This window comes from Abrus precatorius, unplaced genomic scaffold (assembly GCF_003935025.1).
Source record: "Abrus precatorius isolate BTA unplaced genomic scaffold, Abrus_2018 Scaffold10, whole genome shotgun sequence".
Classification (NCBI taxonomy): Eukaryota; Viridiplantae; Streptophyta; class Magnoliopsida; order Fabales; family Fabaceae; genus Abrus; species Abrus precatorius.
The window spans coordinates 17,619,692-17,680,639 of record NW_020874292.1 but is presented as its reverse complement, the minus strand read 5'-3'; the positions used below and the strand labels follow the sequence as shown (position 1 = coordinate 17,680,639).

The following is a 60,948-nucleotide window of genomic DNA, read 5'->3' as shown; positions in this document are numbered from 1 at the left end:
GTTTCAAGAAATTATGAATAATGTTTTTTACCCATATATAGAATTTTCCATTGTCTATTTAGATGATGTATTAATATTTTCAAAAAATATTTGTCAACATATACAACATCTTAATAAATTTATAGAATTAATAAAAGAAAATGAAAATATTCCAAGAAAAAATCAGGTTTTTAGGATATGAAATCTATCAAGGGAAAGTCACCCCAATACAAAGGTCAATAGAATTTGCAAACAAATTTTTAGATGAAATAAAAGAAAAACAAAAATTACAAAGATTTTGAGGATGTCTAAATTATATAGCAGATTTCATACCTAATATTAGGACAATATGTGCACCTTTATACAAAAGGTTAAGAAAAAACCCTCCTACATGGAATATAGAAATGACTAATGTTGTTAAACAAATAAAAACTTTAGTACAAAACCTTCCATGTTTAGGAATCCCTAATCCCAAAGCCTTTTTAATAGTAGATAGAAACAGATGCTTCAAACTTAGGATAGAGGGGTGTGTTAAAACAAAAAATACAAGAGAAAGAACAAATAGTTAGATACCATTTAGGGATATGGCATCTTGCACTGTAAAAATATTCTACTATAAAAAAAGAAATTTTATCAATTGTTTTATGTTTATAAAAATTTCAAGATGATTTATTTAACAATTTCTTTAATTAAAACTAATTGTAAATTAGCCTTTTCAGTTTTACAAAAAGATGTTAAAAATATAGTCTCAAAACATATCTTTGCCAGATGACAGACTTTATTATCTAATTTTGATTTTGAAATAGAACATATCAAGAGAAATAAAAATTATTTACCAGACTATCTTACAAGAGAATTTTTACAAGATAAATATGTCCAAAATGACTAGTTCTCATTTTGTTACTCAAAAAAAGGAGGATTCAAAGCCTCCCTTTCCTACTCCTTCAAAACCAAGATCAGAAAAAGGAAAAAAGGTAATGATAGCTTTATAAGTTTTACAAAATCCATCCTAATCCACAAAACCAATTACTCCTTCAAAAATCATACAATTAGCTAATAAATTCACAGTACTAGTATCTCCCAATATGACAAAACAGATATATCTAGAAAAATAGTATGTTGAAAAAGAAGGATGCATTCCCATAATGGCCATAGAATCAGAATGGTTTTCATTGCCTAGGAACAAAATAGTAAAAATGATTTTTTTTCTCAAAACTATCATGTTGTTCCTTCTTCAGCACAATAAAGAAGAGAATTTTATGAGCTTATTTTGGTAGATACTCATTCTATTGAGTTAACTCACCAGCGAGATGAACAAACCCAAGAAATAATATTTTCAAAATTCAAAATAAACAAGATTTTAACAATACAGGATTAAGGTTGTCTCCTTTTTCATTACAAGCTTTTTACAATAAATTACCAGTCTACACAATATAATTACTTTGATTACATTGATGCTTGGAGAAATATAATGTATCTGCAACCCATTCTTGGTTTATTTGATTTTGAAAAGAAATTTCCCTCAAATTTCCAAGATGGTTTCATTATTGGTTCCATGATTTTGGACCAACTCTCAAATATTCCCTGAAACAACCAAATCTTCTTTACAATATTTTATTAAAAATACCAAGTTTACTCTAGAATGTCAGTTAATAACTTTTGTAGCAAGTTTCGAAGTAACATGGATTACTATGTGAGAATATGATTCAGTCAAATTAAAAGAGAAATTAACAATATAGATGCTAGTCAAAACCGTTAAAATAAAATGGTGGACTAAATTCAATATGGATCTATTCAGCATACAAAAAATAGACCAGTGGTTAATTCATCACGGACAAACTTCAAAGAAAAATGTTATAGAAACAATTATTGGTGAAAAAGCTGATCAAGAATTTCTTGCTCAAAAAGCCCAAATATTGACAAAATTATCTACACCAAGAAATGAACAAGAATTTAATAATATTTTGACCTTATTATCTCCATCCAATATTTCTGAAGACAAAAATAGTCCAAATCTACTTGAAGATTACGAAGATTTAGCTGATAGCAATAAAGACGATTGCTATGGAATCTATCTACCTTTCCATCAGAGATAGAATTTTTCCAAGACAGCACCAAAAGAAAGCAACCATAGACAAGACTACACTCAAAGAAAAAGCAAGGATGACAGGACTAAATTATCACAAATGGAAAACAAGATATGACAAGAGATAAGAAGAAATCTCGCAACAGGAGTCAAAGTCTAAAATAAAAAGAAAAACCATTTACCATTCTAGGACACGGCGAAATTTACTAGCCTCTTACTTTTTCAATATCCTTTAGATCTCAAGCCTTATAGTCTTCCAATATCTTTACAATATATTTGTATCAAACTCTCAACAAGTTTCAATAAGAAGAACAATATTTCTATATGTTCTTTTATTCATCATCTTTTATTATTTTGCAAAATTATTCTACTCATTTTCTTACAAAATATTTAGACATTATGCTCGTGTTATATATATATATATATATATATATATATATATATACTATAAATCAAAATAAAGTTAAATAAGAATGAATGCATTATTTTAATAATTTTTTAACTAAATTTTTTTGTTACTTTAGTATTATTTACAAAATAAATAAAAGAAATAAAATTATTTATACATCAAAATAAAGTTAAAATAAAAATGAATGCATTCTTTTAATAATTTTTCAATTAATTTTTTTTTATTATTTTAGTATTATTTACAAAATAAATAAAAGAAATAAAATTAGTATATAAAAAAATGACTTATATATATATATATATATATATCCTATTTTTTCATTAAATTTTTTTATATATATTTGATTCTTTGGTTTATTATTATTAATTCTTTTTTATCTTTGTAAATAATAACATTGATATTGGTGAGCTAAATGAAAATAATACTAAGGATCGACTTTTTTATTATAATTTTGTTATTTTTATTTATTGATACATCTCATTTATTTGTTCATTAGTATTAATTTTATTATTATATTTTATTTTATATTTGATAAATTATATTTTATACATAAAATATTTACATCAAATTATAATGATAATATATAACTTCTCTTTTATTATGTATTATAAATTGATAAGATCTACTTATGTTATCTTAAAATTTATTCTATATAAATTTATTATATTAAAAGTTTAATTAATTAAATAATTATTTTATTAATTTACCAAATATATATCATAAACAAATTTTTTTTAAAATCAATTAATTCAATTGAAACAAAATTGTTTTGTTACTGCAACAATTTATAATATTTATATGTAGTAACTCACTTTTATTTATTACAAGTTGACAAGACATATATATACTCATGTTATCTTATGTCTTATTTACTATTAATATATTTAAAATTAAATTTTATCTCATAAATTGATAAATTATAAAATTATTTTATTTATTTATTTATTTTTCTTTGACATATTCCTCTCTTGAATTATTAAATATTACAAAATATTCATGATTCATCTTCAATTAATTATTTAACTGATTATTTAATTAAAGTATATTTCTTTTAACTTCATTTCATTAATTATTTAAAAAATATTCTAAATATTTTTCTATTTTATTATTTAATTTAATATATTTATTAATCAAATTATAATTAATTCACTTAATTGATGTAATGATCTACGATGCTAATATTTAACATATCTACCTTTATACATTTTAAATCATTAATATTTTTGTATTTCAACATTACCTTGAGTCTAATACAATACAAATTAAATTTAAATTTTTATTTATTTTAATTAAATAATTATCTTTACTAATTAATTTAAATATATATTTTTTTAAATATTTTTCCTTTCATTAAATATAATTAATTTTAAATTAAAAAAATATAATCGTGTTTTTAACTGCAATAAATTAAACAACTAAATATTTGATTATGTAAATTAATTTCTCTCTTTTATTATATAATATTTACGTCGCCTTTAGTTAACGAATAAGTTATAAGAGAAATTTATGTATAGCTTAGTGTCTTAAATCTCTTTAGTATCAAATTTAAAATTAAAATATATATTCAAAAAAAATTTATAAATTAAAATACATTATCTCAATTACTACACTCTTTTTGCAATAATTTGTAATGTAGTTGTATAATCTCTCTTTACCTTACGTATTGTTTATCATATTATACATGTATAATCACGTTATCTTATATCTTAAACATTATAATTTTATAAAAATATTGTTAATGTCAAAATAAAATTTCTTTTACTAAACTTGATTTTAATCAACCAACTTCATAATATTTTTTAAAGAACTACTTGACTTTGAGTTTCCTACTACACTTGCAGATACGAATAAGTCATAGTCAGACCTGTCAAATTAAAATCATTTTGAAAATAATTTTCCTCTTTTATAAGATATCAATTAATATTTCAATAAATAAATTTTTTCTTTAAATATAAAAATAGCATATATATTTTTAAAATTAAAATAAATTTACATAATTAATTTAAAGTAATCATTATTGAAGCGAACGTTGTAGATACTAATACTTTCCTTATACGTAAATAATTTCTAAACTTATTTCTAATTTTAAATATTATCATGTTTTAAAATTTTTTTTTAATAAACTTTAGTGTGACTTGTTAGAATGTTCTTTAATCCATTATGTAATTTTCATTATGCAATGACTATTATGAAATTACCATTTTCCATTAGATCGTGAATTATGTTGTTCTCACAACGCAATACATGGTTCTCATACAATTAAGGGTTTAGAAATCAATTGTTTCTAAATGTTACTTCTCTCTTTGATGTCGTTGATCCCTTGGTAATTTTTTCCAACTCTTCCTTCCTCTTTCAGCTCCTCTCGAATAGGTGAGAGAAAGTTCTTTTCTTGCGTTTACCGTGAGCTCACTCAGAGACTATGAAAGTGAGAATAGAAAATGTCGTAACCTATTTGGTAACCGCTCTTTAATTTATATAAAGGGAGAGAGGAAGGTTTCCTTATAATTGTATTTACAATTATACCCTCAATAACTCTATATTTTATATTTAACCACTATCACATTAAATCATTAATTAGAGTCATGCTATAAGTTACATAGGCCACTATAATAAGATTATTAAAATAATCTAACAATTTCTCACTTGGCCTATGTGACGACTCAATGAACTGTAAGTGCGCATATCATTGATAATATCAAGTCATCATCTTTTAATGATTTAAGTTGATCAGATCATGGCGGTCACAAGTCATTTGACGACATGATTCCTTCCAAGTATCACAGAACCAACCCAAATCATAATAGTTTTAATCAGTCATACTACAGACTGTAACTCTGATGTGTTTTTAACACTCAACCTGTTATCAAACTCAAATCATACATGTACATTAACACAATTCAGATAACAAGTAAACAAGCAGAAACAATACTTTTATTGAATTCCCAAAATGTCTACAATAATATGAGTAAAACAATCTATACACATATATGTGAATCACACAATCATGCTAACAAGGACTTGTCTATAATGCCCATTCTACCAACATGGCCAGAAAATGTTTTAGGGGTCAAACCCTTAGTTAGCGGATCCGCTATCATTAAATCAGTATCAATATGCTCAATAAACACTTTCTGTTTCCGCACTTCTTCTTTCACTGATAAGTATTTTAAGTCCATATGCTTTGCTCCATTTGAATACTTATCATTCTTAGAGAAGAAGACGGCTACGGAATTATCACAGTACATTCTCAGCGGCTTTTCTATATTATCAACAATACCAAGCCCTAAGACAAAGTTCTGCAACCACAAAGCATGAATAGTGGTCTCAAAGCATGTCACAAATTCTGCTTCCATGGTAGACGTAGCAATGATGAACTCCTTTCCGCTCTTCCATGAAATTGCACCTCCAGCTAACAAGAAGATGTAGCCAAAGGTTGATTTCTTTGAGTCTACACATCTAGCATAGTCTGAATCCAAGTAGCCAACCACTTCCAGTTGACTAGATCTCCTATTAGTAAGCATGTAGTCCTTGGTGCCTTGTAAATACCTAAGGACTTTCTTTGCAGCCTTCCAGTGGTTCATTCTGGGATTACTTTGATATCGACCTAACATTCCAACAGCAAAACTGATATCAGGCCGAGTGCATGTCTGAGCATACATTAAACTCCCGACCACTGATGCATAGGGAATAAATTCCATTATTTTCTGCTCCAACTCATTCTTGGGACATTGCATTTCACTAAACTTGTCTCCCTTTTGAATTGGAACTACCCCTGATGAGCACTTTTCCATTTTGAATCTCTCTAATACTTTGTTGATGTAGCCTTTCTGAGACAATCCCAGTAATCCTTGTGATCTATTACGGAATATTTTTATTCCAATCACATAAGAAGTCTCACCCATATCTTTCATCTCAAAGTTCTTAGAGAGAAATTCGTTTACATTATGCAGCAGCCCAACATCATTAGTAGAAAGAAGAATGTCATCAATATACAGGACTAAAATGATAAACTTACTCCCATTGACCTTCATATAGATACACCAGTCAACAGTGTTCTCTACAAAACCATATGACATGATGGTATCATTGAACTTAAGATACCACTGTCTGGAAGCCTGTTTCAACCCATGTTTTGATTTCTTTAACTTACACACCATACTTTCTTTACCTGCGGTCAAGAAGCCATCTGGCTGATCCATATAAACTTCCTCTTCCAAGTCACCATTCAGAAAGGCGGTCTTAACATCCATTTGGTGGAGCTCTAAGTCATAATAAGCCACCAAAGCTATAACAATTCTTAAATAGTCCTTCTTTGAAACTGGAGAAGATGTCTCTTTATAGTCTATGTCATCCTTTTGAGTATCTTTTAGCAACAAGTCTAGCCTTGTATCTCTCAACATTGCCTTTTGAGTCACGTTTGGTCTTAAAGACCCACTTGCAACCGACTCGTCTTGAACCTTCAGCAACTCGACTAGGTCCCATACCTTGTTGTCACTCATTGATTTTAACTCTTTTTTCATGGCATTCAACCACTTTTCAGAATTGTAACATTCCATGGCTTGCTTAAATGAGACTGGATCCTCATTAATACTCAAGTCACATTCATGCTCAAGTGAGTAAACCATATAGTCATTCAAAATAGCTGATCTTTTTTTGTCTCACAGACCTCCTTAATGCTATCTCTTATGGCTCACCTTCCTCTTGCTCACTTGTGACTTGCACATTTTCAGCTGGTTCATCCTTTATATGTTGTTCTTGTGAGTTTGGAAAATTAACTTGTTGTCTCCTTATGTTGTGTGACCGTGATACAACAAGAGGAACAACAATGGGAGAAGAGACATCAACTACAGGAGTTTCTGCACGTGTCTCTTTAATTTTCACCTTTCGTGTTTCACCACTCCCACTAAACTGACCATTTTCAATGAACCTTATATTTCCAGACTCAACTATTCTCATACTATGGTTAGGACAGTAGAATTTGTACCCCTTTGATTTTTCAGGATAGCCGATGAAATAACCACTTATGGTTCTAGCATCAAGCTTCTTTTCGTGTGGATTATATACTCTTACTTCTGCTGGACAACCCCAGACATGAAGATGTCTTAAACTGGGTTTCTTTCCTGTCCACAGTTCATAAGGAGTCTTTGGAACTGCCTTACTAGGAACTCTATTAAGCAAATATGCAGCAGTCTTTAATGCGTACATCCACAAAGACATAGGTACAGAACTATAACTCAACATACTCCTAACCATTTTCATGATAGTATGATTCCTCTTTTCAGCCACACCATTTTGTTGTGGTGTACCAGGCATAGTATATTGTGCACATATGCCTCGACTTTCCAGAAGTTTTGCAAATGGACCTGGACATTGTTCACTTTCATCAGATTTTCCATAATATTCACCACCTCTATCTGACCTCACAACTTTTACCTTTCTATCCAGTTGCCTTTCCACCTCATCAATGAACACCTGTAAGACATCCACTGATTGAGATTTTTCATCCAACACATACAGATAATAATAACATGAGTAGTCATCAATGAAGGTAATGAAATATCTTTCACCACCCCAAGATAGGATGTCAAACGGACCATAAATATCAGTGTGTATCAACTCTAAGAGTTGATTGCTTCTTGTGGCTGGATTCTTTGATGTGTGTTTAGTTTGTTTCTCTTTAATACAATCCACACATATATCCCAGTCAACAAAATCCAATTGAGGTAAAATTTCACTTTTCATTAACCTCATCATCCTTTCCTTGGATATGTGACCTAACCTTTGATGCCATAAGAAAGCAGAGCATTCATTACGAACATTCAAATTACTACTAATAGCATTCTCAACATGAAACAGAGATTCAGCAAATTTAACATTAAGATTGAAACGATATAAACCATCAATTAATGTACCAGATCCAAAATAGTATGAGTGTTTATATAAAGAAAATGTATTGTTTCCAATCTTAAAATTAAAACCAAACTAGTCCAACTTTACAATAGAAACTAAATTTCTAGCACATTCAGGAACATAAAGACACTTTTCTAGATCTATGCAGCAACCAGTATGCAAGATCAATCTGTAAGTCTCTATTCCTTCTATCTGTGCCTTCATTATGTTTCTCATGTACAAGAACTTTTCAGTTCCGCTTATGGGCTGGATCGAAAGAAATCCCTGCATTATATGTGACACATGAGTAGTTGTACCAGAATCTAACCACCAAGTATTTTTAGGTACCTCAATAAGATTTGATTCAAAGCATACTGAAACATAATATATACCTTTCCTTTCGAACCAAACCTTTCTCTTCGGACAATCTTTCTTGAAATGACCAGTCTTTTTGCAGAAGAAGCACCTCTGGCCCTTTTGGATTCGGCCTTCACGAACCTTTAATAAGGTCTTATCCTTCTTGTCCTTGTTGTCCTTCTTACCTAGCTTAGCCTTGCTACTACTAGCCCTTTCATGAAATGTGAGATGGACAGAGTGTTCTTTCACCTTCTTCAGCCTCCCTTCCTCCTGAACTAGCATGGCCTTAATTTCCTGTATGTTCTATTTATCGTTAATGGTGTTGTAATTCACCTGCAATTGACCAAGCTCAAGAGGGAGTGAGTTTAAAATGAACTATATTAGAAAGAATTCCTTTACCTCCATGCCCATTGATTTCAACTTTGCCGCTTGATTGATCATGTCAGTCACATGGTCATGAATGGGTCGTGACCAATCAAACTTCTTCATAGTTAGCTCAGTCAACAGGATACCTGTAATGGACTTGTCAGTAATGTTCGATTGTGCATACTCTTTTACCTTTGCCATAATCCCTAGCATTTTCAGTCTTTGGCATTGATGGTTTCACATTTTCAGCCATAGTCATCTTCAGCAAGCTCAAACTCAGCCTATTCGACCTTTTCCAAGCCTCATGAAGAGTTCTTTCCTCTTCAGTACTGGTCTCTGTGATGGCTGCAGGCTCTTGTTCCATGATGATTGCTAAGTCTAAGTCCATAACACCTAGCTGGAATCGAACTTGTTCAACCCAATCATCATAATTAAGCCCATTGAACTTGACTACGCCATTGCTCATGCTATACGTATTCATAGAGACTAAAATATTTAACACATGCTTAAATATTTATGCTTTGAATAAACTTAATGGATTCAGACAGTCAACTGTCATCAATTATGCATCTAAGTTTACCTTTGGGTAACGCCTAAATACACAATTTATCTATAATGATACTAATAAACAACTTTAATTGATAACCAGTCACTCAAACCAATATGCAAGTCATCTTTGGAAATACAAACATATTATAAAGTGCTTACATGTCTCCTTAATGTCATTAGTCATATGCAATGATTCACCTTTGGACGATCTCCTAGCGTTATAATTAATGACCTAAATTGTTCACTCTTTATTTTCATATAGCATCAAACAATTTTGAACAATTTATAACACACAATTAAATGCTTAAAGAACTTTTAAAACTATGCCACTTTGGTGACTAACAAGCTACCCTTAAAATTAAGCACTAAATTGTGAAGTTCTCATTATGATAATGTAATTTAGAATTAATTAACTTGAGAATTTAATCACTTTGGTGAGTAAAATTCACTTTGATGTAATTCTAAAATTATCTATATATTTTATGAATTATATTCCTTATTTTGCCGTAAAATTTCTATGCACGGCCGTGCTTTTACTTAATACATGGTCGTGCTTCGATGAAGCAAGGCCATGCTCATTTCTGATGCATGCCCCTACTTCCTAAAGCATGGCTGTGCTTATAATTGATGCATGGTCGTGCTTACAATATGCAAGGCCGTGCTTCCATCATGCAAGGCCATTATAAAACAATTATGGAGCCATATACCCAATTGTCCCTCTTGCAGCAGTCATGGTGACAATTCTATTATCTATTAGATATAGCTTTGCCAATCCGAAGTCGGAAACTTTTGGGATGAAGTTTCCATCAAGTAAGATATTGTAGGGCTTGATATCAAAATGCAAAATTTGCATATCACACCCATAGTGGAGATAAGCTATCCCACGAGCTACTCGCAATTGATATATTATATATTTTTTCATAGCTTAAATGTATACTGTCATCTTTAGAGAAAATAAATTTATCAAGAGATCCATTTGACATAAATTCATAAACAAGAGCGCGTTTTTATCCTCAACACAAAATCCAATTAATTGCACTATATTTAGATGATGTATTCTGCCAATGGTTGCAACTTCACTGATAAAGTCTTGTCCATGACCTTTTGATTTACATAACATTTTTATTGCCACACAAGGCCCGCTACGCAGCTTCCCCTTAAACACAGAACCATAACCTCCTTCATCCAATTTGCTATTGAAAACTCCTGCCATCCATTGACACATGTCTTCTTTGCCATTTGCATATCAAAATCCCACTAAATAATGTCAACCCGAGCAAAAATTTGCCTGCCAAGAATGATGGTAGCACGTAGTGTCCCATGATTAATCCTAATTTATAATTCGTTTCACCTTCGAATTTTTGGTTTGGTCCTTTTATTATTTTGAGCAGTCTTGTGAGGCAATTTCACAAAAATAACAAAGTTGGAAAAAGAAGACGACCAACATATATAATATAAGAGCCTAAAGTCATAATTTGTTAAATATTCAATGATTGATATTGTAGGGTCTTATAATCAAAAGTTAATAACGATGTCAATTCATTATAACAAATATTCTTGTAAAACTTCTGTCATAGCATAAAGCAGAAGAAGAACTCACCTATCCAAGCAGCACTAATAGTGTCTACAAGAGTATTTTACTTGAGTGAATATATAAATAGTCTGATAAAGAATCATTTGATTACACACTAAATATGAAAATGCAATAAATAAGGTATTTGTTAAAGTAAAACTAATATTATCTATCAAATTAGTTAACAACGCTAAAGAAAAATAAATTTAATCCCTTGATTTTGACATTAGTCAATTTGATTGTTGATGTTAATATATATAGTCTTTAGCATTAGTATGCAATTAGAGTTAATTAAAACTTTAATTTAATTCTTAAGGGAGGAATTCTTTCAATTTAGTCTCATGAAAAATTATAAAATTAGTCTCTAAATATATGGTTTACTATTATTTTAGTCTCTTTGTTAGAATCTATTAATTAATTCTTACATAAATGATTATGTAATATGTTAAACAAAAAATAAAATGCTAATGTTTTTCAAGTTATGTTAATTAAGAATGTTATAACATATCGTGACTTAAAAAAAACATTTCATATTTTTCTCATATAACACTTCATTAAAAATATGCATAAAAATAAATAATTTTTTAATCACTTTATGTTATAACATTTTTAATTCTCTATAATTAAAATAATAATAACATGTTATATGACATTTAACATGCCAAATCACCAGTATATGTAAGAATTTATTAATAAATTATAATACAATAACTAAAATGAATGAAAAATCATATTTTCATAAATTAAATTTAATATTTATATCTTCATAAATCATATTTCCACGCACCCTCCCATGGGCTGCCCAGAGAGCTAGCCAGAGGTTAAGGAATGTTAAGATTGCATTAAAAAAATGGAATATTGAGGTATTTGGAAATGTTGATAAGGTGATCTCTGATTTGACATCTGAGTTGAGCTTGATTGATGATAAAAATTCAGTGGTAGAACTTTCCGATGTGGAGAAGAAGCGTCAACAAATGTTGGTGGGTGATATTTGGAAGGCTAGGAAGAATAGAGAGAGTCTCATAGCCCAAAAAGCTCGAGTGAGATGGGGGAAAGAGGGTGATTTAAATACAAAGTTCTTTCATTTATGTGTCAATGGGAGGCGGCGACGAAATAATATACATGCACTCCAAATTGGAGAGAGATGTGTCGAAGAGGTTAATGAGATTAAAACAGGTGTGGTGTCCTATTTTGCGGCTCATTTTAGTAGTAGAAGTTGGCTTCGACCTACTATTGATATTAATAATTTACCAAGAGTCTCTGTTCTACAGAATGAGGAGCTTGTTAATGCTTTTTTGGAGGAGGAAGTGGGAAAGATGATTTTGGAGTGTGAGGGTGATAAAAGTCCGGGGCCTGATGGTTTCAATTTTGTGTTCCTTAAGAGGTTTTGGAGAGTGATCAAGGAAGAAGTGATGGGTATGCTTACTGAATTTTGTAGAAATGGGAAGCTACCTAAGTCTTTATTATCTTATTTTGTAGCACTTGTGCCAAAAGTGTCTTGCCCACAACAGATATCTGATTTTCGGCCTATCTCATTATTAGGTTGTCTTTATAAGATTGTTTCCAAGCTTTTGGCAAATAGGTTGAAAGGAGTTTTGAATTCAATAATTTCAGAAGAACAATCAGCCTTTATCCCGAGAAGGAACATGTTAGATAGTGTACTTGTGGCTAATGAAGCAGTTGATTATGTGCGGAGGTATAATAAGAGGTGTTTTGTGTTAAAGCTTGATTATGAGAAGGCGTATGATTCGCTAGAGTGGGGATATCTTTTGTTTATGTTACGTAGCTTTGGATTTTCAGACAAATGGGTCAGTTGGATGGAAGCTTGTGTGTGTGGGGGAAGCCTATCAGCTTTGATTAATGGTTGTCCTACATTGGAGGTTCATATTGAGCGGGGCCTAAAACAGGGGGATCCTCTTGCCCCTTTTCTTTTTCTTGTGGCAGCGGAAGGGTTAGGAGTTCTTATGCGGAAGACAGTGACTTGTGGGTTGTTCTCTGGTGTGACGATTGGGGAAGGGGGACCAGATATTTCTTTGTTGCAGTTTGCGGATGACACATTGATTATGGGAGAGGCTTCGGTGCAGAATTTGTGGACTTTGAAAGCAATATTGCGTAGCTTTGAATTAATGTCAAGTATGAAAATTAACTTCCATAAATCTTTTGTATTGGGGATTAACACTGGTGATGACTTTGAAAACTTGGCTGCGGAGTTCCTACATTGTAAGATTGGTAGTTTCCCATTAAAGTATCTCGGGTTACAGTTAGGTGTTAACCCGAGAAAGCCTAGTGCATGGAAGGGTGTGTTAGAGGCTCTTAAAAAGCAGTTAGTATCATGGAAGCATAGGTATTTATCGATTGGAGGTAGGGTGACTTTGATTAATGCCGTTCTTAATTCTATGCCATTGCACTCGTTATCCTTTTTTAAGGTGTCAAAGTCGGTAATAAAGGAAATTGTCACTATCCAACGGAATTTTTTATAGAAGGGTGTTAAGGATGGATCTAAAATCCCCTGGGTGAAATGGAAAACTGTATGTAGACCGCGGAAGAATGGTGGCTTGGGCATTAGGAATGTGCAGTGGTTTAATTGGGCGCTTCTTGGTAAATGGTTGTGGCGAGATGTTAATTGTTCTAGTTCATTGTGGGTGCGGGTGTTGGAATCTAGATATGGAAGATTAGCTTCTTCTCTTCAGCGTTCATCAGTTCACAACAGATGTTCTTTGTGGTGGCGTGATTTGCTGGAGGTTATTCATCAAGGAAATTCATGGCTGGATGAGAAGTTTGATAGAAGTGTGGGTGCAGGTTTACACACTCTTTTTTGGAGAGATAAGTGGATAGGAGAGGTGCGATTGTGTGAAGCATTTCCGCGATTATTTGCAGTGGCGAGAAATGCTGAATCACGTGTATTGGAGAATGGTTTTCATGATGGCACTAGATGGGTTTGGAATGTTAGTTGGCAAAGAGGACTCTTTCAACATGAGATCTCGAGCTTTAATCTTTTGTTGGAGCTTGTGGATAGAGTTTCTATTAAATTACTACAAGAAGATAAATGGGTATGGAGGGCAGATTCTTCAGGTTGTTATTCAGTGCAATCTGCGTATTCATGGCTATTTGAACTTTTTGGTGGTCCTAATAGTGTAGATCAGTGTACGGCAGATGCCTTGCAAAGGCTATGGAGAGGGAAGGTCCCTCTTAAGTGTCTGGTTTTTTCTTGGCAATTGTTGTTGAATGCACTTCCTTGTAAAGGTTTATTGATTGACCGTGGTGTTCAAATTGATGATATAACTTGTTGTTTCTGTCATGGTTTGGAGGAACTTCCAACTCATTTATTTTTAACGTGCTCAGTTTCATCTCAAATCTGGTACTTTACTGCGCGTTGGCTTAGATTCTCACTGGTTTTGCCTTCAGATTTATCGACTCACTTGCTTTCTTGGGTTGGTGTTGGCTGTAGTAAAAGAGAAGGAATATGCTTATTAATTATTTGGGTAAGTACAGTGTGGTCTTTGTGGTTGCATAGAAATAGAATTATATTTTCCAATGGTGTTTTGTATGAGAGGGAAGTCTTAGATTCTATTATTCTGAGATCCTGGAAATGGTTATCACTTGTTAGTAAGGGAGAAGCTATTATGTTAGCTGATTGGTATTTGAACCCACGAAATTGCATCTGTCTTAATTTTGCATAAGTATATTTTTGCTTTTTATTTCTCTGAGTTAGTAATTTTTTGTGTATATGGGTTTTGAGTTCCCCTTGAACTCTTTTTAATAAGATTTGTTTTGCCTATAAAAAAAATCAAAGGATTATTTATTTTTAACAACTTATCTGGGAATTTTGTCAAAACTAAATTGACTAACGATCGCAAAAATAGAGATTATATATACTTTTTAAGTATATAAGGAATCAAAATAACCAATTATACTAAATTTAGAGAGTAATTTAATTTTTACACATTTATTAAATTATGGTCCATTAAGTTATGAAATCATTTGTTTAAAGTTGGTTCGTCTATAAGTAATTTACCAGTTTGTGTTAAATACGTTTGAACGTACACGTAAATATCTTTAAGAATGAGTGCATGTATAGTAATGTTTTGTTACATAATTATTGAATTTAAAAATATATATTTAAATATATTCTTTTTAATATTTTTATAATTATTATTAAAATTTATTAAAAAATATTAAATTTAAAGTGAGACTTATAACTTTTTATTTTAATAAATTTTAATCAATAAATAAAAGTGTGTTAATTTAATGTGTTGCTAATATTTTTTAAAGCATCAAAATTAATGCTTATTACGATGCACATAATTAAAACGGTGAGAAATAAGATACTAAAATTCCTACCTTTTGCATATGATCGCGCCAAGGACCATTTCCTTGTATCATACAAAGGTGAAAGAAAATGTTAATTTTAAAATTCTTTTGATCACAACAATAGGACAAAGAAGACTGTTAGCATAATGTCAAAAATTCTTTTAAAAGCTTTTTTTATTCAAAACTGACAAATGTTTAATGTAATTTACGGGCCCTTATAATAAATACAGATAGAGTATAAAATTAATTGATTAATATAATATTATTTTGTAGATAATAAGAATTATAAATTAAATATAAATCTCGACATTTGAAACCTTGTTATTAAAAAACATTAAAAAACGGTTTAATATACAAAAGATGGTTTTACTGACAATTTGTAAATATCTAGTCATGTATGATGTTAATTGAAAATACTTAACTAATAATTAAAGAAATTAAATTAAACAAGATAAAAAAAATGTATTTTCATTAAATAATTCATAAAAAATATTAATTCGATTGAAATAAGAACACTAAAAAAATAAATAAAAGACGCATGCTTCATGCTTGTGTAAAACTGAGAGTGTATAAAGATTATTAATGAATTATTTTGAATATATTTAAAAAAACCATCAATAATGTTGTTTGATAAATAAAATTTTATTTTAATAAAATATTTATATTTAGTATTATTATAAATTATTGAAAAAGAACCATAAAAAACTATAGTTTTTACATTAACACATATGGTAGAGTCGAAGAAGCAGGAGCTGAAGTGCCGAAACTCTCCATCCACAATGATACTCACAGGCAAGTTGCATCCATGAAATCTCAAATCCATAGAGTAGCTGTAAAAAGATTTATTTGCATTCAAACCCCACTACGATGTGAGACCAACCACCTTCACACGGCAACCACCTGCAAAATCCTCTGCTTTTAAGTGACCAGCGATTGCCCAAATGTAGCCTTTGGAATGCCACTTGACGCAGGAAGCAGTATCCACATACTTGCCATTGTAATTCACTGGATGACTACAGTTCATGTAAACTAAATGCTGAAAAAGAAGCTCGTTTGAAATGAAATCTGAAATATACCGTGCTGGAGAAGCTTGGTATGGATCGTTGTTATAACTATAACCATAAATATAGGTGCTGTTCTGGTGGTGCTGGTGGTGATTGCTATGTTCAAGATATTCCGCCATTTTGAAAAGAAAGAAGACGACGAAGCAAGGTGGAGAGGTTTTTAGAGGATTACAGGGCAGAAAAGCCTGCTAGATTTTCATACGCTGATATAAAAATAATAACAAGTGGTTCTAAAGATAAACTAGGAGAAGGAGCTCAAGGAGCAATGTCTAAAGGAAAACTCTCCAATGACATTCTTGAAGCTGTCAAGATCCTCAACAATTCAGACGCACAAGGGAAAGAGTTCATCTAATCCATAACTTGGTTGAAGGAGACGTGCATGTACATATTGAAGATGAATGCAATGTTAGAATTGCGAAGAAACTTGCAATTGTTGGACTCTGGTGCATTCAGTGGCTGCCAGTGAACCGTCCCTCCATAAAAGGTTGTCTTACAAATGCTGGAAACTTGCGAGCAAGAGCAGTTAACTGTGCCTCCGAATCCGTTTCACTTGACCTCTTCTACAGCTACTCGACTCACTTTCCCAAGACGGCCTTTGAAGTTGGAAGTGATTCAAGAATGAGGGAAAATAGTCATTTTCAGGGACATCAAATACTGTCTTTTGGTATTGATTTATTCTCTCATAGGAGAAAAACCTTGTATTTTAATGTTTTAATTGTACTTTATACTTGGGTTGTCAATAAGATTTTGTTCTTTTAAAAATTGGTTTTTTCATTTAGTCTCTTTTTTATTTTTTATAATTTTTTTTAAAATACTTTTATTTTTACCTATAATATCAGAATTAGTTAATATAATTTGACTTATATATAACATAAACAAAATGTATTATTAATAATATTATATATTTTTATTTTAAATAAAATTTTAAGTTATAAAATTGAGCTTTTTACGATTAAAAATTTAAAACATGAAGTAAAATAATGAGTCAAGTCGATTTGATACTAGAAAAAAAAAGTATTAAATTAATAAGACGGTAGTAAAAAATAATTTTTAAAAGAAATTTAAAAATAATGAAAAAAAATGACTTTTTAAAGAACTAAATCCTTATACAAACTTGTTTAAAAATAAGAAAATTATGATTTTACATTATAGACCAAAACTTAAAACTTTAAATTGAAAATTTCTAGAGCATGGCCTCAGAAAAACAAGCTCGAAATGAAACAATATGTGAATAATAATTATCAAATTGTACAAATCACTTCACATAATGATCGTCACCAAGAGACAACAACGTCACTTAAACCGCATGTCCGAATTTCGACTATAAATTACAACTTTAAAGAAAAAACGACGGAAAATGGGCTTCCTATTGAGTTCAAGAAATTATTCAGAAATAAGAGAACTACGACCCCATTTTTGTTAAAAGTTCAGAAAAGAACTTAAAAATTGAAAATTTCCAGAACCTAAAGTCATTCAAAGGTAAGCTTTAAAATGGAAACAATGTCATACCTAAATAATAATAATCAAACTGTACATTTCATTTCTAATAATCATCGTCCCCATTATCTACTATTGAAAAAGCTAACCGTCCCAACAATAAAACCCGATAAAATCTATGAACAACTGAACAGCACTCAAATCTGCAAAATAACTTTTAATAACCTAAGACCACCAAACACCAAGACAACATTTTTCTTTCCGTACACTAGATTTCTCTTTATTTTCTTCTTATTTTTGCCCCTTTGGGGTAACAACTGCCAACCAAGAATCCCTGAAGTAAACTAATGAATCTGGCGCCCTCAAACTTTGAACAATCTTATTTTATTCTCTACGCATTTACTTTTGGAACATTATGAGCACGAAAAATCACAGAAGCCACCTAAGTCATCACCGTATGTTTGCTGCTGCCCTGGTGCTTCTTGTTGATGTCTTGTTGCCTCTTGACAAGTTCATCCTGATTCCTGTGGTCTTCTTTGGTGAGATAGTTGTCCACCTGTGCTGCCGCCTGCCGTCCCTCTGAAATTGCCCATACCACCAGCGACTGACCCCGGCGACAATCCCCAGCAGCAAACACTCCGTTGACATTGGTGGAGAAGCGGCCATAATCAGCCTTGAAATTTGACCTGTTGTCTTTCTCCACACCCAACTTCTCTGCAATGGTCTGGCAAAACAAACGAAAGCGTACTCAGTTAATACTTATGACAAACAATTCCCAGCTGAGTATCACTTGCGTGAAAGCATTCAAATATTAGAACACTAGATTCTACACAACAAGGCTAAAATGCAATAAAAAATTTATTGACACCAACAACCTATTACTCTCTCTACTTTTTCATCTACCACAAAAATTACCAAGTTGTTAGTTATGAATACTTACAGACTCAGGACCGAGGAATCCCATTGCTAGTAAAACTAGGTCAGCCTCAATAATCTCCTCTGATCCCTCAATTTCCTTAAACTGAAACTTGCCGGTTTCATCCTTCTCCCAGCGCACACGTACCACTTCAAGTCCTTTCAATACCCCATTCTCATCTCCCACAAACCGCTTAGTCAGTACCTCGTACGATCTAGGATCTTTGCCAAATTTGGCTGCAGCTTCTTGGTGCCCGTAATCTACACGGAATATGCGGGGCCACTGCATTCCAGAAACATCATGGTTAAACACAAATTATGTAAAATAATCTTCTAACACTTCTTTGGCCATTCCTAGTTAATGACAAGTGAGGAACTCAATTTCCCAGGTTGTCTACTTCCAAAGAATACATAAACAGACATTTTGAAAAACTAATGATACAAATCTAACCTGAGGCCACGGGTTGCCTGGGGCCCTAGTTGGAGGTGGCTGAGGAAGGAGTTCAAGATTTACAATGCTACTACAACCATGCCGAATGGATGTCCCTATGCAATCTGTGCCAGTGTCACCTCCACCAATGACCACAACTTTTTTTCCCTTGGCAGAAATGTAGTTACCATCCTGGAGATTGCTATCAAGAAAGCTTTTGGTGTTTGCATGGAGAAACTCCATGGCAAAATGGACACCTGACAGCTCCCGTCCAGGTACAGGAAGATCCCTGCATGAAAAAAAATAAACATTTACTGGTATCACAACGAAATTGAACAAAGTTATAGGTAATAAATACTTAAATAGGACTTATGTCACTGTATCTCACCTTGGTTTTGTAGCTCCTACAGCCAAGACAATGGCATCGTTTTCCTCTCGTAGCCGATCAAGAGAGTACAGAGGATCGTGTCCAACATTAGCATTCACAACAAAATTTATTCCCTCCTCGGCCATAAGATTGACTCGTCGTTGAACTACATCCACTTTGTCAGTTTTCATGTTGGGAACCCCATACATCATAAGCCCTCCAATCCTATCTGCTCTTTCATACACTGTTACTGTATGACCCATTTTATTTAGCTGATCAGCAGCAGCCAAGCCAGCTGGTCCACTTCCAACTATGGCTACTCTTTTCCTGTATCAATAAAGACATTATAGTCAATAACACAGCTTATCTAACTGATAGTTGAAGATTCCTAAAAAAATAAATGATAATTGAAGAGAAAAGTTCGGCTATTTCTAGTACGGTCCAATTTAATATTACTAATTATAGCAACCAAGTTGAAGCTAAAAAACAGAAATTATGCATGTCAACATGGAGGGTTATACGTATTTGATTGAAAAAGAATATCAGAATAACAAAAATCAAACTGAAGAGTTCTTTAAAGTAAAATAGCATACCCAGTTCTCTTAACTGGAGGTCGTGGCACCATCCAACCCTCCTCAAAAGCCTTGTCAATGATAGCGCATTCAATGTTCTTAATAGATACGGGATTCTCAATGATACCAAGGACACAAGAACCTTCACATGGTGCTGGGCACACCCGCCCAGTAAACTCTGGAAAGTTATTCGTTTCAAGAAGCCTCTCTAATGCTTCACGCCACCTATTCTGGTACACCAACTCGTTAAATTCTGGTATTTTATTTCCAAGAGGACATCCAGAATTTTCCTGAAATTTTACGGAAATATCTTTTAGTTTAAACACAGGTCCAAAGAAGGAAAGATGTAAGATATAAATTAAAAATGAAAACCTTGAAACTGGAAATGCACACCTGATGACAGAAAGGAGTACCACAGTCCATGCATCGGGCTGACTGTGTTTTCAAAAGGGGACCGGGCTTTGTCTCCTCCATCACTTCCTTCCAATCAGTCATGCGAACATTAGGATCCCTATACTGAACACCCTCACGCTCATATGCAACAAAACCTCTATGTTTAACAGCGTCAGTGACTCGACTTGGCCTCTTCGGTGATTCAGCCTGCAGATATTCAAAGACATTAGCCAGCTAAAAATGTGCAAAAATTACTTAGGGTACTTAAATTTTCCATGTGTGTCATTCACATTTAAGCAAAACACAAACAATACCACTATTGCACCCCCACCAAAAAAACCAAACATCTACTATGCAGTAGAGTATTCATCACGAGGTTAATTTAAAACATTTACAGGAGGGCCTACGGTAAAGAGGAAGTGAAAAACTTTCCTTTCTAAGATCTACTTGTAAAGTAAGTAATAACTGACAGCATTTCCATCTCCACATACTAGAAAATTCCAAATTGAAACTTCTAGGTATTATTCAACCCTATATAATTATTTCAAAAATCAATATAGCTCAAAGTCTGACTACATAATCAAGAAATTAGTAGTCAATGGTGCGAGACAGTGGTGCTATCACGGAGCGGAGTGGCCCAGCTACCTACTGCCAGAGTGTACGGGTCACAGTTTTGTGTTGCGGCTGGAGCAGCACAAATAGCAGCCATTATCGCAGAAAATCATGACTGTCACAGCCACTATCCAATGAAGGATGAAAATGTCAATTTTACCCTCGTTTTGTGCACTAGAAGGCTTTTGAGAGGGGGTAACCTTGGAATTTCACTCTCTCCCCCCCCCCCAACACCCTTTTGCACTGCCATTTGTTGTTGTATCATTTGAACTCAGCGTGCTCGAGTCCTAAAGTGCTCCCATTCACCATCTCCAACAACTTTTGCTTCTCTTCTCTATTTTGTTCTTGACGTGTTATGCTCTCAACTGACTTTGATAGTTAATTATGAATATGTCTTGCATTTGGGTACTTCTTTTATTTTTCAGCATACATATATATATATATATAGTATAATCTATATTAGGTGCACTTTTCAAATTTTTAGAATTGCAATGGTCTTGTTATCCGCTATCCAGCTAAGCAGTTTTGGTGTGAATGCAGAAAAAAAAAACAGGAAGAAGTATTATAAAAAAAATGAAAATAAAAAACTTAAAATTACCTGACTCGGTTTCTCATTCAAGGATGTAGTCGCAAGTTTCTTAAGCTCTTCAAAAGCATCTTTCTCCACTGCTTGTGCTTCATCATCTTGCTCTTCTGCATCTTTAGCAGCATGCACCGCTGCATCTTTGGAGGTTTCTGCAGATTTCATACTTGCAAGAGCACGTTTATACTCCCTCGGGAACACCTTGATAAATTTAGGAAGAAGGCTCTCAAAATTATCAAGCACTTCTTTGGAAACCACACTATTTGTGTGGCGTTGATGCTGCTGTATCAACATTGTAAGAGTAATAATGTCCTCCTCCTCTTCAACCTTATCCAGATCTACAAGCTCCAAGTTGCATCGAGATTGGAATTTTCCATCCACATCAAGAACATAAGCAATCCCACCACTCATACCTGCAGCAAAATTTCTACCAGTTTTCCCAAGCACAACAACCGTCCCACCAGTCATGTACTCACACCCATGATCACCAACACCTTCCACCACAGCCTTTGCCCCAGAGTTACGCACACAAAATCTTTCTGCTGCCATCCCATTGAAATATGCTTCCCCATGTGTGGCCCCGTATAATGCCACATTTCCAATTACAATGTTCTCCTTAGGGTCAAAGTTACTTCCCTTAGGAGGATACACTACAATCTTGCCACCAGATAATCCTTTACCAACATAGTCGTTGCTATCACCTTCAAGTTCCAATGTGATACCAGGACAGAGGAATGCACCAAAGCTTTGGCCTGCACTGCCATTAAATCTGATATGGATGGTTTCAGTTGGAAGACCAGCTAAGTGGTACCGTTTAGTCACCTCATGGCTAAGCATAGTTCCCACGGCGCGGTTTACATTGCAGATTGGAGTTTCAATGTATACTGGGAGACCCTTTTCCAAAGCAGCTTTGGACAGACCTATGAGCTTATTATCCAAGGCCATGTCCAAACCATGATCCTGCTTTTGCACACAATATTGAGCAGCTTCAGGTCTCAGTTCAGCTGCAGGTCTAAGCAATAGAGAGAGGTCAATGTTCTCCAGTTTCTCATTGCTCTTAATGACTTCTTTATCAACTTCAAGCATATCAGAACGGCCAACCATCTCATTAACCGTTCTAAACCCAAGCTGGGACATAATTTCCCTCATTTCTTCTGCCACCATAAAAAAGAAATTGATAACATGTTCGGGTTCTCCAGCAAACTTCTCTCTAAGTACTGGATCTTGGGTAGCAATGCCAACAGGACAGGTGTTTTTGTGGCACTTCCGCATCATGATGCAGCCAAGAGTAATGAGTGGAGCAGTACTGAAACCAAACTCTTCTGCACCCAGAAGAGTGGCTATGGCCACATCTCTCCCAGTTTTCAGTTGCCCATCCGTTTGGACAACTGTGCGACCACGTAGATCATTAGCAACCAAAGTCTGATGAGTCTCAGCCAGGCCAAGTTCCCAAGGAAGCCCAGCATTCTTTATGCCAGTCCATCTGGATGCGCCTGTACCTCCATCGTGACCTGAGATCAAGACATGGTCAGCATGACCTTTTACAACTCCACTAGCAATTATCCCCACTCCAGCTTCAGATACTAACTTCACACTAATCCGGGCCGCTGGGTTGGCATTCTGCAAATTAACAAGAGAATCGATTAAACAGGAAAAATTACTTGAGGAATATTCAATCAGAAGCACTGGTTGTCAAAGAATAGAATCCCATATAAAGATACCTTCAAATCATGAATTAATTGAGCAAGGTCTTCAATTGAATAAATATCATGATGGGGAGGTGGACTGATAAGTCCTACTCCCGCAGTTGAATTCCTAGTGACAGCAATGTCTCCAATAACCTTGTGCCCTGGAAGTTCACCTCCCTCGCCAGGTTTTGCTCCCTGAAGTTAACAATAATAAAGTTAAGACAATACCACTCTACACTAAATGAAAAACTACACTTTATTTAACCTCACCAAAGGTCAAATGTAGGTATAATTAAAGACGCAAGAGCACCCAGAGGTGCCTTGAAATCACAGCATCATCTGCCATGAATATAAATTCGTAAACAATATAAATTTAACTCCAACAGTAATCAGGATCTACAGACCAGTCAATGAAACTATGATATATAAGTAAACAAACAACAAACTCAATTTTAAAGACTCATTTTCTATATTACCTGAGCCATCTTTATTTGTAGTTCATCCGCATTTGTAAGGTAGTAACTTGAAACACCAAATCTCCCACTAGCCACTTGCTTGATGGCACTCCTTTTGGGATTCATTGAGCCATCAGGAAGAGGCTCCATACGGGATGGTTGCTCACCTCCCTCACCTATTACAAATAGGGCAGAAAATTCAATTATCAGATAATTACCAAAATTTATGAGACTAACTTCATGAACTAGATTTTTCAAGGGAAAAGTGATGCTGAAAAGCATGTTTTGTCAACATTCTTGACACTGGTAAGAGACTAGACATTTCCCTCTTATAAGTTGGAAAAGAAAAAATCTGTTTTAATATTCTTAAAATAAGTTTAACAGACCTGTGTTGGATTTCCCTCCAATTTTATTCATAGCCATTGCTAATGCTGTGTGTGCCTCCAATGATATTGAACCATAACTCATGGCCCCAGTGCAAAACCGTTTTACTATTTCACAAGCAGGTTCCACTTCATCAATAGGAATCTTAACTGCTGTCTCTTTAAATTTGAGAAGCCCGCGCAAATTGCAAGCCTTGTTCAATTCATGAATGAGCTTGGAATATTGTTTATATGCATCTACACTGTTAGTTCTGGCCGCCTCTTGAAGCTTTGCTATTGCAAGTGGATCATTCAGGTGAATTTCACCACCTTTTCTCCAGTGATAATCCCCAGGATTTGGCAATGCTACAGCTTCTGCACTTCCAGGAGAGAAAACCCGATAAGGAAAAGCCAACTCATGCAGTTGAAGGGCATCACGAGCAAGCATCTCAAAAGTTGCACCCTCAACTCTACTTGGAGTTCCAGCAAAGCACTTATCAATCACTTCAGATGAGAGACCTAGAGCTTCAAAAATCTGAGCACCTTTGTATGAGGCCAAAGTTGATATTCCCATCTTGGCAAGGACCTTCATCATTCCATAGTTGCTTGCTTTGAAATACTTCTTGACCAACTCATCTTTAGAGTAGAATTCACCACTTGCTTTTGGTGGGACCTTCCCATCAACCTGCAGTCGCCAAATTGCCTCCAGAGCCAAATATGGGCATATAGCATCAGCACCAAAACCAACGAGTGTGCAGAAATGGTGCACTTCCCGTGGCTCAGCAGATTCAACTATTAAGGCAACTCTAGTGCGCTCAAGTGTTTTAACTAGATGCTGATGGACAGCACCAACAGCCAGGAGGGAGCTCACAGCTACACGTTTCCTTGAGAAAGCTACAGATTCAATTCCAGATACAAATAAATTAGATAGATATGCACTGTATAAGGTAGCTTTACACAATACAAAGATGACATAGCAGTATAATAATACCTCTGTCAGACAGCACAAGGGTGGTGTAGCCTTCATTAATAGCATCATGTGCTTCTGCACATATCCTGTCCAATGCTTCCTCCAATCCTTTCTTACCACATTCTCTTGAGTATGTTATGTCAATAACTTTGCTTTGCCATCCCCTATAATTCATTTTTTTAATGGCTTCCATTTCTTCGGTGGATAAAAGGGGACCTTTTAGTGAAAGGCGGTGACATTGGTCCTCAGTGATTTCTGTCAGATCACCTTCTGGACCAACCATACATTCCATTGAAGTGACTATTTTCTCTCGAATAGGATCAATAGGAGGGTTGGTCACTTGAGCAAACATTTGTTTGAAGTACTCAAAAGTAAGTTTTTCTCTATTAGACATGACAGCTAAAGGAGTGTCATTTCCCATCGACCCAAGGGCTTCTACGCCATCCTTAGCCATTGGAAGTAATAGCATTTCCAATGATTCAACTGTATATCTGCATGAATAGAGCAGAATATAAAAAGCACTTCTTTTGTGAATTCAGAGAGTAAAATGGAGTAAGTATCAAGGATGAATGTTGCATACCCAAAAGCTTTCAACGGAGCCAGTAAACCATGAATTCCCATATTTTCCATATCCACATCATCATTGGATAGCTGTAGTTCATGGAAGATGCATTAATAGACTTGCCTAGAAGAATTTATGAGATGTTCAAATTGACTTTATGTTGTACTTACTGGAGCCACTCCTGCTATGGTTGGTGGCACTCTTTCAGATTCATGAACAGAGTCAACTATGTCTTTGAGTTGAATCTTCTGCGTTTTGAGCCAATCCCCATAAGGTCTTGCCAATGAATACTGTTCTTTCAAGGCATCGTCATTTACAACTATGTGCTTCTCAAAATCCACCAGAAGCATCATGCCAGGATTTAATCTTCCTTTCCTACACACATCTTCTGCAGGAATGTCCACAACCCCAACTTCACTTGCCATTACAACTCGTCCACTATGGGTGACATAGAAACGGCCTGGTCGCAGTCCATTCCTATCCAATGTAGCTCCAAGATAGTGACCATCGGTAACTGTAGTGACATTAGGTTAGATTGAATTAGTGCCAAACAAAGACAGTGCGCGAAGCTAATTTAAGCCTGTGGCAGAACTTAGTCCCAGAAAATTTACATGATATAAGAGCTGGCCCATCCCATGGCTCCATGAGAGCTGAGAAGTATTCATAAAATGCTTTACGCTGAGGATCCATGTTCTTGTCATTTTGCCATGCTTCAGGAATCATCATCATAACAGCTTCAGGAAGACTTTTTCCTGAGTGAAGCAAAAACTCAAGTACACCATCAAAAGCTCCTGGAAAAGAAAAATTACCCATTAGAATTCAGTATATGACCATAGAAGCATGTTAATATAGAACATTCAGCTAGTTTTTCACCTGAATCTGATGAATTTGCATCTACAATGGGCAAAAGCTTTTTTAACTCATTCTCTGGCAAACCAAGCTCCTTGCATTTCAGTAAGCCTTCACGTGCTTTCATCCTACAAAATTAGACCAGATTATCTGATATATTCTACACAATAACTATCTAAATACAATGATTACATTCTATACAACACTCAACTTAATGCCCTAGCACCCAGGTACCCACCCATAATCATCTAGCACAAAGCTTGTTGCACCTAGACAGGAAAATAGTATCCATTTTTATGGCTGAAGGGGGGGGGGGGGGAGGTGACACGCAAGCAAGTAGCCATCAATATTTTACTATCTGATTCAATGATTTCAGAAGCATTGAGATACAGCAGACAGACCATTTAAGTTCCCAGTGCAATACAGTATCCATTCTTATAGGTCATACCATTACACTACAGTAAGGCAAATTTTATTCAAGACATACCAGTTAACATTGCCTCTGAGTGTGTTGATTTCTCCATTGTGGCCCAATACTCGCATAGGTTGAGCACGATCCCAGCTAGGAAAAGTATTTGTAGAAAATCGTGAATGTATCTGCACAAGCATACCAAATTGTCAACAATGTTGGTTATACTCTTAGAACAGAATACAAACCAATGTAGAAAATCAAATGCATAAGGAAGTTTTCTTCTAGGCACAATACAAAACATATACTAATGTGCCAGTAGAAATCCTATCCACTTTAACCAAAATGATTTTTCACTCCACCACTTTGAAGAAATTGTCCTCCAGACCAACTAACGACAGAAAGCATCAGCAGAAATTTCTGCAAACATGATTTATCTTGATAATGAACTTTCTTACCAACTCAACCATTGCATCCAATCCAGCATCAAACTCAAATAGTAATCAAGGAAGCGGAAGAACTTAAGAGATCATTCAAACCTCAATGCCTCAGAAGTCATTCCCCAACCTTGCATCTCTTCAGTTACTGGTTGTTCCCATGCTGTTTGTTGGAGTATAGAGTTAGTGGAGAAAGAAAATAGGTTAATGGGTAATATATTTACCAGGGCCATGTAGCTCGTAAACCTTTCATTGCCAAGATCTGCAAAATAATAATCCTTCAACTGAGCTGGTGTTAGCTGACCTTTGTAAACAACAGTCCTGTGCAAAATTTGATGCCAGTCAGAAATTTGAAATTGAGTTAAATAACTATTGCCACAACCATAATATAATTTTCAAAAAAATTAGGCTGCCTCTTGACAACACACCTTGATGAGAGTGAACAGATATAGAAATCTGTAATACCATCATTTTGGAGGTTTAACGCAGATGTAATAGCAGCCATGCTAAGCTTCCTTAGTACGTACATCTGAAAGGAAGAAACCAAGCATCTATTACGCACCATGCAAACCTCACTCAAAACTAACCAATCAATGATATGAACTGAGCCAAAAAATTTTAAAACACCCTTCTACTTAGGGATATATTCAAATTTAACCAGGTATATTCAAATTTAACCAGGACACTTAAGTCTAAATTAAAACATTTAAGTGAAATTATTTGTTAATACTTTTCTTTAGAAAGGAATCCAGATCAAACGTTAGTACACTTGAATTATTTTAATGCAAATGTCTGCCACCTATGTCAAGATGTAAGAAACATACCTGTCTTTCCAAATCAACTTTCGATTGAGCACTTGAAGTAAGAAAAACTTGTTCAATTACTGGTTCAGTCTGCAGGGCTGAATTGCCCAACCCTGTGTTATCAGTGGGAACAGAACGCCAACCAAGAACTTTGTGCCCCAGAGATTCAGCAACCTTAAACCAAAAGCAAAACAGAATTATAGCCCAATGTCAGTAAAATATAAAATCGCAGTACTAATAATAGCAAAAGGAAACGAGCACTTATTGTCACTGGACAACCTCAGCATGATCACACACAACTGGCGGATACAGGGCACAAAAATTAGTATGGTGCGCTAAACAAATCTAAGCTGAAAAGGCCATTCCACGATGCATTAAATTAAAACTCAAACTACGACAAAGAAACTTCAGAATTAGATTTACCTTTCTAAATATATTTTTGCTTTTATTCCTTCGTTTGTCAGATTTAGGCAAAAAAAACATGCCAACTGCATATTTTCCTTGGGGAGGAAGCTCAAAATCCACAACCTGCATTGAGGCAAACCAATCAATCTCAGCCAATATGACAGGGAAAAGATACTAAGCCAAGTCCCAACCAACCAAATATTATTTTTGTCGTTTATCATCCATTAAGAGGTTACAGACCTAGGAATGATTCAATCAAAACTTCTATGAACGCAAGTATTATTTACTGTTTTATTGCCCAGCTAACCAAAAAGATCTTGCAGCAGAAAAGGAATAAAGAAAAGAGCTAATGAAAATCGATTGAAAACATTAAAAAATATCTATTTCTATGATCTCAGAAATAGAGGGGCAGAAATATCATTAATACTCCTCTTCCGAAATAATAATAATAATAATAATAATAATTGTTAAATTGATAAAATAGTTCAAACAAAATAAAAGCAGCCATCAACAAAAAACAAAAATAAAGAGAAAAGAAAGGAAAAGAAAATGACTATAGAGAAAGCATACAGCAACTAACTACTAATTGAAAAGCATCAAAAGAAAATTTTACAGATAAGAGAAATAGACCTTCATAAACAAATAAAATCCGTACACAATTAACAGAAGCATGAACAGTCGAAACTATAATCTCACATATTCTCCTATGAACGCCAATCACTAACAAGAAAACAAAAAAAAAAATACAGAAAGATATTTTCAAGGAAAAAATACTAAAAAGTTATTTTTCTTTAAACAAAAAAAGAAAAACACAGACTTACAAGAACAAGAAGAAAAAATAGGGATGGAAAAACTAATCGGAAATTGAAAACAACATCACGCGCAAAGAAACAAAGAAATAAACATGCCTCCTGGTAAAAGGCATGAGGCAGAGCCACAAGAATTCCGGCACCATCCCCAGTGTTTGCTTCACATCCGCAAGCACCTCTATGCGTCATCCGCACCAACATCTCCAACGCATCTGTCACCTGCAGAGCACACGCGTCACACACAATCATATCCCATTCATTCATAAATGCCTTAACCACCCACACCCAAAACCAAACCCGCTACGCACCGTTTTGCGGCTGCTTTCCCCTGACAACTCCGCCACGAACCCAACCCCACACGAGTCCTTATCCATCGCCGGATCGTAAAGCCCCAGCGGTTTCTCCGGCACCGCCGAGAATGCCGACCGAACCGCCAACCTCAGCTTCGGCAAGCGAGCAGACTGCAGTAACCGGATCCGGTCTGAACTGCTCGGCCGAACCCGGGTCCCCAAGAACCTCTTCCTCTCTACGGACGACACAGAGCATCGCGCAACCCTGCTTCTCAGGCCGAGACGCAGACGCGCATTGTTAGGGTTATTCAGAGCATTCAGCTGAGGGTTGTTGAGAGCCGGGAACGCAAACGACAGAGAGTTTGACATTACTCAACAAAAAGAAAAAAGATAAAGCAAACTTGGGGTTACTTTTTTTCTGATAATTTTAATCGATGTTGTGTATTTACGTTCGAAATGGAACTTATCTCGGCTTCCAGATTCTGTTACAACCGCCTCAGTAAATAAAATATTATAATAAAATAAATATATCCAAAAAAATGAAAAAGAGAGCGGTTTTCCACATTAAATGTAACAGATCTGGGTTGTTACTCTAAGATCCGAATTTTGGTGAATTTAGTTTTTACGCACTGGGATGAGGAAAATGGCAACAATTGAAGGGGAGATTCGAATCGCAACAAGGCTTGTCTCGTATGTTGCGGACACAATCGTGGACCGCTTCGGAAACACCCAAACTGAGGAAGGAACAAACGAGAGAGAGAGAAGAGCGGCGCCCGAAGGTCGTGTGGTGTGTGAGGGTTCTTTGTGAAAGAGGGAGAGGGGGAATTTATAAAGGAGAAGGGGGGAATGGGTAGGAAGAGGGAGTGAGTGGGGACCACGTGGTTCTTCTTGTGTTTGTGTAGTAATTACCAACTCCGTCCTCGTCCCTGTTCTGTTTTCTTTGTTGACAGCTAAGGATTCACAGTGACGCCACGTGTGAGCTGTTCTATGCGGCACGCTAAAGCCGCTCTCTGGCTGTGGGTGGGTCCCTCCGTTTGCTATGCCAGGTTCGGATACGCCGAACCTCCCTCCTGCTGCTCACCGATGCTCCTACTGGGCATTCATTCTCCCTCCGCTAATTCTAACCTCACGGTGAACCCAAAAGGAAAACCGCCATCCTAATCCCAATGCATTAATGAATAATGATATTTTTTCATTAGGTATTTTAATTACAGTATATTAACAAAATTACCTAAAAGTCGTCATTATTTCCATTTTTTAAGATATTATAGTGCAATAATTTTATATTCATTTAATAATATCATTATATTTAATTTCACTACTAATATTTATTTAAGTTAATTTTAATTTTACTGATTTTATTTATTAAAAACAATAATAAAATGTTTTATAAATAAACTATTGACATTTTTTAGAAAATGCTTTGTAAAAATTTAAAAAATATTAATTTAATATAAATGAATAAATTGAGGATATAAAAGTTGAATAACAAAAACGATTAGATTTAGATGAAATTTTTTATTTGCTTTTATATTATTTGTTAATTAAAAATATATTTTACTTTAATAATTTAAGATAATTTTAAATTCATTTTTTATTAAAATATAATTTTATATAATTACATAATAGCATAATATATATATATATATATATATATATATATAAATACACAGACACACTTAAATTGTATCTTACACACAAGGATATTTTTTTCACAAGAAGAATATTACTTTCAACTAGTAAATTCTCGGTGCATTGAAAGGTATTATTAAATTAAATTTTTTAACTAAAATTAAAATATATTTATTATTATTTTAAATTTTAAAAATTAATATTTAAATTATTAATAATAAAAATTTTATTATATTAAATAATATTAAATTAAAGATTAAAATAAAAAATTAAATAATTAATACATGAAAAAGTTATGAGGCATAATAAAGAAAAAAATTAATAACTAAAAGTGTTTTAGTTTAAAATAATTTTTAAAAATACTCTCATTTAATAGTTATTATTTACAAATATATAAAAAAAAAGTAGATTAATAATTCAACTCTAATCTATGAAGAAAATTATTTTATTATTCTCTATAGATTAAATTTAAGACAAATATATTTTTTATTTTTATAAATTTATAACATTTTAGCTTTAATCTGAAAAAAATGATTTCAATCCCTTATTTCTCTTGAAAAAAGATTAATGTTTTTTTATTTCTAATGATGATATAGCTAAATTAAAATTTGTTAATTTAGCTATATTTAGTATCAATTTATTTTATCATATTATCAATAAAAATAAATTTAAAAATTAGAAATTAAAGTAAAAATTTGATAAACTGAAATTTTACAAATATAAAATAATTATTTAATTTTAATTATGTTCTCATTTTCTTGAAATTTCTCCAAAACTTAATTATTTGGAAGTTGATTTTTAAAGAGAAAAGAAAGGAAGAGAAAGACTTACACAAATGAGAATTTTAGATAAAAGGGAGAATATTTATAAATCATTCAAATCTTGTAATCTCATTTTTTCAGACTTTATTTGAAAGTTAATTTTTTAAAAAAGGAAGGAAAAGAAAAGACTTTTATAGTAGTTATCCATATTTAAAAGTTTTTAAATGAAAAAGGAGAGTTTATAAAATCTTTTAAAAAATTTAATCTTATATTTTAAAGTTTTTCAAATTTAGAAAATTTTGTATTAATTCTACATACTCCTTTTTTTTCCTTTTTTCTCTTAGAACATTTTTCTCTCATCTCTCCCAAACAAAGTTTAAGTTTTTCTAAACTGAAAAGTATATAATATAATTTAAGAATTAAAAGTATCTAAATCTTATTTAAATATTTAATTTATTTTATAAAACTATGCTTCGTAAATGTATAAAAACTGAAAAACAAATTTAAACTTAGATTATGACTCGGTGCCTCTAAAACTATCTATGTATAATAATAATAATAATAATAATATCAATTGTTTTGCGATAGGACAATGTTTAATTTACAATTCCTAGGTATAATTTAATTATTTTTGCTATTATATTTTTTCGAGACATTTATATAATAAATAAATTAATAATAAAATTATTATATAGGATATTATATAAATAATAATTGAAATTTAAACTTATGTTACGTACGCTTGAAGAAAATGACTACATTAGAATTAAATTTATGAAATATTTGGAGATAATTTCTAGACCTAATAAATTGAAACTTCAATTTTCCGCAGAGTTGACCAAACGTTTTTAACTAAGATGTACATGTCGTTCCTAAAATATGTTGAAAAAACTAAATAGATAGTGGTTTGGCTTATACAATAGAATTTCAACAAATTTCAGGAAAGGTTGTTTATTTATTTCCTCATTCCATTTGTGAGATATCAATCAGTATATACTTTGTAATATATATTAAAATTATTTCTTACTAATTAAAAGAAAACGAGAAGTATATAGAAAAGTCAGTTCAGGTTTCAACGGTGATGACATAAGAAAATAATAGCAGAAAAGCATAGCGTGGTTGGTGAGACCGAGAACAGTGATATAGTATGACGTGATGAGTGATGAAAAGCTTTGTAGCGTAAAAGGAAAATATCGATATAAAATAACTGTACGCGGCCAATTGTATTTAGGAGAACCGAAAATAGCAGCCAATAGATTCTATAGCTAGCTGCCCACACCATCGATCTCTCCCTCTCCCTCTCAACCCAATCGTAATTCTAATATTTTAATTTTACCTAGTTGAACATGAACAACACATGATGCTATTGATTCATTTGAAATGCAAATGTGAACTATTAAACCAAAATTAACTAAAAAAAAACTTTCATAGTTATAAAAATATAAAATCAAAATTTTGATTATAAGTTTTCAATTTTATTTAAAATTAGAGTAAAATTTTTGAAGTCCAATTCTTCAAAATTTCATTGCAAAAAAAAATTAAAATTTTTTTTTTCTCAATTCCTTAATCTTATCACTTGAATTACAATTCTTGACCTCAATTTTAAAGAATTTCAATGTTTGTAGGATTGGCATTTGAATTATAAGTTTAAATTATAATTACAATTTTATATATATTAAATAAATAAATCAAATGAAAAGAGAAAAGTTGACTTTTAAAATTAGAATTCAATTATATTAATGAATTTTCAACAGATTAAACATCATAACAATCACTTCATTACTATTCCAAAACATATACTAAAACCACGCTATATCATATATTCTTACATTAATCAGCATGTAATAATACATGCGTCATACACATATTAATCAATGCATTATAATGTATTTATTATAATTACATCAGTCAATGTATTACAATATATATATTATAATGAGACCAATCAATATGTTATGACTTACTTTTTATAATCATACATATCACAATTTTATTACTATTGCCCTTAAGATCTCTTGAAGACTTCTATAAGTATAGATAGTCACTGGTTAACCAGAACAACATGATACAACGTGTGCGCACACATGACCCTTTTTAGTAAAGGTATAGTTAAGAGCCTAGTAAGGAAATGAGTATTAGGCCTGTGATACTTTCGCTTTCAGCAATTTATATGCATCCACTACGAACAACATTCACCACTTTCATTTTCCAAGATTTCTCAAATGATCTCTGAACTTTATACTCCTAATGTATCTTTGTAACTATTTATACATTTTCGTCACGTATTCATGACACACATTTTGTCAACATTTCTCTTTCTACTTTGATAGCATAACAACTTTAAATCCTCATTCACAACTATTACATCAATTCTCATTCTATAATTTTCTTTCATCATAACATGAATTCACCATTTTCAATATGCATCAACTTTTAAACAAAAATTCACAATCATTGTAACATATCATGTAAATATAAATAAATCATTAATCAATTTCACATCATACAAATCAATACAATGTGTCAAAAGTTGAACATCTTCAAACTCAAACTAATCATACAATTTAGAAATATATTGCCAAAGATCACACTCTTTTGATCTTAATAAAAACTTTTATCTTAAAGTTTAACATATTCTAACACAAATTATTCAGAACGAAATCTAACATTAACTATACTACATAATATAAAACAAAATTATAAAAACTTCTTAACAACCTTTTTTGCTCATACCTTTTACTATGATAAAAATCTTATCTAGGTAATTTCTGAAACAAGTCATAGGTTTTTCATGCTCAAAAATCCTTTCTTAACACTAAGGCTTTAAGAAATATTAGGGTTCTATGGTTTAAAATAGGAAAAATTAGGATTTTTAAGACAAAACACATAAATAGGAGTTAGGATTTGAGATTAACTCTCCTTACTTGGAAATAGGTTACTAAGATTAAGTACTTTGTGAGATCCAACGGAATACAATGTTTAAAGAAAGATATTATCCAAAAGACCAAAGTTCTTCCTAAGTATTATAAAGTAGAGTATTTTTTATGAAAAAAGAAAATAGAATATGAGTGAAATTGGAGAACTAAGCTTTAGGAAATTTACTTGTAATTGAGTGAAATAAGCGTTCAAGTTCAAATCTGAAAAAGATTCAGAGTTCGGGGGAGTTTTCTCTGGGGAGGGAGGGTGAGATAACAGAGAGAAATGAGAAGAGAGGGTGTTTGGCTTACAATACAAGTTTTAAGACTTGAAGTTCTTTAAATACCCTTTTAAAATTAAGCATTCTCGCTTAAGCGAGCGTATTCTCGCTTGAATGAGAAGCATTTTTGCTTGGGTGAGAATACTAATTAGAAAATATCTTCTCCATTTTTTGATAATCTCGCTTGAGTAAGACCCCTTCTTGCTTGAGCGAGACTTGATCAAGAGAACTTCTACTCTTTCTTGTGACTTCTCTCCTAAGTGAGAAGACAATTAAAGCGATATCATCTAGTCTCGCCTGAGCGAGAGTGTCTTGCAACGAGTGGTCCAAAATAATCATCCTCGCTTAAGCGAGATCTCTTATAGTTTTCAAAATTTTAAAGACTTTCTATTCAAAATCAAGATAAAATATCAATTATAATAAATATGCAATAATAAAATGAGGATGTTATAACATGAGAGGTTGATGATAAAATGAATGAGTGATATACATGCAAGGTACTCCAATGCTTAGGTGATTGTTTGCATAGCAAATTAACATAAGGGAATACCTCATATATCTTAGGAGGGCAAATGATTGACTTCATATAATGCATGGATATGAGTAATTTACAATCATGGTATGAGAGCAAGCAAGTGTGTGTGATGTGCCAATGTGACATAATCATGGAATATTCAAGTGTCTTTATGTGAATATTAATTTTTGTAAAAAAAAAAGATTTTAATTTTTCTTATTATTATATTATTGTCATTATTTTATTTTATATTTTGTCCTATTTCACAAAACCAAAAAAAAAAAAATTTTGTTTTAAGAATAACAAAATTGATCTTAACAAATGCAGTAAAATAATATTTGACTTTTCAAAATGAAAATAAAACATTGTAAGAAAATAAAAAAAACTACTTTATTCATAAGAAATGAAGCATAAAAAAATTTTGTTTGTTTCTTGGTAAGAAACAGAGAGCTAAAGGGAAAGCATCAAAAAGGTAAGAAAAGAGCAAAAGAGACATATATTAGAGGATGAGACAAGAATTAGGAAAAAGGAAAGACAAAAATCAAGAAAAAAGGGAGAGAAAAAATTTTAGAGGCAAGAGCAAAATTTTAAGGGAGATTAAAAAGGAAGAAGAGGAGAAGCAACAAAGAAGGAGAAGGAAAAAAAGAACTAAGAAAAAGAAAGAGAGAAACAAACAAACAAAAAAAACAAATGAACAAAAAAAGAAGAGTTCAAAAATAAAAACTCAAGTCTTTATCTCTAGCCACCATTTACGCCTTAATGAGACCATCATAGTACAACCTCACTCTGTCATTTTCTTAGAACTATTGTGCAACTTCAATCTCCTAAGGTATAACAGTCTGAAACTTCACTTCTATTCATTAACTACAAAGCTTAAAATGACACTACTATAGTTATGTTGAATCGTTTGCCATATGTTACTAAACTAAAAAAATTTACATTTGATCTTTTTAAAATCCAATGTATATTTCTTTTCAAATAAAAAGCAAATAAACAATGCATATGATTTGATCGCAACTGCATTCAGTTTTCACATCATACTTTACTAAGCCATTTTGCTTTTTACATGTAGTTTATTCACGAATCCATGACCAGTACACGAGTCCATCATTTGCTTTTTACATGATAATATATATATATATATAAAAGGATCAAAGTCTTAAAAATAAAATATTTATGAATTAATTTTAGAAATAAGTCATTGTATCCAATTTTTTTATTCTTAGTATCTTTTAATTTACTTTGTTTTATTTTATTTTATTTTGCTTTAATCACTTAAAATTTTTTTATACTATATTGTATGATGCTAATATGCCTTTACATTGCCTTCAATTTGACAAATAAGTTATAAGATATTTATGAATAACTTACGTTATCTTAAATTTCTCTAATATCAAATTTTGATTTAAAATATATACTCAAATACTTTTCATAAATTAAAATATATCACTTTAACTACTATACTCACTCTATAACATTTTGCAATACAATTGTTTGATCTCCTTTCACTCTCTATATTTTTTTTTTCTCATGAGATATGTGTATAATCATGTTATCTTGTATCCTACAATATAATCTAATGAAAACAATTTTAATCTTAAAATAAATTTTCTTTTACTAAAGTTAATGTAATTAACCAATTTCATAATATTTAAGATAGAACTACATTACTTTGAGTTCTTCGTTGCACTTGGGGATATGTAGGAGTGAAAATCAAACCCGTCAAAGTAAAAAAAATTTCAAAACAAAATTTATCTTTCCTAAGATACCAATTAATATTTCAATAAATAAATTTTCTTCCTTCAAAAATAAAAATAGCAACACTTATTATTTAGGGGTTAAATAAATATTTTTTAAAATTAAAATAAATTTGCATAATTAATTGTATGTAACCATTATTTAAACAAATATTGTAAGGTGCTAATACCTTCCTTACACGCTCGAACTCTTTTTTATTTAAAAAATGATAACATTTTAAAAGTTTTTCCAATGTTTTTCTTTAATAAACTTTAGTAGTGACTCCTTTGATTTTTTAAAAATATTTTTATTGAAAGATGTTTTTTCTAACATGTTTCATCGTCTTGTTGTGACCCATGATTGCAACACTTTATAATCATAAGCACGACCTATGACTTTGTTCATTTGTAGTAAACATGTATAAAGAGTGTTTATTTTTAGTCAATTATGGGGTGTTGAATGTATAACCACAAATTTTTATTAGGTTGCAAAGCATAAATTGAGTCTAAAAGTTAGGAAGGCCATGAGCAACCTAGCTAGAAATGATAGGCTTAAGTGAAATATCCCAAATTATGAGTCTCAAATATGTGATAAGTTGTAGTTGTTCTCAATTAGTATCTTGTCTAAGCATTCACATTTACCTTTGTTCTATTAAGGGATAGGAATTAACTTGAAGGCCGTAAACTGACCATGACATAGTTAAGGATATTGTTGTTGGGAGTCATATATTTGATATTGATCGTACATAATATCTCCTAAATTCACATTTACATTGCAAATCATACATACACATATAATTATAATGATAAATTACCTTGTTATGGTGAAAAAAGACAATTACAAACATGTTTTACTAAATATTCACATAAACTCTCTTACTAAAAGTCATTCATCATCACTATGCTAGCAGTATTGAGTGAGATGATATAGTTGCGTATACTAAAATTTCACACATAACACTTCTTTTAAAAGGAAACGAGTGTGATTAAGTTCTTTGGGCTCATTTCTTATAAGTTTGATCTAATTAGGTAATAATTTTAGTCTAACTAACATGTTCTTTGTGTAGGATTTTGTAGATTCTTTTAATATTTGGACGTAATATTAAATATAGTTTCTTATAAATATTTTATATTTAATATCATAATAGTAAGCAACATCTAACAATACATTATGGTTATCAAATTGCTAATAATGTCATTAAATTGACATAATTTATTATGTGATAACATTTATTATATTATTAGTCTATTTTTCCATGTATTTAATTGAACACAAGGTATGGAATGTATCATCTTATAAAGTCTAATTTTGTTTCCTTGACACTTAAGTAGACTTTCTTAAATTAACATCTCATATTTTACTAAAAATGATCATGTATTTTATTATTTGACTTTGTAACATCCTACTTTTTGAATTCTAAAAATAAATAATAATTTATTGTAAAGCATAAGAATAAATTGATTTTATTCAATTCCTGAAATATAAATATGTGAGAAAATTTGAACTTTTCTTCGATTGAACATATTTGCGATATTTTTACTATTTAAATAATAAATATTTAAAATATAGAGATATTCCTAAATATTACTAGGTGAACACATATTGAGAAAGAGAAAACCAAAGAAAAAAAAAATAAAGCAAGAGATCTGAGCTCCGAGAAACTTACTTGGTTTTGAATGGAATAGATGTTTGAGCTTGGATCTGGAAGAGATTCAAAGTTTGGTAGAGCTTCTCTTGAGAGAGGATAAAGAGAACAGAGAAAAATAAAGAAAGAAGGTTGTCTGGTGAGAAAATGAATATTTTTGGGGTTAGGGTTCCTTAAATACCCCTCTTAGCCCGCACATTCTTGCTTAAGGGAGCAGATTATTGCTTGAGCAAGCTCTACCCTCGCCTAGGCGAGCCTTCCTGACCTGAGCGAGACAACTAAACAGTGAAACTACTCCTTTTTTTTGCTATTCTTGCTTGAGCAGGGACACTCTTGCTTGGGCAAGATATAATTTCGCCTGAGCGAGATTTAGTCCAAAGACCTCTCTGTTTTCCTGTGACTCCTCGCCTAAGCGAGCCACTCATCGCCTGGGCGAGAGAACAGTTGAGTTAATCTTGCCCATCTAGCAAGAAAGTTTCAGAAAGTCATCTTTTAAAAAAAGCTCTATCTCGCTTGAGCGAGACCTATCTCGTTTGGGCGAGAAACCCTGCACCAAAGATCCTATTTTTCCAATACAAGGACATAAAAAATTGAGGGTGTTACAAACTTCACCAAGAGGCTTATAAATATTACTCTTGTTACATAAAAGGAACAAATTCAATAAGATTTGATGAGATTAAAATTAGAGCTGTTAAAGTGGGTTTTGACCCATAGGTTTGTAATGGCCTATGATAATGAAGCTGAAGTAGAAGAGGATGGAAGTGATTTTGTCACCAGCCCAATGTTGAGGAGTAGACCCAAATGCAATAAAGTTCGGCCAAAGTATTTTGGGAACTGTGATTGTACTGTTAAGGGTAGATTGAAGTAGGTGACAAGGCTTATTGTGGGCATAAGGGCTAGGTAGTACTTCCTTGGTAGTTATGATTCTTCAATATTGCTATCTTTTTGTTTGTGACGTGTCCTTTCCTTAGGTGGGCACCACCTTGCTATATGTCTTTGTTTTTGGTATTGAGTGAGATATAAAAGGAATTATCAGTACTTTACTTTTATGTTTATAAAGGAAGCCTAACCTGTAAAATAGGTATTACAATTTGGTGCTTTCATTGAGAGCCCTGTCACTATAACCTCACCCAAAAAGTCGACAGAATAGATGTTATACTCTAGTTGCTTGAAAATAATAAATCCATCCAAGAGGAGATGCACATAAGTATAACCAGCTTGGAAGCCTAAATGGTTGCTTGAATTAACACTAGATCTGGGAACCAACTGTTACACTTCAAAATACAGCAATATGCTTTGTGTAAAATCACTAACTAGCAAGTGTACTAGGTAGTTGTAGCAAGTAATAAAATTTTGGAAATCAATATGAGTCCCAAGTATCGTCCACAAGGATCTTATTTTCAATTACCACTTCACAATCCAACAATTATTTGAGCCGCACAATTCATTTGGGAGATTTGTAACATGTAAAAATAAGAGATAAGAACAATAAAAGGTAACAAATATGCTGTAAAAATAGAATACGACTTTTGTATTAAAATGCTATATGGAAAATAGTTAGGAATCACTTCACCAGATTTTCTATTGCAGTGTATAATGTTCTGGACTCTTAAGAATTCTAATTGATTGATAATCAAACTCTTCCCATACTTATCTGTTTGCTTGTCCTCAAGCAAAGTACTGGTTAAGAGTAATATAATAACTTAAAACATAATACCACACAAGGAACCCGAGATGAGGAGATAAAGAGAGCAACAAGAGTAATACCATTGAGCATAAGCAATCAAAAAGATTCCCAATTAGAATCTTATATTTCTATACTTTTCACTCAAACATCAAACTAAGGTACTCTACTTTCCTCTCTCACTAAGGGACCAAATAAGATATCACTCAGTTCTCCTAAAGAATAGTGTACTACCATAGGCTTGACTATAAACCGACTCTCCACTAAATAAATTAAATGCAAGTAAAAATCATGAGGTCTTTTTCAGGTTATAATATGGTCAAGGGGTTATAATAATTAAGGTGAGATAAATGAAAGAAAGGGAATATACAAAGGGGTAATAAATTATAAAAATTATAAACATCCCCTAAGTTTACAAATGAAGCTTTTGGAGTAATTTTTATATTTTTGTATGTGAACAATATCTTTACTCTTCTCTCTTTTCAATCATATATAACCCTTTTTCTTTTCTTTTCTTTTTTCTATTTTTTTCATTTTCTTTTTCATACTTTCTTTCTTTCTTTTTGCATATGAGAGATATAGAGGAGAATTAATCAAACAATTCAACAACTCAATTGCTCCATTCATAAACTCAAGGTCATCAAAATATTTTATAAATTTAATGCAAGGGACCAAGAAAATCAATAAAGATCAAAGTGGATTTTTAATTATCATAAAAAAAATAGCATAGACACTTTACTCAAGAACATGCAATTAACAATTATACAATTAGGAACTACTCTCCTATACTTAAAGCAAAACATTGTCCTCAATGTTTGAAAGCAATCAAATTAAAAGCATGCAAAGAGGGTAATTGAATAAAAAGGAAAGAGGTTCCCTGATAATTCTTGGTGCAACGACTTCGGGTAAGGGAGCACGACCATGCTGAAATCTTGAGCACGCCCATACTTATGATGTAAAGCTTTCTCTCATAACTGCGACTAAATGCACGACCGTGTATGGGACGAGCACGAGTGTGCTTCCAAATCAGAGCTCAAAAGTGTGGGAACAATCAACTTTATTCTTGCAATCTTTCAATATGCTTATTCTTTATTCTAAAAATAAAATAAAAATAGAAAAATTAAAATAAACAAAAAGAAATAAAATAAAAATAAAATAAAAGACACAGGTTGCCTCCTGGGAGCGCTTGTTTAACGTCACGAGCCTGACATTCCTGTCAAATCATGGTGGGAAGAAGGTATGAGTCTCAAAGGTGACTCCCTTGATATGCAATTGTCTCCCCAACAGCTTTGTTTCCTCAACACCTATTACATCAGAAAAATTATTCATAAGATGGGGATTAGAATAAAGAGAAGAAAATTTAAGCTTCGAATTAGGAGGCTTATTAATGGATGATTTAAGCTTTTGTCTTTTCTTCTTCTTATATTGCTTCCTCCTTGGCCTTCTTCTTGTGGTTTCATGTTTCACATAAATTAGAGGAGGAGAAGCAACATCCACAATGCTCACAAAGTGACAGGACTCTTGGCTAGAAGGGTACTTGAAAGAATTGAAAACTTGAAATACAACTTCCTCATCATCTAACTTCAGTGTGAGCTTCCCTTATTGTACATCTATGATGGCCCTAGCAGTGGCCAAGAATGGTCTCCCTAGTATGATGGGGACATCATCATCATCCTCCATGTCAAGTACCACAAAGTCAGCAAGAAATATAAACTTCCCAACTTTTACAAGTATGTTCTCCATTATGCCTTTGGGGTATGTGATCGACCTATCTGCCAGCTGAAGTGACATGAAGGTCAGCTTAGGTTTATGCATTCCAACCTTTCTAAAAACAGAATAAGGCATAAGATTAATAGTTACTCCTAAATCACATAAAGCCTTATCAATATGAGTTTTTCCAATTGTGTAAGGAATAGTAAAACTCCTTGGGTCCTTAAGCTTAGGTGGAAGCTTTTTAAGGACTATAGTTGAGTACTCTTAGGTGAGCTTCACAGTTTCATGTGCTCTCAACTTTCTTTTATTGGTCAAAATCTCCTTTAAAAATTTAGCATATTTGGGCATTTTGGAGATAACATCAATGAAAGGCATATTGATGTGCACTTTGCCCAATAAGTCTAAGAACTTATGGAACTCTTCATTATAAGGAGGGTGACCTTGTAGCTACTGTGGAAAAGGTATCTTAGGCTCATAGGGCCTTGGTTGAACAAGAGGCTCTTCGTTCTTTTCTTTTTCAGGCTCCTCGCTTGAAACACGGTCTTGCTCATAGTGATGCACAGCCGTGGTTTGATCACTGTTATGGGCATGCTTGTATAAGCACGGTCGTGCTTCTATTTTAGCAAGGGTGTGCTCATCAGTAAGCACGGGCGTGCATGTAGAATCAGCATGGGCGTGCTTCTCAATAAGCATGGGTGTGCATGTGCCTCTGTTATGCGATTCTTGTAATTTCTTTCCACTTCTAAGGGTGATGGCATTGCATTGCTCCTTGGATTAGGTTCAAGCTAAGATGGCAGTGTTCCCATCACTCTTTGACTCTGAAGGTTTGTAATTTACTCCAATTGTGCACTTATCTTGGAAGAGTTGGCTTGTATTTCAAATTTGACCTCTGCGAACCTCTTATCAGTTCTCTCAATATGTTGGTCCAACTTGGATTCAAGCTCTGTCATCCTCTTATTAGAGTAATGCACATATTGCATCATATGTTCTTGAAAGTTGGACTGAGATCTAGGAGCTTCTTTTCCTTCAGGTCTTGCTCCTTGACTTTGCACATGAGGAGGGCAATAAACACTTCAATTTTGACTTCCAAAGGCATTCTCCCAAGAGTTAGGAGGATTACTCCTCCACCCTGAACTGTGATTGCCCATGAAGTTTGCCTCTTCTTGCTTAAATTCTGGGCTTGCAGGAGCTCTTACAGGTTGGTCTCGAGCCTTCATTAAAGATTCTAGTTGCTTTGCAAGGGCTGCCATTTAGTTCATTAGTGGGCTGTTGCTCTCTGCTTGGTAGACCAGAGCGGTCTCTTTCCTCTTGAAATCGTAAGAGTCAGCGGTGTGCCACTAAAAGCTAGAAGATGTCATCTCATCTATTAGTTTGTATGCATCATCTGGATCTTTTCTTATGAGAGACCCTCTTGCTGCAGCATCAATGGTAGCCCTGGTAGTAATTGATAGGCTACTGTAAAAAATTTGTACCTGTCTCCACGTCAGAAAATCATGATGAGGACATCTCCTCAAAAACTCTCTAAATCGCTCCCATGCTTCGAATAAGGATTCTGCTTCATATTATTAGAAGCAACATATCTCCATCATAAGCTTAGAGGACCTTGATGGGGGAAAGTACTTCCCTAAGAATTGTTGATTGAGATCCTCTCAAGTTTTGATGGAGTTGGCTGGGAGTGAAGAAAACCATGCATTCACCCTTTCAGATACTGAGAAGGGGAAAAGGCGGAGTCAAAGAGCATCGTTGGAGGCTCCATTGTACTTGATGGTATCCGTCAATCGGAGAAACTTTGTCAGATGAAGATTGGGGTCTTCGTTAAGCATGCCTCTAAACTGTATCAAGTTCTGGACCATGGTTATGAGTGCTGGTTTCAATTCAAAATTGTTAGCCTCCATATTAGGTGTCGCAATGCTTCCAGGAGTGCCTCTAGCTGTGGGTGTCATGTAATCTTGAATTGATCTCCTTCCCTCTGCCATTCTTTGCTCTCTCACTTCTTTTCTTTGTCTACGCACTGTTCTCTTAATCTCTGGATCAAATAAACAAGTTGTAGAGTACTTAGAACGAGTGAGCATACATTAAAAGAAATTGTTAAATAAAAAAAATAAATACGAAAATTATAATTTTTTTTTAACAATAAACAAAACAGAATTAAATTTAAATAAAATAAAACACAAATTGCTTAAATCAATTAGATTTGAGATTTTCTTAATATTGAAAAAGCAATCCCCGACAATGGCACCAAAAACTTGTTCCGAGGGCAAGTGTACCCATCGAGAAGTAATAAAGGGTTCTTAAATTAAGTTCCCAAAATATCGTCCCACAAGGATTGATTTTCAATTACTAAGAATTTCCTAATTCAATTGTTTAAGCTTCAAAGATACGAGATTAATTAAAAACAAGAATTTATAAAATTAATTATAAAACTAAGAGCAAGGAATACAATGCACGTCTTGGTGAAACTTATCGGAGAGGAACCTAGGGCATATGGGTTTTCTCATTCAATCCTTTATGTTATTTTTTTGTTTAACTCTAAATCCGATTTCCTTGTGATTATCAATCATTCATACGAATACTATTAATACCCAATGGTCATGCAATATTAATATTATTTTCTCTAAATTAACATCCTCAATTGTCATGCAAGACATTAATTTAAGAAAGCTTTAGGAGCCTACGAACTTGTTAATTTAATAACGATTAGAAGAGAAAGATTGGTTTGGTCCACCTAATCCTTTATCTCATTTTACCCTATAAACCTATTAATTAAAGATTGGTTTGGTCCACCTAATCCTTTATCTCATTTTACCCTATAAACCTATTAATTAACCAAGGTACAGTCGCCTGACGATATAATTAATTAGGATTAAGAAAGAAGCACAATAGGATAAAATCTAACCACAAAACGGAAATCAAATTTAGATTCAAACATCAAAATTCTATAAATTCATGAACAATAGTTCCCATAGCCCTAGCTATGGACTTAGTTACTCAAGCTCAAGAAAAGAACTAAAACAATCATAAACAAATCCATAATAAAAAGAAATAGCAAACTAGAGTGTGAGATGTGTTCCCGGTCTTCAAGTATGATCGCTCGAAGCTCCAAGTCCCGCCAAGCATGTGCCAAAGATTCCGTGCAAGAGAGACGAGATCAGATGTATTATAGAGCCAAAGCTAAGATGTAAAAATCGTCCCTTGTGATGCCTGAGATCTTCACTTTTATAGGATTTGTAAACCCTAAAAACTCTTCATAATTGGGCTTCCCGCAGATGAGCACGGCCGTGCAAGGCCTTAAGCACGGTCGTGCATGGGATCAAAGCACCCCCGTGCTTGTTGGAAGGGTCTGGGCGTGCTGGCTGCTACGAGGCTCTAATCTTCTATCAATTTGGGCCCAAAATGCACCCAAAATTCACTTGCGGCCTCTTTATACCAAACTGCACAATTAATATATAAATTAGTGTAAAACTCAAATAAAATAAAGGTCAAATATGAATATATGGGCTGTAAAAAAGGGCCTAATTACAGACTTATAAATAATCAATTTCACTTCTTTAACCAAAAGATAATTCCTTGCCTCATTGATCCTAATACCTAATTAAATCTCTCTAATTCCTTAGGTGAACTTCAATGAAATTTTGCATTAAGTTTTGAAAATTATAGATTACTAGATTATGATCACTTATTCCTAAGGCCTCAATAACATAGGTACATGATTCAGATCTGAGATATAAACTCAATTTTCATTGATAAGGATTCCTCTAACTTCAATTGAATGAATGATTAGTTCACAATTGTATTAAGAATAAAATCACATACTCAATTCAATTAAAACCTCAAGGTCCAGATCCAAAATAATATCACAATATCAAATTTGGATCCTTAGATCCCTAATAAAAAAGGTTTAGAACAATATTACAATGAAAGAAAGAAAAGTAAGAGAAGAAGAAGATAAGGAGCAGAAGAACATCTTTCAAGACCTAATCTTCACCCTAATTCCTCTAGTAATAAAACTTAAAAGTCACTCCCAATCATTCTCTCTAACTTCCCTTGGAAGCTAAAATAGTTAGAAAGTAAAAAATGACAAAAAGATTACAAAAGTCTTCAAATCTGAGCTCATAACTACTATTTATAATTTTTCTTGCCTCTTTCCACATTAGCACTTTAATCACTGAGAGTTCAAATGTGGAAGGCCTTCAAGAAGCTTCAAGGCTGAAGTTGTAATAGCTTGTCAACTTATTCAAGACTGACGACTATCCCCACAAACTAATACAAGACTTTTCAACATGTTTTGTCCTCACTCACACACTTCCCGGGAACTTCGCAGAAGGTCACCTATCCCATAATTTCTCCAATTGCCAGGAGCCGCTCCTTGTTCGTGCCACACATTGCACCGACGATCACTCCCCGCCCTCGCCTAGCACTTGGGTGTTACATGCCCACCAGCTTCTGCTTGGTTCATCCTCGAACCACACCGTATTGGGAGAAAGGCCTGCTCTGATACCATTACTATAACAGCCTCGCAACTTATTTGGGACTGACGACTATCCCCTACAAACCAACACAAGACTTTTCAGCATGCTTTGTCCTCACTCAAACACTTCCCGGGAACTTTTCAGAAGGTCACCCATCCCATAATTTTTCCAAGTTAAGCATGCTTAACTTTTGAATTCTTAAGTGATAGGCCACTGAAAAGTAAATACATTTTATTGGTATAGGTAGTCCTAATCAATTCCTTTAAGCTATCCTCAACTGTATACACAGTCTTTGGATCTCTCTTATTTCAGCGTAAGTTTGATTCATTTATATGTCCCTTATCGCCGGAAGCCTGCCAAGAGTCGTTCCTTGTCCGTGCCACACATTGCACCGACAATCACTTCTCGCCCTCGCCTAGCGCCTGAGTGTCACAGAAGTAGGAACTCTAATAAACTAAAGTTGACATTTAAAGGTAGTTTCCAGACTTCTATTATTTTGCACAAACACTTTCAATAGCAAGAGTGTTAATGCTCATGTGTTTTTTAGATTTTGCCTTGCGCGTGGCTACTCTTAGCATTTAGAGTGTTTACACGCATTTGTGTGTGGTTACTCTCAGTGGTGAGAATGTTTACGTGCATGATTCCTGGGCAAATTGGCCTTGGGCGTTATTACTCTTAGTAGCAAGAGTGTTAACGCGCAGGCCCTTCATGAATTCTATTGCTGAAGTGTTAACTTTTAGGTATTATTTTGCGTAAACACTTTCAATAGCCAGACTGTTAACACGCATGTGTTTTCCAAGATTTTGCCTTGCGCGTGGCTACTCTTAATAGTTAGAGTGTTTACGCGCATTTGCGCGTGGCTACTCTTAGTGGCGAGTGTTTACGCGTATGATTCCTGGGCAAATTAGCTTTGGGCGTTATTACTCTCAGTAGCAAGAGTGTTAACATGCAGACCCTCCATGAATTCTATTGCTGGAGTGTTAACTTTCAGCACTTAGAGTTGCTACGTACTTGATTTTCATGGATTTTCTTCTTTAAAGTGTTAATTCTATGCACCCAAAGTGGCTACACCCAGCACTTATCACTTAATTCTTGGTCTTCTAAGCTCAATTCCTTAATTTTCTTCATTTCAATATCAACTTCAAAGTCTCAGCTCAAGCTTCTGCACAAAAATTAATTTTTTTTAAGCCAAATTTCTCCAAAATTAGAATAAAATCCAAAATTTAAGCTAACTACACAATTATGAATATTGATGCAATTTTTATGATATTTTTAAGTTTATTTAGTACTTTACTACTTATCTATTAACAAAAACTGTGCTAAAAATATAGTAAAATATGGATTTATCACTCACGACACAAACCTATTGCTCAACTATTCACTTGCACGTCCATAAAGCTTGACTTACCACATTTTGATGGGACCGAATTGATGTCGTAGGTCTTCAAAATTAAGCAATTCTTTGATTATCACCAAACACCAGAGGAGCAAAGGCTTCGAATGGTCTTTTTCTTTGCCTTGGAAGGTGAAGCCTTGACATGGTTTAAGTGGCTACACACGGACAACACTTAGGAGGCATTTCTCTAGGTGCTCGAGGTACATTTTGCCCCGTCACACTACAAAGATCCAAAAGGGACTCTGTTCAAACTATGTTAGACCGCCACTGTTCGTGAATATCAAAATTAGTTTGAGGCCCTGGCGAATCACATTGTCGGGTTGCTGCCTCCATTCTTTCTCAGTTGTTTTGTCTCGGGTCTCAAACCAAAGATTAGATGAGAGGTGCAAGTTTTTCAACTATATCCTTGTCCTAAGCCATTAGTTTAGTGAAGCTTTAAGAGGAAAAATTCACAGACATGTCAACAACATCTCGATCGAACCAATTGGTGTTCTCCGTAGCCAAAATTGTCCAAACCACCCAATTTTTTACTCCTACCTTTTCTATTCCAAAATCCCTAAACACAAGCTCAACACAACTCAACCATTCCACCCAAAATGGTAAGCCAAACTCTAATTTACCCTTGATCAAACAATTAACCCCCGCAGAATTACAAAGTTGTTGTGAACGAAACCTGTGTTATTATTGCGACGAAAGGTATCGTCTCGGCCACAAGTGCAAATGGGAGTTGATGCTCTTAATTGCTGAACCAAACAACCAAAGCAACTAGTTGAAGATCTAACTCAACTCTTATAATTAGATACCTTATCCCAGAACGAACCACCTAACCCACCGATGCCCATTCAGCCCTAATTAGCTTACACATGTTATTGGGCCATTCAATACCCCAAACTCTTAAGGTATTAGACCATATCAACACTGCCCGGTTGCAGTCTTAGTGGATAGTAGGAGTACCTATAATTTTATTCAGGATCGTATAGCATGGCACTTGGGCCTTCGAGCTGCTCCTGCTCAAGGTTTTCAAGTGTTAGTTAGAAATAGTGAAAAGTTGCTTTGTTCCATAGTGTGCAATTAGGTACCTCTGAAATTTGGCTCTCACACTTTTCTAGTTGATTTGTTCGTATTGCCTTTGAGTTATGCATATTTGGTATTGGGAGTTCAATGGCTTACCACTTTGAGTCCGATTCTTACAGATTATGAGAAATTGACCATAAAGTTCATCAGAGGGGGAAAAATGGTTGAACTTAAGGGTGAACAATGTTTAGCCCCACAAGAAGCCACTATGCATCAACTTAAACCCTAAACTAGTTTAGCTACAACTGGTTTCACCTACAGCGCCTCCAATTTGGTCTCAATTAGTACCTGAGGTTGAGGAGTTGTTGAGTAGATAGTCCCATATTTTTTAGGAGCCAAAGGGGATCCTTCTTATATGAGAAACTAACCATCAGATTCCTCTGATGGAAGAAGCTAATCCCGTGAACATTAGGCCTTACAGATATCGACACTTCCAGAAATATGAAATTGAACGTTAAATTAAGGATATGTTGGTTGAGAGGATTATATAATGCAACGCAACAATAGTGCCTTTTCATCCCTGTATTACAGGTGCGTAAGAAGGATGGATCCTGGAGGTTCTGCGTGGACTACCAAGCGCTGAATGCAATCATAGTAAGAGATTGCTTTCCAATTCCTTCGATTCATGAACTACTAGATGAGTTGCATGGAGCACAATGGTTTTTTAAGATGGATTTATGCTCTGGATACCATCGAATCCGTATAAGCCCAAGTGATATTCTAAAAACTACTTTTCAGATGCATGAAGGACATTACAAAATTCTTGTAATGCCTTTCAGATTGTGCAATGCACTGGCGTCGTTTCAGTCAACAATGAATATCTTATTTTATGATTTTTTGCGGAGCTTTGTTATTATTATTTTCTATGGCATACTGGTTTATAGTAAGTCATTGGAAGAACATCTGATTCATCTTGACATGGTTTTGTAATGCCTCTTGACTAATCAGTTCTTCCTCAAGAAGAGAAAATGCTTGTTTGCAAAAGAGAATCGAATATCTAGGCCACATTATAAGCAAAGAATGAGTTGGGCCAGACACGGAAATAATTCAAGCTATGCTTATGTGGCCAACACTTAACAATATGAAGCAGTTGCATGGGTTCTTAGGACTGACTGGATTCTATCGTAAGTTTGTCAAACACTATGCTTCAATAGTTGCCCCTCTCACCAATTTACTTAAGAAGGACTTATTTACTTGGTCAACCGAAGCTCAATAATTGCTTGATCAGTTGAAGGTTGTCATGACTCAAGCCCCAGTTTTGTCATTACCTAATTTTCAAGAAGATTTTATCCTGGAAACTAATGCTTCTGGGCAAGGAATAGGGACAGTTTTGCTGCAAAACGACCACCCTATTTTGTATTTGAGCAAAAAGTTATGCCCCAAATTACTGTCATCCTCTACTTATGTTAGAGAATTGTATGCAATCATAGCCGCGGTCAAGAAGTTGCATACTTATTTGTTGGCCAGACAGTTCATTGTCCATACTGATTAGCATAACCTTAGAGAGCTAATGACTCAAGTAGTGCAGACACTAGAGCAACAATACTGTTTGTCCAAGTTACTCGATTACACATATGAGATAGTATACAAGCCGGAGGCATCCAACAGAGTAGCAGATGCTTTGAGTAGGGTACGTGGAAACCCAACTCAAATGATGGGGCTAACTGTTCCACAATGTGACTTAGTAAAAAAAATTCAAGCAGCCTACAATTTTGAGCCTGACATCCAACAAATATATCAAGGCATTCTTTGTTGCTTGGGGGAATATCCAGGCTTTAAAATTATTAAAGGGGTCCTCCTTTATCATAATAAAATTTACTTCTCTGATCGATCGCCTCTTAAACAAGTTTTATTGGAAGAGTTTCATGCCACATTGATGGCTGGACATGCATGAATAGATAGAACATATGGAAAGCTGAGTGAATTTCTTTTGGAAAGGGATGAAAAGGGATGTGACAAATTTTATCAAAGCCTGCGTTGTTTGTCAACAAGTTAAGTCCCTTACACATCTTTCTTATGGTTTGTTGCAACCCCTTGAGCCTCCCACAGCAGTATGGGAAGATATCTCACTTGATTTTCTCAGAGGGCTCCCTCCGTTCCAAACATATTTTGGTTGTGATTGACAAGTTTTTGAAGGCTTCCCATTTCAGGATGCTCCCTACTAACTTCACGGCTGTAAGAGTATTAGAATTATTTGCATTCATGGTTTGTAAATAACATGGCATGCCAAAGAGTATCATTTTAGATCATGACCCAGTCTTTATGAGCAATTTTTGGCAAGAGCTTTTTTGGGTGAGTGGCACCAAACTCCGGATGTCTTCAGCTTATCATTCACAAAGTGATGGCCAAATAGAAGTCGTAAATAAAATGCTGGAGCAGTATTTAAGGGTGTTTGTCCACATGAAACCTAAGTTGTGGGGAAAATACCTCCATTGGGCTGAATGGCATTATAATTCAGCCAAACATACAACTACCGGAGTCACACCTTATGAGGTCATTCATAGCTAGCCACCTCTCTCATTATCGCAGTATATCGTGGGTATTAGCCATAATGAAGCTATTGATTCAGACTTGGCTGCATGATAGGAATTGTTGAATAAGTTACGTTCCAAGTTACTCAGAGCTTAATCTACAATGAAGTATTATGTAGATCAAAAAAGGTTGCCACATCCCTTCCAAGTAGGTGATCAAGTTCTTGTTAAACTAAAACCATATCGTTAGGTAATGGCACGAAACATTAGAACTTCAAAGCTAACTCAACACTTCTATGGCCCTTTCCGTATTATGAAGCAAATTAGTGACGTTGCTTTTCAGATAGAGTTACCTGATGGAGTTCAGATTCACCCTATTTTTCACGTTTCCAAATTGAAACTATTTAGCAATAATGTTGATGCTTCTACTTTAGAGTTACCTCCTGCAACTTATAATAATAACCTAAATTGCAACCTCTTGTGGTGTTGGATTGGCGTAACTCTCTTATGTTTGGTGCACATGAGGCACTGGTACAGTGGAAAGGCTTGTTTCTTGAGGACACTACTTGGGAAGATCTTGAGTTGCTGCTCAAAGAATACCTAAAAACTTGCACCTTGAGGACAAGGTGCTTGTTGAAGGGGAATGGGATGTAATGGCACATGATAATGAAGCTAAAGTAGAAGAGGATGGAAGTGATTTTGTCACCAACTCAATGTTGAGGAGCAGACCCAAACGCAATAAAGTTAGGCCAAAGTATTTTAGGGACTATGATTATACTGTTAAGGGTAGATTGAAGTAGGTGACAAGGCTTATTGTGGGCATGAGGGCTAGGTAGTACTTCCTTTGTAGTTAGAATCTTCATAGTTAGAATTCTTCGATATTGTCACCACTTTACTATATGTATTTGGTTTTGCTATTGAATGAGATATAAAAAGAATTATTAGTACTTTATTTTTCTGTTTATAAAGGAAGCCTAACATGTAAAATAGGCATTACAGGGTCAAACCACCCCACCTCAAGTTTCTAGCAAGCCAAGTTATTAAAAAATTGACATATATATTATTTGTGTTTTTTTATATGCACCGGCTCAATCTGCTAGCAAACTCGGGTCAACCCGAAACAAGCCGAGTTAATTTATGTGCTTTTAATTTAATTTTTAATTAATAGTTTAAATTTAAAAATAATTTACAACTACATCATAAAATTCTTAATTTCTAAAATCAACCACCTTCCTTTTTTCCATTCTTACTCATATATGACTATCATGTGTTACTATGTATTGCATTCTTCTTTATGTTTTTGCTCTCAAGTTCATTCAATGTTTACACTGTATTATTGACTATTTTGTTATTTGTTCACCTATGTTGTGATAAAATTTATGTGATTTTAGCAACCTATGTAACCATATCTACGTGACTCTAGCAACCTATGCTACTAGATATATAAGACATTGGAAACCTATGCGACTAGATCCACGCAACTCTGATGTGCGAGTAAATCTATGCGACTTTGACAACTTATGTGACTAGATATAGTGATGTTGGCGAGTTATGCTATGTCAATATTTGTTTTGCTACTCCAACCAATTATGTGACCAAATCTACATGACATTGATGACATATGTTGGGCCAATATTTTTTCACTTGGTTGATCTTTGTGCTCATTGTGTTTATCTCTACTTATGTGTTTCCTTGCACGTTATTTAGCTACATTTCTATGTGAAATTTGATCTATCACCAAACCATCTCTCACCTACTCATTGTTTGATCATTTGATAATTACTTGGCTAATACTAATAAATATTAAGAAATAAATGATAATAAAAAAGTAAATATATGAATAATATAAATATAAAGTTAATTAGTAATTTAAAAAATTTATTAGTAGTATTGGTCACTAATTATATAATTTTAGGATTTTTTTCATTGAAAAATATTTTATTATTATTTTTAATTTAGTAAAGTTAACCTGTGAACTATGCCACAAGATAATATGTTGAACCAAGTTACAATTTTATATATTCACTATAAGGTTGATTGGGTTAGGTCAGCTCACTATTGAGCCTAATCCATGGTAAGTCAACCCAAATAAGTCAAGTTAACATACTTTGACAACTTTAATTAAAATATAGAGTTCTTTATACAAGATCCTTGTAACATTCCTATGCTAAGTCATAAATGATTTTCAATGTAATAATAATGGTATATGTTGTTCTTTGACTTAAAGTCTACTAACACATTGGTTTGAATATATTATTGTTATACTATTAATACTTGATAAGAACATTTTAAGAATGATACTTAGTAAGATTTCACAATTAAGTTATTTATTTGATATCACATAAAATTATATTTACTATTATAATAATATCATTGTATTCTTTTTAAAAGAAAATATGAAATGCTTCAATATTAAAAAAATAATTGTGATATACAAAAGGTATATTCATAACATAAAGACTTCTATTGTTTCAATTGATAATTATGGCATGCCTATTAATCCCAAGATTGATGTAATGGTTCTCAACACTTTAATAATTTTTTGATTTTTTTTTTAGTTTTAGGTTAGCATTGATTTTATTAATCTAAGGTTTGCATAAGTATTCATGTTGCTTATTTCTTGGTTGGTAGAAATTGGATATATGACATCCTATGAGTGGCACAAATTTTTGGGATTTATGACATGATTTCATATTTCTTGCTATAACTTTTTGGTTTTGTAGCAAATGATGTTAACACCCTTATTCTTCACTATAGTCACTCCATTATTTAAAAAATCTTATGTTTTACTCTTTGTTCTTCCTACTTCTTGCATCTTTTGGTCTTTCTTATTTTTCTCCTTTTCTTTTTTCCTCTACTTCCTTGGTGCTTATTGTAGCACTGCAAATAGAGACCCTTTAAGCTTTAAGATCCATCTTTGGTTATGACAACAATCAAAGTGACATACATTATTTCTACTTTTTTAGAATTTATGTCAACTGACTCTAGTAGGGAGCTATTTGACAATGACAATACCAAATGACCTTCAAATGTAAGAGAAGCCAAAAGTTTGAGGAAGAAGAGAGGAGGGATGTGGGGAGTGGAGGAAAAAAAGTAATGAAAGGATATATTTAATAGAGTTATATTACAAGTAAAGTTCTTTAGAGAGTGATAGACGATGCCGAGTCGCTATCAAAACAACTAAGTTTTTTACAGGTTTTGTAGTATAGAGCCAAACCTAGGTCGATTCATGGAGACACAATTTCAGTTAAATTCAATTTTAGGTTTTGTTTTAAAGAATGCAAATAAGGTTTTTTGGGGTTTTGAAAATTACAAATTAATTAAATTAAATTACGAACAGAATTAAATTGAGTAAAAATGAATTAAAAAAATCAATCCATAGAATACCAATTGCGTGTAACTCCAACTATCACAGTATCTAAAGATTTAAATCCGTGTTTGAACAATCACCCAATTCAATTATTAATTTAATTGAATAACCTTATTGAATAGAGCTACAAATTAAATCAAATAATCATTTAACCTAATCCGCATTAATTGTCAAATTAGAGCATCAATCGATTCATATTTGAATCCTGAAAACAGAAATGTCAATTATGATCACAATTCTGAGATTAGAGAAAAAAGTGAACAAACTCGGAGCAATTTAGCGCAAAAATCAAGTCAGAATTACGACGTTTGGATTCCATGGATTGAACGAGAGGTTTAGCCTTCCATCAAAATGCTTACCCCACACAAGAATGAGAAAAGAATAAGAGAGTTTGAAAGAAAATAAAAACAAAGATTCTTATTTTGACCAAGTCTTAAAATCTCAAAGTGTCTAAATCCCTTTCCAATTCAGAACCTTATTAGTCTATTTATAGATTCTGATTAGGGTAAATTAAGTGGCCAAAATGCAGGCTCTAATAATATCTAAAAATCCAAATACAATTATTAAATAACAAGGGTCTAAATGCAATCCCGCAACAATATTTAGCAAATCTGCCTTAATTTCAAAAAATCATAAAAAATCAAAAACAACTCCAAATCAAACGATCTATATATGTATTTTGAAGCCGTAGATGTGTAGAATCCAATACAATTGAATCAACCAAAAATGATTGTTGTAGAAAAGGTTATGGCCAAAAGAGTAATTAGAGGTCAGAATAACCAAAAATATGAAATTAAAGCATTTACATGTAACAAGCCCAATTTATTCAGATAACTAGAAAATGATAAAAATTCTAAAAATAAAGCATATAAAAAGTGTTTATTAATCAAAATAAAATTATAAATATAAACCTAAAATATGTCACATCAAATTTCCCCACACTTAAGATTTTGCCCTCCAGGGAAAATCACAAAATCAAACCATAGGGGACCTAAAACAAATTAGGCTATGTATAAAGCCCATCAAGTTCAAATATCATGGTTAGAATGGAAATCACTCTTCACACTTCAAATTGACAAATGAACTTATCAAATCAAGTGAATGAACCATAAGAGATAGAATCCTCACATGATATACTCTCAATCACTCAAGTGTATAAGGTAAAGTGTGTCACTCAAAATGCACAACATGAAGCATGATCATCCATAAGCTTGCCCATTGCCTATTTCTTCGCTAGAATTCACACATACAGACAAAAATCAACAAGACTTTTCTAGGTTATAAAGGACCATAGTGGAGGTGGAAAAATTACAAAGGTAATCAAGTTAAAACCAAAGAAGATATAAAAACAATGGGGAATGAATCTAAAGAAATTAAGTATGAAAGTAAATTCCCTAAACAAAAATATATTGTAATACAATCCAAAAACAATCCTCTTTTACTTTTGCTAGCGATCCAATGCTCCTTTTCCTTTTTATTGCTTACTTTTTCTTTTTCTTTGTTTCTCCCTTTTTTTAGTAGCTAATTTTTCTTTTCTCTTGCATTTTCTAAAGTAATCTCCCCCACACTTATTTTTATGATCATTCCTAAAATTATTCTAAAGTTCTTGTATCCCTTAAGGTTGGGTCATTTTATTGTTTTACACCTTTGCCTTGAAATGAGCTAAGATCACAAGAAATAGGACAATTAGGCTCAAGAGGGCTTAAATAATGGAAATAATGCAAGGTTGACTTTTTGGTTAGTAGTTTGCAAGAAAGAAATAATGCCTCTATCATGTTAATACAAGCATATGGAAATATAGTCTCAAAAAGGCTCAAGGCAAGTTATAGTGTCATATAACCATGAGTGTAATCATATAATGAAGAAAAGTAAAATGACATGATATTGTCATCTATATGGCTCAAAATCTCACAAGGTATATATTCTATCACAAATAACCAACACAAACACATAAGATATCAAAGTCTACCTATCAAACTGAAGAATGATTCAATCAATCCATCAAAGCCATAATAATCACTTAATTAGACTATGTACACACCAAAATTATAGTACTCCCCCCACTTAAAATTAGCATTGTCCTCAATGGAAAACACAATAAGCATAGGGACAATTCAAATAATTTAATAAGTGAGAGAGAGGTAAGAAAACTCCCTATAAATCGAAGTAGGTGGCCAATTAAAAAGTGGCCTCCTCTTGTTCATGTTCCTCTAAGCCGTTGTGAAAAACTTTGAGCCGATGCCCATTAACCTTGAAGCTCCTTTGTGATCCCATATCCTGAAGTTCAACAACGCCATAAGGAAAAATATTAATAATAAGAAATGGACCATCCCACCTAGATCTTAATTTACCAGGCATCAACTTATGTCTAGAATTATATAAAAGGACTTTGTCACCAATGTGGAACTCTTTATGCTCTATTAGCTTATCATGAAAAACCTTAGTGCGCTCTTTGTAGATGTTAGAGTTCTCATATGCTTCTTTACTAATCTCTTTAAACTCTTGTATTTGAAGCTTCCTATGTGAGTCAGCTGCCCCTATATCCAAGTTACATTGCTTGATCGCACAAAATGCCTTATGCTCCACTTCTACTAGTAGATGACATGCCTTGCCAAAAACAACCCGATAAGGAGAAATTTCTATGGGTGTTTTGTAAGTGGTTCTGTAAGCCTACAGAGCTTCTTCCAAGCGTAGACTCCAATCCTTTCTGTTGGGTTGGACAGTCTTCCTCAGGATTTGCTTTATTTCCCGATTCGAGATCTCTGCTTGTCTGATATTCTGAGGGTGGTATGGTGTGAAAATTTTATGCATAACCTCAAACTTCTGAAGTAAGGTAGCCATTATGTGATTGCAAAATGTGATCCCTGGTCACTGATTAATGCTCTGGGAAATCCAAACATGCAGAAAATATGTGATTTTACAAAATCTAAAACAACACGAGCATCATCAGTATGAGTGGCCTTTGCCTCCACCCACTTGGAAACATAGTCCACTGCTAACAAAATATAGGTATAGTCAAATGAAACAGAGAAGGGACCCATAAAATCTATGCCTCATACATCAAACACCTCACAGAAAAGGAGAGGTAGTTAGGGCATCTTATTTCGGCACGAGATGTTTCCAATCCTTTGGCATCACTCACATGTCTTACATGAGTTGTGTGCATCTTGGAACATGGTAGGCCAATATAGTCCAGAATCTAAAATCTTTTGGGTTGTACGTTGAGGTCCAAAGTGTCCACCACAAGCCAAGGATTAGCAAAATCTAAGCACAGACTAGAACTCAGGTTCAGGCACACATCGTCGATAATCTTGTCACTGCACATTTTCCATAAGTATAGATCATCTCAAATATAGTATTTGGAATCACTCTTCAGCTTGGCAACTTGAGCTTTGAAAAATTATGTAGGAATCTCCTTGGTAACCAAATAATTCACCAAGTCTACATACCAAGGATCATGCCGTTCAATGTGGTAAAGCTGCTCATCAAGAAAGGTATCTCTAATAGGGAGATCCTCCAGTGGCAGCTGAATTATGCTCAAGTAGTCTACCACTAAGTTTTCTGCACCACTTCTATCTCTAATCTCAATGTCAAACTCTTGCAGAAGAAGCATGCAGAGAATTAGTCTCGGTTTAGAATCTAACTTCTTAAGCAAGTACCTCAAAGCTGCATGATCAGAGAAGACAATTATTTTAAAGCCAAGTAAATATGAACAAAATTTATCTAAAGCAAAAATAATGGTTAAAAGTTCTTTTTCTGTAGTGGTGTAGTTTGCTTGTGCTTTATCCAATGTTTGAGAAACATAGGCTATGACATGGGGTTGCTTTTCCACTTTTTGACAAAGGACAACAGCAACTGCAAAATTTGAAGCATCACACATAAGCTGGAATGGAATCTCCCAACTTGGAGGCTGAATGATTGGAGTAGAGGTGAGGCACCTCTTCAGCTCATCAAAAGCGTTTTTCCAGGTTTGATCAAAGATGAAATCAGTATCTTTCTGCAAAAGGGTAGATAATGGGGATGTGATTTTGCTGAAATCCTTGATGAAGAACTTATAGAAACCTGCATGGCCAAGAAAAGAGCGCACTTCTTTCACAGAAGTAGGCTAAGGCAAAGAAACAATTACATCAATTTTGGCTCTTTCAATCTCAATACCCTACTTGACACTACAGTCCCTCTAGTCACCATAAAATGACATTTCTCATAATTTAAAACCAAATTAAACTGTATGCACCTATCTAATACTCTAGACAAGCTATCTAAACATGCATCAAATGAAGACCCATAAACAGTAAAGTCGTCTATGAATACTTCAAGTGAGGTCTCTAGGAAGTCTACAAAATGCTTATCATACATCTCTGAAAAGTGTCAAGTGCATTACATAGTCCGAATGACATTCGTATGTAAGCAAAGGTACCAAAAGGACAAGTGAAGATAGTCTTATGCTGATCCTCTGGGGCTATGTGTATTTGAAAGTAACTAGAAAATTCGTCTAGAAAACAGTAATGGGATTTCCTTGCCATCCGCTCTAAGACCTAATCAATAAAAGGTAGGGGAAAGTGGTCCTTGCGAGTGGCCTGATTCAGCTTCCTACAATTAATACAGACTCGCCATCCGTTCTGAATTCTGGTCAAAATCAGCTCATCAAACTGGTTCTTTGTGACTTTTCTGTCGGTCTTCTTGGGTACAACATGGATCAGATTTATCTACTTGCTATCGAAGATCGGGTATATCATGCCAGCAGCTAACAGTTTGCCAACTTCTTTCTTCACCACCTATAGGAGTATGAGATTCAGCCTTCTTTGGGGCTATCTCATAGGTTTTGCATCTTCATCCAGTAGAATTCTGCGCATACAAGTGGATGGACTAATTCTTGAAATATCTGCCAAAATTCACCCAATTGCTTGCTTGTGGGCTGCTAAAGTTTGCAACAACTTCACTTCTTGTGAAGCATCCAAATCTGCTAAAATGATCACTAACAGCTTGTTATTAGCCTTAAAAAATGCATACTTCAAATGTTTAGGCTGAGGCTTCAGTTTGAGTGTAGGTGGCTGCATAATAAAGGAAAGTGTCCTGGTGGAGAAGTCTAATTCTGCAACATGCATCTGAGCAGGTTCAAGGGTATGTGTACTTCCTGTAAGCAAGCTAGAGCTTTCTAAACATGCTATTGCACCACATGAAACATAATCAGCTGTTAAATATGCATATATTTCAGCACAAACTTTACACAAATCCCTTAGAGTGCATGTACAACTAAAAATATCGGAAAAATCAGTACAAAACTCCTTAGTTAAAACATCAATAATATCTATATAAAATGCACTATGCAGCTCTAATGGATGCTTCATGGCCTCA

At 33.8% G+C, this 60,948-nt stretch overlaps 2 protein-coding genes, 1 non-coding gene and 1 pseudogene across 6 annotated transcripts in view; 1 reads left to right on the top strand and 3 right to left on the bottom strand.

The window, feature by feature from the left end:
• Positions 1 to 10,302: 10,302 nt before the first annotated feature.
• Positions 10,303 to 10,848, bottom strand: LOC113851975 (annotated as a pseudogene).
• A 6,953-nt stretch (positions 10,849 to 17,801) lies between these two features.
• Positions 17,802 to 30,715, bottom strand: LOC113852806 (glutamate synthase [NADH], amyloplastic). 4 transcript variants are annotated; one of them, XM_027483178.1, is made up of 23 exons: positions 29,950 to 30,715; positions 29,717 to 29,860; positions 28,851 to 28,940; positions 28,449 to 28,601; positions 28,053 to 28,153; positions 27,849 to 27,945; positions 27,266 to 27,375; positions 26,803 to 26,906; positions 26,541 to 26,720; positions 26,100 to 26,443; positions 25,948 to 26,018; positions 25,389 to 25,858; positions 24,422 to 25,291; positions 24,057 to 24,211; positions 23,614 to 23,775; positions 21,913 to 23,512; positions 21,168 to 21,178; positions 20,698 to 20,904; positions 20,326 to 20,594; positions 19,754 to 20,059; positions 19,387 to 19,654; positions 18,961 to 19,218; positions 18,005 to 18,744 (listed from the first exon to the last, which is right to left on the bottom strand). In XM_027483178.1, the coding sequence occupies exons 1-23, from the start codon at positions 30,298 to 30,300 to the stop codon at positions 18,463 to 18,465; spliced, it is 6,603 nt and encodes a 2,200-aa protein (XP_027338979.1). In that variant the 5' UTR covers positions 30,301 to 30,715; the 3' UTR covers positions 18,005 to 18,462. The 4 variants fall into 4 exon arrangements, with proteins under 4 accessions (XP_027338978.1, XP_027338980.1, XP_027338981.1 ...); XM_027483177.1 differs by lacking the exon at positions 21,168 to 21,178 and having other exon boundaries at positions 17,802 to 18,744; positions 21,908 to 23,512; positions 28,851 to 28,955; positions 29,741 to 29,860; XM_027483179.1 differs by lacking the exons at positions 21,168 to 21,178; positions 27,849 to 27,945; positions 28,053 to 28,153; ... (2 more) ...; positions 29,717 to 29,860; positions 29,950 to 30,715 and adding an exon at positions 27,646 to 27,783 and having other exon boundaries at positions 17,802 to 18,744; positions 21,908 to 23,512.
• A 13,586-nt stretch (positions 30,716 to 44,301) lies between these two features.
• Positions 44,302 to 44,408, top strand: LOC113853418. The gene has a single exon (XR_003502590.1). It is a non-coding gene; the product is annotated as a small nucleolar RNA R71 (small nucleolar RNA).
• A 16,077-nt stretch (positions 44,409 to 60,485) lies between these two features.
• LOC113851974 overlaps positions 60,486 to 60,948 on the bottom strand; it is a 1,305-nt gene continuing 842 nt past the window's right edge. The window contains exon 3 of the mRNA XM_027482241.1: positions 60,486 to 60,948. This exon is cut by the window's right edge and continues 279 nt beyond it. Within this exon, the coding sequence (XP_027338042.1) occupies positions 60,486 to 60,948 (463 nt within the window).

Coding starts and splice junctions, on each gene's coding strand:
- LOC113852806 (XM_027483178.1), bottom strand. CDS start 30,300: ATGTCAAACTCTCTGTCGTTTGCGTTCCCGGCTCTCAACAACCCTCAG. Junction 28,602..28,850: donor GCAAAAATATATTTAGAAAG/GTAAATCTAATT, acceptor TTTTGGTTTAAG/GTTGCTGAATCTCTGGGGCA. Junction 23,776..24,056: donor TACAAATAAAGATGGCTCAG/GTAATATAGAAA, acceptor TGTTAACTTCAG/GGAGCAAAACCTGGCGAGGG.